Source organism: Chiloscyllium punctatum, chromosome 30 (assembly GCF_047496795.1).
Source record: "Chiloscyllium punctatum isolate Juve2018m chromosome 30, sChiPun1.3, whole genome shotgun sequence".
Lineage (NCBI taxonomy): Eukaryota > Metazoa > Chordata > Chondrichthyes > Orectolobiformes > Hemiscylliidae > Chiloscyllium > Chiloscyllium punctatum.
The window spans coordinates 21,124,988-21,196,651 of NC_092768.1; the positions used below are offsets into that span (position 1 = coordinate 21,124,988).

At 46.0% G+C, this 71,664-nt stretch overlaps 2 protein-coding genes and 1 pseudogene across 3 annotated transcripts; 1 reads left to right on the forward strand and 2 right to left on the reverse strand.

The window, feature by feature from the left end:
• Window positions 1–1,366: 1,366 nt before the first annotated feature.
• LOC140455107 (E3 ubiquitin-protein ligase TRIM39 pseudogene) lies at window positions 1,367–1,983 on the reverse strand (annotated as a pseudogene).
• A 5,434-nt stretch (window positions 1,984–7,417) lies between these two features.
• On the reverse strand, window positions 7,418–17,384 carry LOC140455249 (nuclear factor 7, brain-like). 2 transcript variants are annotated; one of them, XM_072549973.1, is made up of 5 exons: window positions 14,772–17,384; window positions 14,586–14,681; window positions 14,259–14,492; window positions 8,917–8,939; window positions 7,418–8,821 (listed from the first exon to the last, which is right to left on the reverse strand). In XM_072549973.1, exons 1-5 carry the CDS (start codon window positions 15,180–15,182, stop codon window positions 8,620–8,622), a joined length of 966 nt encoding a protein of 321 aa, XP_072406074.1. In that variant the 5' UTR covers window positions 15,183–17,384; the 3' UTR covers window positions 7,418–8,619. The 2 variants fall into 2 exon arrangements, with proteins under 2 accessions (XP_072406074.1, XP_072406075.1); XM_072549974.1 differs by lacking the exon at window positions 8,917–8,939 and having other exon boundaries at window positions 8,702–8,821; window positions 14,772–17,382.
• An 8,557-nt stretch (window positions 17,385–25,941) lies between these two features.
• On the forward strand, window positions 25,942–41,268 carry LOC140455250 (zinc-binding protein A33-like). Its single transcript, XM_072549976.1, has 6 exons — window positions 25,942–26,954; window positions 27,041–27,136; window positions 27,218–27,451; window positions 28,326–28,348; window positions 28,446–28,570; window positions 40,711–41,268. The coding sequence occupies exons 1-6, from the start codon at window positions 26,544–26,546 to the stop codon at window positions 41,265–41,267; spliced, it is 1,446 nt and encodes a 481-aa protein (XP_072406077.1). The 5' UTR covers window positions 25,942–26,543; the 3' UTR covers window position 41,268.
• The last annotated feature ends 30,396 nt before the right edge of the window (window positions 41,269–71,664 follow it).

The following is a 71,664-nucleotide window of genomic DNA, read 5'->3' on the forward strand; positions in this document are numbered from 1 at the left end:
TAGATTAGATTAGATTACTTACAGTGTGGAAACAGGCCCTTCGGCCCAACAAGTCCACACCGACCCTCCGAAGAGCAACCCACCCAAACCCATTCCCCTATATTTACCCCTTCACCTAACACTACGGGTAATTTACCAATTCACCTAAACTGCACATTTTTGGACTGTGGGAGGAAACTGGAGCACCCAGAGGAAACCCACGCAGACACAGGGAGAATGTGTAAACTCCATAGAGACAGTTGCCTGAGGTGGGAATTGTACCCGTTTCTCTGGCGCTGTGAGGCTGCAGTGCTAACCATGTGCCACTATGCCGCCCACAATTGGAGATTCAGGTGAGGCATTTGGCAAGAATGCAGATGAAGAAAAACATAGGTTCTCTACTGCATTCAGGACATGGCACAGAAAATGATAAAGGATTGCCTGGAAGTGGCAGAGTTATTCCTATCTTTAGTGAGCTTTCAAGGACCATGTTGATTGACTTGATGGATAAAGGGAAGGTCGTTTGCCAGAGGGAGCTGGGACAAACCGAAAAAGGATTGGAGGATAGGTGGGAAAGAACAATGCTGTGATTGGAAGATTGGTCAGAGACAGCGAGGCTATGATTGGAGGATATGTATGAGAGCACTGTCATTGGTGAATCAGCCAGGGGAGAGAGCTTACGATTGGAGGATCAGTCAGAGGGAGTGAGACTGTGAATGGACAGTCAGAGAGCATGACCAAGAAAGTTCCAGAATGACAATAACCAAGGGCCAGCCCCAGGATCAGGTCAAGATGGTTTTGGGGCCAGAGTGAATCTAAGTGCTGGACACCCCTCATGTTAAAGGTGAATGAACCTGGCGGATGAGGAACTGAAGCCATGGGATGGAAGACAGTTTGAGTGAAGGTGTAAGGTAGCTAATACAGAAACAGATCCTGCATTTTGTGTTTGTGGTTTTGCCCTCAGTACCCAGCAGCAGGGGCGAGGACTGCAGTGTCAAATTGGACTGATCTTTGTACAGCTCATCATCCCCATCTTCTGGCTGAAACTGGCACTACACTTGAATCTCCAGCGACAAAACAGGTCTTTGGAGAATCAGTAACTTCTGTTCCATGCAGCATGGTAGAAAAGTGACATTAAAAATCAAGATTTCCAAACTGCCCGATTCACTGAAAATAACTATTTGTGTATTTCCTGTTACTTATGATGTAAGAAACTTAAAATACCAGAGGAATTTTTTCATTTCCTCAAACACAAAACATGTTTTATTTACAGTCTGATTAGGATTTTACAAAATATAATCAGGAAATTCAAATTCACATTAGGAACCAACCTGTTGTCAATGGCACTTTTTAAACCCCAATCCCTGACCTCTGACCTTTCCCAGGGTCAGCTTATTTTGATGTTAGGGATGAAAAGATTCCAAGACCCTGCGCTTTTCCCAGATCCAGATAGGAATCGGAGCAGATTCTCAGAAAATGGTTTTCATCCCAAGTCCAGAAGAAAGGATAAAGTTTCCCAGTGAATTTATTCCCAGTGAAGGTGTGGAGATGGGACTTGGTGTCTGCGTTGTAAAATGAAACTGTCCCAGATTCATAACTGAGATAAACTCCCACCTTCCTGGGGATCTGATTGACACGGAGAGGAGTTCGAGGGGAACAGTTCATATAAAGCTGATTCCCATCCTGTCCAAGGATCCAGAACCCAGTTTGCGGGATCAAGCTAACCCGTCTCATCCTCTCCACAGATTCTAAGACTACTCCCAGAATCCAGTCCTGATTCCCTCCCACCTCCACCTCCCAGTAATGTCTCCCCGATGTGAATCCCTCTGATCCCAGGGCACAGGGACGGTCTGTAAACCTCTGCTTGGTGTCAGGGAGTCTCCTCCGGGTCCCGGTCCATCTCAAAATCTTCAGATCCTCAGACACTTCAAGTCAGGGACTCACTGTTTCCTCATCCAGGATCACAGATACTAGGAGATAAAAACAGAAGTGCAGAGAGTCCATGGATATAAGACAGAGAGAGAGAGAGAGAGAGGAAGAGAGAGAGAGAGAGAGAGAGAGAATGTGTGTGTGTGTGTGTGTGTGTGTGTGTGTGTGTGTACATACGTACACCTCTGCATGGAGAGGAATGTCTGTAGGGTTATGTATATGTATGGGGGATGTATTTGTGGGGATCTTACATGCATGTGGGAGGATGGCCTTGTGTTTATGGGGGAAATGTGTGCATGGAGGAGATACTTGAATGGTAGTCAAGGAGATGTCTGTGTATGGGTGGATGTGCATGAGTCAGTGGGTGGATGTGTGGCTGTCGAGAAGTCGATGTGTGAGTGGAGATGTGAGGATGGAAGGAATCTGAGTACATGTGTGAGCAAGGTGGGGAGATGTGTGGGGTAAAGGCATGTTTGAGGGTGTTATATATGTCTGGGGGAAGAGAACATGTGTCTGTGAGAAATGTGTATCGCCTCTTTACGTACATAAAAAAAGGAAGAGAGAAGCAAAGTCAACTCAGGCCACTTAGAGAATGAAGATGAGGAAATAATAACATTGAATCAAGAAATGGCAGAGGCTTGAATATAACTTGGAATCAGTCTTCACTAATATTATCCCAAAATTACAAATTATGTAGGGGAGAAACAAGGAGAGAAAAAAAATTCATCAACTACCACTCGACAAAAAAGTGCTCGGAGACAAATGGGGCTAAAGTCTGATAAATCCCCTCACTGTGGTGAGTTGTATATTCAAATACAGGTACACAATCCTTTCTCCAAAATCCTTGGGGCCAGTTGCTTTTCAAAATTCGGAATTTTTCAGATTTCGGAATAAATGACATTTTCACAGTGAAATGAAAACACTATTACCTAACAGCAGATGCAGGTGTGAATAGTATGGGCGCTGAGACATAATTCATGCCTGCCAGTGCTGGGCCACGCCACCAAGTCACATCAGAGTGAGGTGGTTCGACTGGGTGTGGAGATGGGTCACCTGTTCACTCGCCAAAATGACGCTCCACACTTCATGAAAAAAATTCAGATTTTGGAATTTCGGATAAAGAATTGTGTGCCTGTATTAAAGGAGGTAACTACAAAATTGATGCATTGTGCATAATCATCCAGGTATCCTAGATTCTGGAAAAGTCCCAGATGATTGGAAACTGATACTGTAACAGTTTAAAAAGGAAGTTGGGATAAAAGAGGTAATTATATGCCAATTGGGTCAGCATCTGTTTTTGGGAAAATGTTAAAGTCTATTATAGAGATGTAACAGCAAAGTGTACATAAAATGATCAAAAATCATGCCTAACAAATTTACTAGAATTTTTAAAAGAAGTAATATGCAATAAAGATAAAGGGAAAACAGTGGATGTAACATTATTTTGATATTCAGATGGCATTTGATAAGGTGCCATACATCAGGCTACTTAATAAGAGACCATGTATTGGAGGTGATATATTAACATGGATTGATGATTAGCTAACTAATAGAAGACAGGGAGTTGTGATTGTGGGGGCATTTTCAGGATTGCAACCTGGAACAGGGTTCCACAGGGATCATCGCTGGGTCACATTTATTAACTGTATGTATCAATGACTTGGATGAGGAAAGTGAATGGACTAAAGCCAAGTCTAAGGATGACAACTGAACAGGTGGGAAGGCAAGTGATGAGTGTAGTGACTGTATTGAGGTTAGTCAGGTGACCCTCATCGACTGTGAGTTCTCTGATTGGGGATTTAAATCTGGTCCAATCGGGGAGCCCTGGCTGACAGATAACAACAGGAGTATTAGATATTCTGATGCTCTGAGGGAACTGTCTCAGTGTCAAGGACATTCCATGTGCAAATAAAGGGTGACTTGCTCACGGGATACTAGTCTCTGTGGAGTTATTTCAGTGGCAACGAGAGTAAAACATGCTCCTGAAGAAATTCACTCACAACAATTGTCTTTGAATTGGAGTAAGCATGTCTAGCATCATGTCAATATTTGGGAAGCTTGACTCATTTGATTCTGCCATCAAAGACTGGGTGCAGTATGGGGAAAGAATGTTTTTACACACAGATGACATTGGAGTAGATGAAAAGCAATGAGAAATTTCCCTGATAGCTTGTGGACCTGCAGTTTTTTCTGTAATTAGGAGCTTAACTTTCCCTGAAACACTCGATAATAAAACCTTTCAAGAGTTGACAGATTTGCCACCTGGAAGTTTCCTCCAATTTTGAGAAGATACTGTTTTTACTCGGCTATTCAAGAACCGGGGAATCCTTATCAGGAATTTTGACAAGATTAAGACTAGTAGAGGCATGTGACTTTGGTTTAACTCTGAAGAGGCTGCTCAGAGCAGATTTAGTGTGTGGGATTAATAATGTAACCATACAAAAGTGCCTAATAGCTGAAGCACAACTCTCCCTAGTCCGACTAAGCTTGGGAACACCACTGCAGTGAAGGCAATTGCCGAGCCTCACTCAGGACATATTCTCAACAGAGGGTCCTTCGGTCAGCCCAAGGCAAAATCCAAAAACAAAACCAAGCCTCAGTTCAAATTCTCTTCATGATTCGGGCTGGCAAACCATTGTAGTTGCTGCTCATACGCGGACTCTAGACAACAAAAGGGTCCAACTAAACCTAAATTCCATAAGAGAATATATCGCCCGGTATCCAGGAGATTGCCCACTTTGGATAGTCCACCTGCATCTGGTTTAGAACAGTCAAATTGCTTAGCAACAAACAAATCGGAACCAATCAAAATAAATGACTGGTTACATGGTCACCTGGTTGTTATTGAGGTTGATAAGGATGGTACAATTTCAATGATCGCACAACCAGTTATTAACAATTTTCACCTTGGACTTAATTTTGCACGAGACATCAACTAGATCCCTATATCGGGGAACCTTTCCAGATTAAGGGGACAATTTTGGTTCCAGGGTCTTGTGAGAAGCAGCTGGTTCAGTTCCCACTGACTGTAGTAAAAGAGTCAGGCCCAAGCTGGGTGGGGTAGAATTGGTTGAGAAAGATTCACGGAGACTGGCTCAACATTTCTCGATTAGTAAATGGCAGCCTGAATGAAGTCCTAATGTCGAGCTGGACATTTTTAGGGAAGGTTTAGGGAACTACCAAAGGACACAGGGCCACCTTGCATGTTGACCAGGAAGCAATTCTGCAAGGGTCACTCAGAGCCATTTGCTTTATGGGCAAACATAGATGGAGAAATCAGAAAGCTGGAAAGTGAAGGAGCTACCAAACCAGTCCAGTTTGTGGAATGGACAGCACCGGTCGGACTGATTGTGAAGCCCAATGGGTCGGTTTGCCTTTGTGGGGATTTGAAACAAACAACAAACCGCGGTTCACAGCTGGATAAATCCCCAATTCATCGCACAGAGGATTTATGCACAAAGCTGGAGGGGAGGTGGGCTGTCCTTCACAAAACCAGACATGAGTCATGCATTCCTGCAATTGTAGCTCAAAATGGTTCCCAGAAATATGCTACAATTAATACCCATAACAATTTCCCAGAACACGAGTCTGCCATTTGAGGTATCATCAGCCTGTGTAATTTTTCTATGGACAACAGAGAACAATTTACAAGGTCTACCTCAGGTTGCCATTTATTTAGATGATGTGCTAACAACAGGGAAGACCAATAAGGAGCACTGAGAGAACTTGGACACAGTCCTTGAATGTTTCTCCCAGGTGGGCGTACGCCTTAGAAGGGAAAATGTGTGTTTCGAGCTCCCTAAGTGACCTACTTGAGCTACAGAGACGAGAAGACTGGGTTACACCGACTGGAAGATAAAGTGAGGGCGATCAAAAGTGCCCTTGCTCCCATGTCTGTACCTGAACTGAGGGCTTTCCTTGGGCTGGTGAATTATTATGGAAAGTTCATCCATAATCTGGCCTCCATCCTGGCACTTTTGCATCAACTCCAAAAAAAGGATCTGCCTTGGAAATGTTTGCATCGCGAAGCCATTGTTGTTTCTTCACTTCCCTGAAAGCTCTCACCCTCAAAGGTGAAAGGCACACAATCATCTCAAGTGAGATCTGGTATTGTTAGTGATATTTCCCCGGATGGTCTCGGGGTAGTTTTAGCTCATGGTTGGCCCAATGGAGAGGAACACCCAATAGTGTATGCATCCAGGACTTCGGCTAATGCAGAGCGTAAATAAGCCCAGATATGAGAAGGAAGGTTCGATGGCCATATTTGGACTCAAGAAGTTCCAGCTATACCTTTCTGGACTTGGATTTGTAATCATAATGGATCACAGAACCCTGCTAGGTCTACTTAAAGAGGACAAGGCAATGCAGCCCATACCTTCAGGCTGAATTCAGCAGTGGGCTCTAATATTACGTCCATACAATTACAAGTTGAAACACTGTCTGGGAGGCCAGGGAGCAAATGTGGATGCATTGAGCTGCTTCCCACTGGCAGATATACATCCAGTGGTACTGCCACTGCATGAGTCCAAAATGGTTTCAAATTTCCAGTCACAGCTGACAATATCAGACATTGGATGCAGAAAGATCTGGTCCTGGCAAAACTGAAACAGCTGGTGGTGATGGGGGAAACCAAAGGGCCATCATACCCAGCACTAAAACCTTTCTGTATCCGGAGAGATCAGATCACAGTAGAAAATGGCATATTATTATGGGAAGCAAGAGTAAATATCCTGTGTGAAGGTTGTCACCAAATCCCGGCTGAACTTTACTAGGCTCTTCCAGGGCTTTACAATATGAAAATGTTGGCGAGACTTTTTGTGTCTGGTGGCCAGTATTGTATGCATTGATGGGCCAGTGCCCAGAGTGCCAACAAGGACACAACATTCTTGGGAATGACCAGGTAAACCATGGACTCAGTTATATGTCAATTATACAGGTCCTTTCATGGGGTCAATGTTCTTGGTCATTGTGGACACCCACTTAATGTAGTTGGATGTGTATAGCGTTCATTCGTCAAACGCGATGATAGCAAAACTGCGCATGTCTTTTGCAACACAGGGACTTCCGTAAGTGTTGGTCACGGATAATGGGCCATCATTCACTGGCAGGGACAGTGAGGACTTGCTAAAGTCAAAGAGCATTCAACATATAAGAACAATTCCATACCATCCATCATCCAATGGTCTGGCAAAAAGAGCAGTCCAAACTTTGAAAGCGAGCTTAAAGAAACAACCTGCAGCCTAACCAGATACCAAACTGTCCCAGTTTCTATTTGATAAGAGGATCATGCCTCATGCAGCTACAGAAATAGCACCAGCAGAGTTGCTGATGGAGTGAAGACTCGGCACCAGGTTAAACCTGATCTTCCTGGACCTGGATGGAGGCGGGGGAGGGTAAAACAGCATCAGGAATACCAGTGACAGACAAAGACTCCGCGAAATGACAGAGACACTTCACTTTGGGGAACAATGTTTGGTGGAGGAAATGACCCTGAATGATCCTGAGTGGTCAACGTGAGGTCAGGTCCACTGATGTATAAAGTTTGGGGAGGTGCAACAGTCCTGAACAAGCATGTGGACCACATGAAAGCTGCAAACTCACAAACAGGGCAGAAGCAAAATGCGCCCGGCTCCTGGGAACAGTCAGAAAGGCTGGCAGGGCCTATGGGCTCTCCCTCAGCACTAAGGGTTGAAGAGACCTCAGAATCAAAGATGGACATAGTGGACATTGCCACCTGAAGAAGAGAATGAATTCCTTCCGAGAAGGTTGGGGTACAAGAGGAGAGAGCTGCTGTACGTTACACGTTGCCCTTATCCAAGGCAGAATCGGAGGAATCTGAGCCGGTGTCAAAAACACTTCAGGCAGAGCTGCAAGGGAAAGAACTGGCCTGTGTCCTCAGGCTCAGAGGGAGAGGGATGTAGTGATTGTGACGAGCTCGGCCAGGTTGATATGAAAAGCAATGAGTTCCCTGATTGGGGTTGTTAATCTGATTGGGGTTGTTAATTAGTCAGTCACAGCTGCAATACTGTGAACATATTTTACAATATATGGACCCCTGGAGGTGGTGGTCACAGATAATGGGCAGCAGGGACTTCAAATATTTCCTATTGTCAAATGGCTTTTGAAAGGATAAGTATTTTGGCATTGGAGGCCTACAGAGAAGTTTCACTGGGTTGATACCAGGCATGGAAGGGCTATGATATGAGGAGAGGTTGAGTAAATTGATCCTGTACTCATTGGAATATAGAAAATGAGAAGTTGCCTTTATTGAAATCTACCTGATTCTGAGAAGACTTGACCGGGTAGCTGTGGAAGGACATCATTCCACCTCTTGGACATCCTCGGACCACAGGGTATAATCTCAGAGTAAACAGTTACACATTTAAGAACAAGATAAGGAGGAATTTCTTCTTTCTGAGAATTGTGAATCTGGGGAATTCTTTACTGCAGAAGGCTGTTGAGGTTGGGTTATTAGTGAACTCCCACAGAAATGTCCTGGAGTGGAGATGATTGATCTTGAACAATCACAATCATCTTCCTCTGTGCTTGGTATGACTCTAACCAGTGGAGAGATTTCCCCCGATTCCCATTGACTCAGTTTTGCTGAAGTTTCTTAATGCTTCTTTATGTTACACCAAGTTACATGCTATATTGATGTCAAAGACAGTCTGAGCCATTATTATCCAGCTTTCTTTTTAACTAAGTGCTTAGTTATATATCTATGGTATTTGTAAACATAACAATCCAAATAACAGAATATAAATACAGAACAAAGAAACGTAGCTGAGCTTTACCAGGTTTAATAGCTCCCACCATTTCTCTCCACACTGGAAATGGTAAAACGATGTTCAAGCTTTCAGTGGACAGGACACCATCTGTTAGTGACAGTGCATGACCAGTGTCATGGCTCATCCTGTAAATATTAAAAAGATTATCATAAGTTCATTGAAAACCTTTCTGAGCAATTTCACCAACTTGCACTGAGTTTCAGTAAAGTGCATGTCCTACCTCATCTTCCCAGATACTTCCTCCTGAAATAAACAAAGCACAAATCTGAGTTGACAGAGACTGACTGACTTTATCAAGAAAGTAGTAATTACACTCACATTGCTCCAAGCTGCTGTCTCTGATTGCTGCAGTTCTGGAACAGAATAAGAATGGCACACAAAATATACTGAAGCACTGGAGGAAGTAAAGTAAAAATTAAGGAATTGCAAACGGTGCCAGTAAACATTAACCGACTTCACTCAAGAAAAGAGAAGATCTGACTTAGATGTTAAAAATTATGAAGGGATTGATCTGTTTGATTCAGTGAAGATGTTTCCACCTCAAAGGAACCAGAAAATCTGTGTTCAAATACATAATCCTGTTAGAGCAGCCCATGATTGAGAGCAGCACAAAATGCCCAGTGGTTGCCCATGACAAAAGCAGCAGAACATGGCTTACAGTAGCTCTAGAGAACTTGGTAAAATATTTTGCTAAATATGTCTGCATAAGTTATAACAACGGTAGCTCTGTGAACCCAAGATAACAGAATTGAGATGGCACAGCAGGCCTCACAGTTATCTGAAGATGCAGCTGCAGTTGCTTACACAGGAGACATAGATAAGAGCATTTCACATCAGAAACCTACATTTAATTTGTAAATCTGTTACAAATGTAGATTTTAGTCAAGATTCTTCAAATAATGATAGGCATAGATTCTGAATTAGTTATAGATTTACACACTTATATAAAGAAAATCCCACTTCCAGCATGTGCAAAGAAGTTGTTATAATTATAGTTACAAGATAGAAGTGCTGTGTTTGATTGACATTCCAAGGTTGGGTGAGAAAGAAACTGCTCACAATCCTTAGCTAAAGAATTCTAACATTAGGTATGACCATAGAACTTTATTGGAACTGATGTAACAAATTTTATAACAATTCATAAAAATTAGCATCCTTTATATCACCAATAGCAAGATTAGTCGGAAAAATGAATTGCATGACAGAATTCAAGAGGTCCTTCGTGATAAATTATTGGCAATGAATGGAGCTGGCAAGTGACTGAGAAGGAGTATGGCTAACAAGATTGAATATAGCATCCACTATGAAAAGCCCCAAGAAGGGACATAAGAGAATCTGGGAAGCTTCATGAGAACATAGAGGCCTGTGGGTTGACCACGCGCCTGTCCATCTCAGGCCACGCAGTCACAGTATTTCTGAAATTGGAAGTGTATGTAATTAATTAATTAATTATGATTGGTTTGTAATTGCTAAAGGCAGGCTGAAAATGTGTATAGAAATGTATGTCTTTCTTTTATTCATTGAAGAACTCTGGATTTTCAGACAGTCTCTTGCCACCTGTGAAATTTCAATGAACTCTTTGATGCCAGAAGTATTGAATGATTTATTTGGTCATTCTGCCCCAACAATCTAAATCACAATTAAATTGAATGGGGAGTTCATGAGAAATGTCTTTATTGAGAGAGTGAAGAGGGAAGTGAAACAAAATAGTGTAAAATAAAAGACAAGAACACCTCAATAGTATCAGGGATAGCAAGGAAATAAAGAGCTAAAGCAGAACAGTCCATAGCGTGGAAAGTCACTCACAGAGAACTGCATCCCACATGGGATAGGTGTGTGAGGGAAATGAAAAACACAAACGATGCCTTTTCCCCTTTAAAATATTGACTGCTCATAAAACAAACGCAATCTCTAACTCTCTAGGTTGTTGCAATACAGTGCAATTTGACACATAGAATTCCCAAAGAAAACAGGTGTCTCCACACAGTTTCAGGTCATAACACAAAACCATGTCAGTACTAGCCAATGAACCTGAGGCAAAGGAACTGAACACTGGCAAAGTTAATTCTCAGGTCCAAAATTCCTGAAGAGTCAGGTTTGCACCTTCTGACCAATCAGGACATGAAATACTATTTAGCGACACCTAATTGGAAAGTCAGGTATTTAACTATGAGGAAATTGTGTTTAATTTTTAAAACATTTTATGTTTAATTTGGATAAATGCAAGGTATGCCATTTCGATAAAATAAACAAAGACAGGATTTATACAATTAAAGGTCGGGCCTTGAGCAGTGTTGTAAAACAATGACACCTCGGTTTTCAAATTCATAATTCTTTTGAAGTTTTCCTCACGTGTATACAGGGTGGTTAAGAAGCCCTTTAGAATGTTTGCCTTCATTGTTCAGTCCTTTAAGTATCTGAGTTGGAACATTATGTTGAGGTTGTACAGGACATTGGTGAGGCCTCTTCTGGAGTACTGTGTCCAGTTCTGGTCTCCATGACGTAGAAAGGATATCGTGAAGCTAGAGAGTTCGGAAGAGATTTACCAGGATGTTGACAGGAATGGAGGGTTTGAATTGGAAAGAGATGCTGGATCGGCTGGAGTTTCTTTCACTGGAAGTCGAGATGTGACCTGAGAGGTTTATAAAATAATCAGGGGTACAGACAAAGTGAATGGCAGGTGTCTTTTCCCTTGGGAAGAGGATGTCAAAATTAGGGTGAATATTTTTATGGTGAGAGGTGAAACTTAAAAAAAAACTATAAGGAGCAACTTCTTTCACACAGAGAGTAGTTTGTGTGTTGAGTGAACTTACAAAGGAAGTGTGAATGTGGGTACAGTTACAACATTTAAAAGACATTTAGACAAGTACATTGATCAGAAATGCTTGGAGGGATATGGGCCAAGGGCAGGCAGGTGGGACTAGTTTAGTTTGGGATTATGGACAGCCTGGACTGGTTGGACCGAAGGGTCTGTTTCCATGCTGTGTGACTGTGTGTTTCCACTGTTTTCAGGGAGCATACATTAAGTATCAAATATTTTTACCTCACTTAACTCTCGTAAGGCTGCATTTTACTGAAAGGATGCACAGCCATGTTGAGGTTTAGTTAGCAGTTAGAACCTGTCAAATGTACCCAGCCCAGTGATAAGTAGATTGTCTACCCAGGATGAGGTATGTAACTGTGCTTTGTGTATAAACATCCAGACTATTTGTAATGTGCTCCTCAGGGATACAATGGCCTGCCTGTAGGACAGGGGTGGTGGATACCTGCCTTAGCAGCCTGAACCAGGAAAAGGCCTTTGACAGGACATCACACACTGACATGTGGGACTTGCTCTCCAAAATGGGCTTTGGGAGGGAATCTGCAATTGAATCTGACTGCTCTACACCAACATCCTTAGTGCAGTCTCAATTAATGGGTGGGAATGAGACAGCTTCCCGATCAGATCCAGAGTCAGGCAGGGCTGCCTACTCTCTCCTGCCTTGTTTGTGCGTTGTATATAGCCCTTTGCTGAGTCCATCAGGAAGGACGTCAGCCTGAGATGGGGTGACTATTCCAGGCAGCGGAGGCCTACAAGGGAAAGCCTCCCTGTACATGGATGATGTCACTGTTTTCTGCTCAGACCTGCTGTCACGTGCACAGACTCATAAGCATCAACGACCAGTTTGAACTGGTCTCAGCAGCCAAGGTAAATCAAGGCAAGAGCAAGGTCATGTACTTTGGGAACTGGGCTGACCAATCCTTCATGCCTTTCGCCATCAGGACAGATTACCTGAAGGTGCTGGGAATATGCTCAGAGGAGCTGGGGCATGCACAAAACCTTGAGAGGAGAGTATTGCCAAGGTAAGACAGAAACTGGTCCTTTGGAAGCAGCATTTCCTCTCCATTGCAGGTTAAAAATCTGGTTATTAGGTGTGAGATACTCTCACTGTTGTATGAGGGGCAGGTCGGGCCCATTCCCAGAACCTGCATTGCTGCAATTACCCGAGTCATCTTCCACTTCATCTGGAGGTCGAAGGTGGACATGTCACAGGAACACCATGTACAAACCTCTGGATAATGGGGGAAAGAATATACCCAAGATCACCCTCATCCTGATGGCCACCTTTGTGTGTGGCTGCATCAAGCTGCACCAAACACCAAGTCTCACTATGTACTGAGGTTCTACCTGTCCCTGGTGTTGGGAAGGGTGGGACTGGCCTTGTATTAGCAGAGTGCTCCAAGTAGTTGGACCGTTCCATATCACCTGTCCTCCAGGTAGAAATTTACAAACAAAAACACCTTTAACCACAATTCATCAGCACAGATCATCCCCAAGAGCCTGCAGGGAATGAGTGGGTGGGTCTTGTCGGCTTGTTCCTTGAGCAGATTGTCAAAGGCATTGCCAGAACTTCTTAACAAGCACCAGGATGTTGCTTGGTTGCTGGTGAGAAGGGTACTACCTGTGAGATCTTTCATATATACCCAGAGTCTCTCCAACTGCACACGTTGCCCTTGAAGTGGCTGTGGAAGATAGAGACTGTCGCACATCTCCTGCTGGAATGTGCCTTTACAAAGAAAGCCTAGAGAAAGATGCAGTGGCGTTGGTCAAGTTTCATCCGCAGTAGCTCAGTGACGCGTGACTCTGTGTTGTACGGTCTGATCCCTGGGACACACAGTGAGACAAACATCGACTGTACTCAGAGGACCATCAACTCAGTGAAAGATGCTCTTTGGTCTGATCGAAACCTGTCGGTCTTCCAGGGCGAGGTGTTGACCTCAACTGAGTGTTACAGACTGGCACATTCCAAGGTCCAGGACCACGTGTTGAGAGATGGACTAAAGCCTAGGGCAGCTGCTGCAAGGCGCAGTGGGTAAAGACCATCATCTAAAATCTTTCTGCTGAAGTTAGATGGAGGTGCACTCAGTTATCAGACCCTCCCAGTGCCTCAAATGTTTGTAAATATTGTCTTGTACAAGTAAGAAAAGCACTGGGTTTGTTTGTTCTCCCAGATACAATTATAACATTTAAAAGATATCAGGGTCGGTATATGAATATGAAGGAAGGGTTTAGAGGGACATGGACCAAATGCAAGAAATTGAGACAAATTAATTTCGAATATCTGTTCAGTATGGACAAGTTGGACTGAAGGGTCTATTTCCATGCTATATCTCTCTGAATCTGACTCTATATGTAAAGACTATACAGAATCGAACAGCTCTAATAATATTGTATGGATATACAGACTTTTATGAATAAACAATATTTTTGAAATACATCAACTTGTAATTTGAAAGGTTTTCCGCATGGATGTGAATAAATCACTTGCATCTTGGGCTGGAGCTGTGAATTGTCGACTGCTTTTTTAATTTAGCCTTTTAATCGTGAGGAGAATTTCAATAGTGAAAGCCACAATCATCAATGAGATTGAGGAAAATGTATGAAACAGGAGAGTGGACAAACACATGAGGGAAAGAGGAGCAGAAAGGGATATTGGAGGAATGACGGAGGATGGGAACAATTTATGAGGATCACATTCTGAGTTTACTTTCCGTGAACTAAAATTAAATATAATCCCTCACCTGCAGAAATATCACTCCGTCTTTTTGTTCCAACTGTTTTTCCAACTTTGAGAGTTTCTCCTGAAGAGAATTTAAATTCTTGTGAATTTTGCCAAGATTTTGCTGCATTGTTCTGAGAATGTTTTCCTCTTGTTCCCTGAGATCTCGGAGTAAACGCTGCTCTTTCTCAGTGAGAAACTGGTGTATTTTAGTGAACTCGGATTTGATGCAGCTCTGTAGATTTTGGGATTGCACCTAAAAGAGCAAATATAGAGACAATCTGCTTCTGCAGTAAAATACAACAAAGGAGGGAATCAAATTTGGAAGCTGAGCTCAGGGAAATTTTACCCGAATTTGGGAAATCTTCTGTTTCTGCTGCCGCTCCATTTCTATAGCCGCCGATTTCTTCCCTGTGAGAGATTCCAAGGAAGATTTCACCCGATCCTGGGATTGGGAGAGAAAATCAGAAAATAAAAGTATTAGATCATGAAAATGTGATGAAATAATCAGAAGATGGAATCGGTTTCCTTTTACCTTGTAGATTCCAACCGCTTCTTCAATCGGGATGAAGCGGTGCTCCCTGTGTTCCCGGGAAACTACACAATTTACACAAATCAATTTCTCGTCAATTTCACAAAAAACCTTCAGTTCTTCCTGATGTTCCTCACAGTGACGTTTACTTCCCTTCTCTTGCGGATTCCGACTTAACTTTCGAACTTTCTCAGATAGATTCGCTAAGGCCCGATTTACCCTGAGGTTTCTGTCTGGAAACTCCTGTCTACATTCCGGGCAGGAGATTCTCTCCTGCTTTTCCCAACTCTGGGTGATACAGAAGCGGCAGAAGTTGTGTCCACAATCCAGTGAAACCGGATCGGTGAAGAAATCCAGACAAATGGGACAGATTACCTCCTCGGTCAAACTCAGGAAATGCTGTTTGAAATCCATGTTGTTTGGTATTCCTGATGAAGGGCTTTTGCCCGAAACGTCGATTTTCCTGCTCCTTGGATGCTGCCTGAACTGCTGTGCTCTTCCAGCACCACTCTAATCCAGAATCTGGTTTCCAGCATCTGCAGTCATTGTTTTGACCTGTTTGATATCCATGTCCACCCTCAGCACTTCCGGATTCCATCTATTTTCAGTTTCAGTTTCCCTGCGCCGCAGAACACATTCAGCTCAGTCACTCCCTCAGGGAGGTCAGTGCAATCCTCAAGGAATTCTTGGTATTGGCTGCTCTCGGCCCCGCCCACTCTGAGAGGCGGAGACAGCCCCCAGAGCAGAATGAGGAATAAACAGCGTTAGAGCAGCGACAGGGAATCCCTGAAGCCGGGAGGTGAGAGGGAAGGTCGGTTGGGAGTGGGGTAGGTGGGTGGAGAGAGGATGGGAGGGGGTGGGGGTTTTGTCCTGGGAGTGACTGGCAGCCTGCTGCTCTCCTTCATATCCTTCAGTCCCAAAGCAGTCCCAGACACGGATGGCCAAGTTGTGTTTGACTCTGGGGGAAACACAAGCTGAAACTTATTGTCCAGCGCCTCCTCACCTCTCCCTTACAATCCACCAGGATCTTCTCAATCCTCACTGTGGGAGTCACTGCACAGAACTGAAGTGCCTCATCCCTGGTCCCATTCTAGGAAATCTCCCCTTGCACCATCCCTTCGGCCTTGACATCCTTCCGAAAGGGCAGGCCCAGAATTGGCTGCAGCTTGGGCAGGAGACGAGTGGGAATCCTGTTGGTGTCGTTTCCACCATTTCTCCAGGCTCGCTGCTGGTTCAGTCCAGGGAATTTCACCCCCCCCATTCCCTGGGAGATTCAACCCCAAGGGTTTCCATCAAACCGGACACACGGCAGCAATTCTCCCTCAGATTGTATCTCCCTCTCCCAGAGGGGGCAGGGGGAGTGCTTAAGGGGACATGAGTTCTCCATGAGACCCAGTCTCTTTCACTTCAATGGGCACCACATTCTCACCTCGCCATCCAATTGTATTGGTAAGGTCCTCGGGAGTGTTGCTGAACAAAGAGACCTTGGAATGCAGGTTCATAGCTCCTTGAAAGCAGAGTTGCAAGTAGATAGGATAGTGAAGAAGGTGTTTAGTATGCTTTCCTTTATTGGTCAGAGTATTGAGTACAGGAGTTGGGAGGTCATGTTGCAGCTGTACAGGACATTGGTTAAGCCATTGTTGGATTATTGCATGCAATTCTGGTCTCCTTCCTATTGGAAAGATGTTGTGAAACTTGAAAGGGATCAGAAAAGTTTTACAAGGATGTTGCCAGGGGTTGGAGGATCTGAGCTACAGGGAGAGGCTGAACAGGCTGGAGCTGTTTTGCCTGGAGCGTCGGAGGCTGAGGGGTGACCTTATAGAGGTTTACAAAATTATGAGGGGCATGGATAGGATAAATAGGCAAAGTCTTTTCCCTGGGGTTGGGGAGTCCAGAACTAGAGGGCATAGGTTTAGGGCGAGAGAGGAAAGGTATAAAAGAGACCTAAGGGGCAACTTTTTCACGCAGAGGGTAGTACGTGTATGGAATGAGCTGCCAGAGGATGTGGTGGAGGCTGGTACAATTGCAACCTTTAAGAGGCATTTGGATGGTTATGTGAATAGGAAGGGTTTGGAGGGATATGGGTCGGTTGCTGGCAGGTGGGACTAGATTGGGCTGGGATATCTGCTTGGCGTGGACAGGTTGGACCGAAGGGTCTGTTTCCATGCTGTACATCTCTATGACTCTATGTATTCCCAGGCTGAAAGAGGATCCAGTGTCAACAGCAAGGACTTATCAAAGGCTCTCATGACACAAAGCTGGGTGGCAGGGTGAAATGTGAGGAGGATGTTAGGAGAATACAGGGTGACCTAGACAGGCTAGGTGAGTGGACAGAGGCATGGCAGATGCAGTTTAATGTGGATAAATGTGTGGCTATCCACTTTGGTGGCAAGAACAGGAAGGCAGATTACTACCTAAATGGAGTCAAGTTACGTAAAGGGGCAGTACAACGAGATCTGGGTGTTCTTGAATATCAGTTAATGAAAGGAAGCATGCAGGTACAGCAGGTAGTGAAGAAAGCTAATAGCATGCTGGCCTTCATAACAAGAGGAATTGAGTATAGAAGTAAAGAGGTCCTTCTGCAGCTGTACAGGGCTCTGGTGAGACCGCACCTGGAATATTGTGCAAAGTTTTGGTCTCCAAATTTGAGGAAAGACATTCTGGCTATTGAGGGACTGCAGCATAGGTTCACGAGGTCAATTCCCAGAATGGCGAGACTATCTTACGCTGAAAGATTGGAGCAACTGGGCTTCTATACGCTTGAGTTTAGAAGGCTGAGAGGGATCTGATTGAGACGTTGCCGGTGACATGTGACAGTGAGGCAAGGAATAGGGAGAGAGTGCAGTTGAACACGTGGCTGCAATGATGGTGCAGGAGGGAGGACTTCAGGTATTTGGACAATTGGACTGCATTCTGGGGAAGGTGGGACCTGTACAAGCAGGACGGGTTGCACCTGAACCAGAAGGGCACCAATATCCTGGGAGGTAGGTTTGCTAGCACTCTTCGGGGGGTTTAAACTAATTTTGCAGGGGAATGGGATCCGGACTTGTAGTCCAGCAAGTAGATTAGCTGATTTTCAGGATGTCCAAGAACATTGGGAGGCTGTGGAGAAGGTAGCACTGACAGGGAATACTTGCGGACACAGAGATGGGTTCAAGTGTGTATACTTCAATGCAAGGAGTATCAGAAATAAGGTGGGTAAACTTAAGGCATGGATCGGTACTTGAGACTACGATGTTGTGGCCATCACAGAAACGTGGATAGAAGAGGGACAGGAATGGTTGTTGGAGGTTCCTGGTTACAGATGTTTCAGTAAGATTAGGGAGGGTGGTAAAAAAGGAGAGGGGGGTGGCGTTGCTAATTAGAAATTGTATAATGGCTGTAGAAAGGCAGTTTGAGGGGGATCTGCCTTTGGAGGTAGTATGGGCTGAAGTCAGAAATAGGAAAGGAGCAGTCACCTTGTTGGGTGTTTACTATAGGCCCCCCAATAGCAGCAGAGATGTGGAGAAACAGATTGGGAAACAGATTTTGGAAAGGTGCAGAAGCCACAGGGTCATAGTCATGGGTGATTTCAACTTCCCAAATATTGATTGGAAGCTCTTCAGATCAAATAGATTGGACGGGGCGGTGTGTGTGCAGTGTGTCCAGGAAGCTTTTCTAACTCAGTATGTAGATTGTCCAACCAGAGGGGAGGCCATATTGGATTTGGTACTTGGTAACGAACCGGGACAAGTGATGGGCTTGTTAGTGGGTGAGCATTTTGGTGATGGTGACCACAATTCTGTGACTTTCACCTTGGTTATGGAGAGAGAGATAGGTGCATGCAACAGGGTAGGTTTTACTATTGGGGGAAGGGTAAATACGATGTTGTAAGACAGGATCTGAGGAGCATAAGTTGGGAGCATAGGCTGTCAAGGAAGGATGTCGTTGAAATGTGGAACTTTTTCAAGGAACAGATACGACGTGTCCTTGATATGTATGTACCTGTCAGGCAGGAAAGAGATGGTCGTGTGAGGGAACATTGGCTGATGAGGGAGGTTAAATGTCTTGTAAGGAGGAAGAAGGAGGCTTACATAAGGTTGAGGAAACAAGGTTCAGACAGAGCATTAGAGGGATACAGGATAGCCAGGAGGGGGCTGAAGAAAGGGATAAGGAGAACTAAGAGAGGGCATGAAAACTCTTTGGTGGGTAGGATCAAGGATAACCCCAAGGCCTTTTATGCGTATGTGAGAAACATGAGAATGACGAGAACGAAGGTAGGTCCGATCAAGGACAGTAGTAGGAGACTGTGTATTGAGTCAGGAGAGATAGGAGAGGTCTTGAATGAGTACTTTTCTTCAGTATTTATGAATGAGGGGGACCGTATTGTTGAAGAGGAGCGTATGAAACGAACTGGTAAGCTCGAGGAGATACTTGTTAAGAAGGAAGATGTGTTAGGCATTTTGAAAAACTTGAGGATAGACAAGTGTCCCTGGCCTTGTGGGATATATCCTAGGATCATGTGGGAAACAAGAAAGGAAATTGCGGAGCCGTTGGCAATGATCTTTTCATCTTCACTGTCAATGGGTGCGGTACCAGGGGACTGGAGAGTTGCGAATGTTGTGCCCCTGTTCAAAAAAGGGAATAGGGATAACCCCGGGAATTACAGGCCACTTAGTCTTACTTCGGTGGTAGGCAAAGCAATGGAAAGGGTACTGAGGAATAGGATTTATGAGTATCTGGAAAGACACTGCTTGATTAGGGACAGCCAGCACGGATTTGTGAGGGGTAGGTCTTGCCTTACAAGTCTTATTGAACTCTTTGAGGAGGTGACCAAGCATATGGATGAGGGTAGAGCAGTGGATATAGTGTACATGGATTTTAGTAAGGCATTTGATAAGGTTCCCCATGGTAGGCTTATGCGGAAAGTCAGGAGGCATGCGATACAGGGAAATTTGGCCAGTTGGATAGAGCTGAAAATGTGTTGCTGGAAAAGCGCAGCAGGTCAGGCAGCATCCAAGGAACAGGAGAATCGAAGTTTCGGGCATAAGGCAAATTCTCCTGTTCCTTGGATGCTGCCTGACCTGCTGCGCTTTTCCAGCAACACATTTTCAGCTCTGATCTCCAGCATCTGCAGTCCTCACTTTCTCCTTCAGTTGGATAGAGAACTGGCTAACCGGTCGAACTCAGAGAGTGGTGGTAGATGGTAAATATTCAGCCTGGAGCCTAGTTACAAGTGGAGTTCCGCAGGAATCAGTTCTGGGCCCTCTGCTGTTTGTAATTTTTATTAATGACTTGGAAGAGGGAGTCGAAGGGTGGGTCAGTAAATTTGCAGACGACACAAAGATTGGTGGAGTTGTGGATATTGAGGAGGGCTGTTGTTGGCTGCAAAGGGACTTAGATATGATGCAGATCTGGGCTGAGGAGTGGCAGATGGAGTTCAACCCTGTCAAGTGTGAGGTTGTCCATTTTGGAAGGCCAAATAAGAAAGCGGAATACAGGGTTAACGGTAGGGTTCTTAGTAAGGGAAGGAGCAGAGGGATCTTGGGGTCTATGTTCATAGATCTTTGAAAGTTGCCCTCAGGTGGATAGAGCTTGTAAGAAGGCCTATGGTGTATTAGTGTTCATTAGGAGAGGGATTGAATTCAAGAGTCGTGAGGTGATGTTGCAACTGTACAGGGCCTTGGTAAGGCCACATTTGGAGTACTGTGTGCAGTTCTGGTCACCTCACTTTCGGAAAGATGTGAAAGCTTTGGAGAGGGTGCAGAGGAGATTTACCAGGATGTTGCCTGGAATGGAGAATAGGTCATACGAGGATAGGTTGAGAGTGCTAAGCCTTTTCTCATTGGAACGGCGAAGGATGAGGAGTGACTTGATAGAGGTTTATAAGATGATCAGGGGAATAGATAGACAGTCAGAGACTTCTTCCACGGGTACAACAAGGGGACATAAATTTAAGGTGAAGGGTGGAAGGTAAAGGGGTAGGTTCTTTACCCAGAAAGTGGTGGGGGCTGAGGGAGTGGCAGAGTCAGAATCATTGGTGACCTTTAAACGGCAATTGGATAGGTACGTAAGCTAAATTAGATTACATTACAGTGTGGAAACAGGCCCTTCAGCCCAACACCGACCCGCCGAAGCGCAACCCACCCATAACCCTACATTTACCCCTTACCTAACACTACGGGCAATTTAGCATGAGCAATTCACCTAACCTGCACATCTTTGGACTGTGGGAGGAAACCCACGCAGACACGGGGAGAATGTGCAAACTCCACACAGTCAGTCGCCTGAGGCGGGAATTGAACCCGGGTCTCCGGTGCTGTGAGGCAGCAGTGCTAACCACTGTGCCACTGTGCCTCCCACAAATGTTTAGAACAAATGTTCGGCACAACATCGTGGGCCGAAGGGCCTGTTCTGTGCTGTATTGTTCTATGTTCTATGTTCTATAAGATTATTAAAGAATTGGACACTCTGGAGGCAGGAAGCATGTTTCTGCTGATGGGTGAGTCCCAAATCAGGGTACACAGTTTAAACATAAGGGGTAGGCCACTTGGAACAGAATAGAAGAGAAACGTCTTCACCCAGAGAGTGGTGGACGTATGGAATGCTCTGTCCCAGAAAACCGATGAGGCCAAGTCTCTGGATAGAGCTCTTAAGGATAGTGGAATAAAGGGTTATGGGGATAAGACAGGAATGATCAGCCATGATCATAATGAATGGTGGTGCTGGCTTGAAGGGCAGAATTGCCTCCTCCTGCACCTATTGTCTATTGATCATCCAGGATCTCCTCAATGTACCATAGAGCCAGCATCAGAGCACAGAGCCCAGGACTGCCATTCAGCACAGCAGCCTTTCCCAGTCATGGGCTCAATTCCCAAGAGGTTAGTGCTGTTGGCTCTCCTCCCACTGGGCAGGCCCCTCGGGAAACATTGCAGCAAACCAGGAGCCCGTGGTGGCAGCTGGCTGTGCTCCAGCCCCAAAACTAATCCTCCTCATCGGAGTCCTATCGCCTCGGGACCAGAACATGTGTATCTCCCTGGAGTGAAATTCAATCCAGTTCTCGGGGCTGGAAGGAGAAGTCCACATCCTAGCCCATTCCTTTCCGAAAACATGTTTTTTGTCACCTGTTCATGAGTCCATATTGTCCACTCACCTTGTGCATCGTTTCAGGAATAGCTCACCATTCCTGCAGCACACTGCCCAGACATGGGACAAGCTTTTCCTGATCTAGAGATGAAGAGAACAACAGATTTCTTCTGATTTCTGTTCCGAGTTCATTCCTGAGCCTCCCGTCAATTCCTCAGGGCCCTCTCCTCCTCCCAGACACTTTCTCCTGAAATCCCATTGGTCTCCTCACACATGAGATTCCCGAGGCCCAGAAGTTGCAGTTAAATGTTGTATGGACATGATGGGGAGTGAGCTGCAGCAAAGTGTAGTCCTCATTGATGAGCCCCTCAGGTCTGTCTGTCTCTCTATCCTCAGGCAGGGAGGCTTGCTCAGCACGGCCAGGGCTTTAGTAAATCACACGCTTGTTTCAGGAATATGTTCCCCTCTTCATCTTTCTCCTCATGAGCCATCTTGAACGTCCAGGGGTGTTGAGCTGTCACCCAGTGACCATGCTGGGGGTGACTGACTCTCTGCGGCTGAACTTTGTCCAACTCCCTCCCAGCAGCTGCTGGATGTGTCTGGGGAAGTAATCCTCTGAAACCATCCCTGCAGCTCGGAGAGAGGCCGTTCCTCAGATCGCCCAGAGTGGGTCTGCTGTCAGGATGGTCTTCCTTTAATGGGGACCCTGAATGGAACGTTAAACTGGTTTCATCTGGTGGGAATGAGTTGCCAAAAATGAAGAGGAAACCAAATGTTAGTTTGTGAGAAATGTCTTTCCCCAGAGATTGGTGAGAATGTGGGGCTCACTGACGCAAAGTGTCATTGAGAGGAATTTCTGGAGAAATGGAGAATGTTGATGGGATTTAATGAGCAGAGGCTAGAAAATGAAAGATCAACATGGATGTAATAGACTGAATGGCCTGTCAGTAACACAGAATAATCTGTCAGCGAACTCTCTCACCTCAGTTGCTCTGTGCCAGCTGCTGTCTCCCCATCACTGTTGTGTCTGAGAGCAGCTCCCTCAGTCCAAGCTGGGGGCACCTCCCTACTCTGCATGGCTCAGTATCACAGCAGATGGTGCATTGACCCACTGAGCAATCAGGGCCACACATGAGGAGCTCAAAAACCAAATCAAGGCGCAGGAACTGATCCAATCAGCACAGAGAGAGGGAGAGGGAGACCCTGATCATCTCCTCTCTCTCACCAGAAATAAGCAACACTGGAACCTCGATCATGCTTTAAAACTGGGAGTCCCTGTTGATCTGGAAATGGGGAGATAAGTGGGTTTCCTAGACTTAGTCTGGCACTGAGGTCTTGATCCTTGTGTTAAAATGAGCTGAAAAATGTGTTGCTGGAAAAGCGCAGCAGGTCAGGCAGCATCCAAGGAGCAGGAGAATCGACGTTTCGGGCATAAGCCCTTCTTCATTTTTCCAGCAACACATTTTTCAGCTCTGATCTCCAGCATCTGCAGTCCTCACTTTCTCCTTGCGTTAAAATGTCAACATGTATCAAATGCTAAAATGTCGTGGATTCAGAGACAGGAGAATGGGAAAGCAGCTGAAAATGTGCCTGAAGGGACAGGATAAGCTGAATGGAGCAGAATCACAGTGCAGTCACAGCTCATTGGGGATAACATAGGCTTAAAGGTGGAAGGTAATTTACTATTTTGAGTATATCCATCATGCTGTAATGGAAGATCTGTCTTTGTTGATTAATAAGTCTGCTGTTTCACCTTGTGTAATAATGTAACTAGTTGTGAGGTGAATCAATGTGCTGAGCTTCAAGCCGGGAGGTCAGTCGATGGAGTTCCAAACGAAGAAGAATTCAGACTAAAGATATCATTGCTGAACAAAACAGGGACACACACAGAGAAATGTCAGGGCCTGTCACCAAAGAGAGGACCTCCCTTGCCCACAGCAACAGGACTAGAGCCTGTCACCTTTGGGATGTGTGAATGGCCCCTTCGTGCCCTCCTATGATCCAGCAATCACCCCCATTGCTGGCCTGTGTCTGGAGACTGCCCACTGCTGGGAGGAACATGTGATCACACGGAGGTGGTCCTGCATCTCTAGGGAGCATTGATGACCCACTCAGATGGCCTGGGTGAAGGCATTGCTTTATCTGTCAAGGGAGCAGGGTCAGGAAGAGTATAAACTCCATTCTAGAGGTTATTGGTACGGTCACACCTTCCTTTAATCACTTTAGCACTTCAATCAAATATTCTCTCCACCTTCTCCTCTGGAAGGTGGACAACCCAGCTTCTCCAATCTTTCCATGTTACTGAGGTCCCTCACCCCTGGAAACATTTTCAAACTTCTCTGCTCTGTCTCAAAGATTTCACATCCTTCTGAAGGTCTGGTGAAGATAATGGACACAAAACTTCCATTGTACCCAAACCAGAGCTTCTAAAGTCTCATCATGATGACATTGGTTTTGTACTTTCTGTCTCTATTGCTAACACCTCATCAGTTCAACCACTTTCTCCACCCACCCTGCAAACCTCATCAGTTCTCTTCACCAGCCTCCAGATCCCTCAAATGCTGCAATCCATTTAGAATTGGACATTTTCTGTTCAATTCAACATTTTGATTCCATTCTGTTCTCCAAAATGCAAAGGCCCATGTTCCAGCATCATCATCACATACAAATGTACCGGGAGAAACTTCCGGGAAGTTGGGAGAATCTTACCTTTGTGTTAAGTCCATGTCCAGGAGGGAATCTCGGTATGAGACCCCAATGAATTTTCTAACCATATCTGACCAACTCACCACAGTAATTACCAGCACCACCCCGACGGTATGTCCCATGGCTGATTTCAGCCTCAGCTTACCATGCACCATTTCCTGAACAACATAGACAGGATGGTGAAGGCAGTGTTTGATATGTTTGCCTTCATCGGTCAGTGCATTGAGTTCACGAGTTAGGACATTGTGTCACAGCTGTACAAGACATTGGTACATGTCGAGTCACATGGAAGGTAAGGATGGCAGATTGGTCCCCTAAAGGACATTGGTGAAACCGGATGGGTGACCATGACTAAGACAAGCTTTACTCTCCTGATTTATAAATTGAATTAATATTCTCATGAGATTTGAACCCAGATCCCCCACAGGACATTGGTGAGGCCACTTTGAGAATATTGCTCTCAGCTCTGGTCTCCCAGCTATAGGAAAGATGCTGCTGAACTTGTAATGGTTCAGAAAAGTTTCACAGGGATGTTGCTGGGAGTGGAGGCCCTGAGCCCCAGGGACAGGCTGGGACTTCCCTCCCTGGAGTGGCAGAGGCTGAGGGGTAACTCTCCAGAGGAGTACGGAGAGGGCGGATAGCCAGGGTAGGGGAGTCCAAAACTGAAGGGCATAGGTGCAGGGTGAGAGGGGGAAGATTCAAAAGGGGCCTGAGGGGCAATCCCCCCATTCAGAGGGCAGTGTGTGTAAGAAACAAGCTGTCAAAGGATGTGGTGGAGGCTGGCACAATCACACCATTTAAAAGGCATTTGGAGATGTACCTGAATAGGAAGGGTTCAGACAGACATGGCCCAAATGCTGCCAAATGGGGCCAGATCAGTCCAGGATATCTGGTCGGGATGGACAAGTTATTTCCAAGCTGTATGACCCGATGAGCAGTCGGGATTACTGGTCCAGTCATATTCCCACCACCTCCTCCTGAGTTTTGCAGTAACATTAAGCATGACAACTCACAGGAGGGAAGTGGACAGAAAGACCGTGTTGAAACAATAATGTGATAAAATGAATGTCATTCACATGGACTTGTCAGAACAAAACACTTGATGGGAGGGCCAGGAGCTTAACAAGACACAATTAATATTTAAAGGCTGAGAAACCACCACCAAAAATAAAATGTAATTTTCTTTCAGTGAGTTATGTACCAACAGAGATCAGGGGAGAGAATGTGGGGAGAATATTTTTCACTCAGTGTTGGGGGTTTGGGGTCTGTTACTCATTTCCTGAAAACGGAATGGGGACAGAAACCCTCAAGGTTTAAACATACTGGGAAATGTCCCACACCTCACAGGGCCACATCCCAAAAGGGGGAAGGTGGGATGACACTGGCGCTCACTTTTCCAGTTTCTCCATCAGTGACCGGCTGAGTGGCCTCTCGCTGGGCACTTTCTTTCACATTTTCTGTAAATGCATTTTTCTTTCACAATTTCCCTCCAGAATTTCTTTCATTGCAATAACCCACATTCCGGATCATATCGGACCAAAACATTCCCAATGTTAGCGAGGGGTCCTGTTTTCCCCATACGTGGGGGCGGGGATGAAGAAATAATTTCAGATTAAAACATTCTTCACCCGGTGACTGTTTCCGAAATGCTGCAATTGTAATTTCTCACTGAAGTTGTAAACTTGTTCTGGAAGCTGCCATCCTCTTCCTTTCTGTAAACGGTCAAAAGTGAGACATCGCAAAGTTTTCTCAACAGAAATCGCGTCGCTTTCAAGTGCCGTTTAATTCCATTTTGGGGAAAGTTTACCCGAGGGAGCTGCTCCAGTCACATCCAACCGACGGCGAATGAGTCCGAGACTCGGCGATGGACGGTACCGGTGGATACAGAAAGGAAGCCCTGTATGAACTGTCACCATCTCGGTGCTGCCTGAGCTGAATGTGTTCAGCAGCGCAGGGACAGTGAAAGTGAAAGGGGGTTTGAATCAGGAAGTGCTGAGGGTGAACATGGCTTTCAGACAGCAGGTCCAGAGTTGGACCGAGGAGGTAATCTGTCCCATTTGTCTGGATTTCTTCACCGATCCGGTGACACTGGAGTGTGAACACAACTTCTGCCGCTCCTGTATCACCCAGAGTTGGGAAAGGCGAGGGAGAAACTCCTGCCCGGAATGTAGACAGGAGTTTCCGGACAGAAACCTCAGAGGAAACCGGGCCTTAGCGAATCTGGCCGAGAAAGCTCGAAAATTAAATGGGAATCCGCAAGAGAAGGAAAGGAAACATCACTGTGAGGAACATCAGGAAGAACTGAAGCTGTTTTGTGAAACAGACGAAAAATTGATCTGTCTGGTTTGTAGAGATTCCCGGGAACACAAATCTCACAACTTCATCCCGATTAAAGAAGTTGTTGGAATCTACAAGGTAAAAGGAAACAGATTCCATCCTCGAATTATTTCATCACATTTTCATGGTCTAACACTTTCATTGCTTTTCTCTCGCAATCCCAGGATCGGGTGAAATCTTCCTTGGGTTCTCTCATAGGGAAGATATCAGCGGCTCTAGAAAAGGAACAGCAGCAGAAACAGCAGATTTCCCAAATTCAGGTAAAATCTCCCTGAGTTCAGCTTCAACATTTGATTCGATCATTTGTGTTTCTTCACAGAAAAATATGTTTCATTTCACAGGAGGAATTCAGAAATCTTCAGACCCACATCACATCCGAATTTGCTCAAATGCACCAGATGCTGACTGAGAAAGAGCAGAGTTTACTCCAAGATCTCAGGAAACAAGAGGAAAACATTCTCAAACCAATGGAGGAACATCTTCATGAAATTCAAGAGAATTTAAATTCTATTCAGGACAAGCTCTCAAAGTTGGAAAAACAGTTGGAACAAACAGACGGAGTGATATTTCTGAAGGTGAGGGATTATATTTCAGTGAAAGTGTGACTGTGAACAGTCCCAACATGATGCAGACACCCATCCTCCTTCATTCCCCCTGTCACTATCTCCCTCTGCTCCTTTCTCCCTCATGGGCTTCTCCACTTTCCTGTTCAGTACATTTTGTCTCAATCACACTGTGTGACAGTGGATTCCACATTCTCATCACTTTCTTGATAAACAATTTGGTTCTGAACTTCCCTTTGGATTTATTTGTCCCATGATTACTTTTACAGATCCATATTTTCAGATTCCCTACAATTGGAAGCATCTTCGTTGAATCCAGCAAATCTCTGTCATTTTCTCAACATCAGAATCAGATCTTCTGTTTTATCGAGTAGTTTAATATCACCAATTAACTTTTGCACTTGTTGCTTTTTAAAATATTTTGTCCCAGTCTTCAGTATCTTTAGTGTAATATCCTCTTTCTATTCCATGTTTGCAACAATGAGAACAGGGGAGCTGGTGGGTGTAGTGGTAATGCTGCTGGACTAGTTTTCACAGATGGTGAAAGTTAACTTCAACAAAACGTACCTGACATTTTATAGAAAGGATCACCTAATGGTGACCAGGTAAACACTGTCAATTGTTGTAAAACCATTTGATTCACTAACATCCATCAGGGAAGACAATCTACTGTCCTTCCCTGGTCTGCTCTCCATATGCCTCCAGACCCAGCAATTTAGATCACTCTTGGGGATGGGGTTGAGCCAGTGACACTCATACCCCATGTATTAGTGTTTTTTTTTAAATGAGAGCTCTAAGTAAGATGTAACAATGTGAGTGTAATTGCTGCTTTCTGGATATAGACAGTCAGTCTCTGTCAACTCAGATTGTGTTTGATTTATTTCAGGAGGAAATATCTCGGAAGAGGAGGTAGGACATGCAGTTTTCTGCAACTGATTGAAAATTGATGAAATTATTCAGGAAAGTCTTTCTGGTGAATTTATGATAAACTGTTTAATATTTACAGGATGAGCGATGAGCTTGGTAATGACCTGTCACTAACAGATGGTGTCCTGTCGACTGAAAAATCCAACATCTTTTTACCGTTTCCAGTGTGGACAGAAATAGTGGAGGCCATTAAACCGAATAAAGGTCAGATCAGTTCCTTTGTGCTGATTATAATTTCCAATTTAAATTGTTATGTATACAAATATCAAACAGAGTATGTTTAAGCACTCAATTATCCAGAAACCTGGATTAATATGGCCTTGAATGTCATTGACATCAAGGCAGCACGTGACCAAGTGTGACACCAAGAAGCCCCACTGAAACAGGAGTCAATGGGAATCAGGTGGAATTCTCCACTGGTGGGAATTGTACTGAACACATTGGAAGATAGTTGTGATTATGTGGAAGTGGATCATCTCCACCACTGGCCTTCACAACTGCAGCTCCTCACGTCTGTGTCCTCGGCCCAAAAACCTTCTTCAGCAGGAATGTTCCCCCAGCATCATGTCAGAGATGGGGCTGTTTGATCATGATGTGTTGGTCAAATGGGCAGATCAACAGCAGATGGAACTTAATCCTGAAAAGTGTGAGGTGATGCACTTTGGAAGAAGTAACAAGATAAGGGGGGAGTGAATGAATGACAGGACACTATCAAGCTCAGAGGGATCTAACGGTGCTGATCCATAGATCAGTGAAAATGGCTGAACATGTTAATAGGGCAGTTAACAAGGTGCTCCTTGTTATCAGTTGAGACACAGATGATAAGAGCAGGGAGGTTATGTTGAAGCTGTACAGGACTTTGGTTTGGCCACAGCTGGAGTAGTGTGTGCAGTTCTGGTCTCCTTACAATAGAAAACATGTGATTGCATTGGAAGGGGGTGCAGAGGAGATTCACCAGGATGTTGTCTGGCTTGGAACATTTTGGTTATGAAGAGATAGGCTTGAGTTGTTTTCTTTCGAGCAGGGAAGACTGAGGAGGGAGAGGAAGCAGATGTTCTCTTTAATAGCAGAGTCAAAAATGAGGGGATTTAGTTTTAAGATGAAGGGTAAGAGGTTTCAGGAGTATTTGAGGAAACTCTTTCTCCCCCAGAGGGTGATGGGAATCTGGAACTCACTGCCTGGGAGGGCACGAGAGGGGGAATCACACAACTTTTATAAAAGTATATGAATGAGCATATGAAATGTCATAGCATCCAAAGCTCTGGGCCAAGAACTGGAAAGTGTGTTTCCTGTAGTGCAAGACCAATGGGTTGAAGGGTCTCTCCTGTGCTGTATGACTGTGTGACTCACATTCAGTATGTGTGCTTTATTTACTGTTATATGGACTCATATGGAGGATACTGTCAATAGACTCATGTGACAATTTACAGGGCAATTGGCTGAGAAATGCTGAATTCTCACCTGGTCATTCAGATTATTTTCTATTTTAGGCATTTTTTTTCTTGAAAATCTCTTCAGCAAAAATGGTTGCTGTACCCGGGCGAGGCTGATATGGAAACAATGCTGACCAGAACAAAAATATTGTGTGTTTATAATCAGCCGCAAAGGGTGTAGCTTCAGTGTGAGAGTGGAAAGAGGGGAGTGAAACAGAGAAATAAGATGTGTTGATAAGAGACTGAGAAAGACCTTGCTGTTACATAGCTCCATGTTATTTCCTGGGAATTCCTGAACACTTCATAATCAATGGATTATTTTTCACATGGGATTAACATTGTTAACAACTTTTGAAATTGCTCCTGATTTTGATTGGATTGGATTTGTTTGAACAGGAGAGATTCAAAGTGGAGGACACAAATAACATGCCAGTAATTGACAAAGAGATGAAGGTAGGTGAGGACCTGGAAGCAATCATTATCACAGAAATGGTGGTGTTGGGCATCTCATGGAGCTCATGGTAGACAAGTCTCCTGGCCCTGATGGAATGTCTCCCAGAGCACGAAAAGAGATGGTGGGAGAAATAGTAACTGCATTTGTGGTAATTTTCCAAACTTCACTGGAGCAGGTCCAGCAGATTGGAAAACAGCAAATGTGATGTCACTGTTTAAAAAGGGAGGTAGATAAAAGATGGGGAATTCTAGACTGGTTAGCTTAACTTCTGTAGTGGGGAAAATGCTCAAGTCTGTTATTGTGGAAGAGCTGGCAAGGCATTTAGATGAAAATTGTCCCCTTGGGCAGAGGCAATATGGATTCATGAAGGGCAGGCCACGCTTAACCAATCCACTGGAATTCTATGAAGACTTTACGAGCATGAAGGACAACGGTAACCCAGTAGATGTGGTGTATCTAGATTTGCAAAAAGCATTTGACAAGGGGCAGCACAAAAGGCTGCTGCATAAGATAAAGATGCAAGGCACTGACAATGTACTGGTATGTATAGAGGATTGGTTAACTAACAGGAAGCAAAGAGTGGGGATAAATGAGTGCTTTTCTGGCTGGCAATCAGTAACTAGCGGTGTGCCTCAGGAGTCCGTGTTGAGACTGCAATTATTCACAATTTACAGAGATGATTTGGAGTTAGGGACCCTGTGTAGTGTGTCAAAGTTTGTGGATGGCCCCAAGATGAGCAGTAGAACAAAGTGTGCAGAGGATTATGAAACTTTGCAGAGGGACATAGTTGAAGTGAGCAGGCAAGGGTCTGTCAGATGGAGTACAATGTTAATAAGTGTGAAGTCATTCATTTTGGTAGGAATCACAATGAAAAATTGCAGCATGTTGCTGTGCAGAGGGATCTGGGTGTCCTTGTGCATGAACCACAGAAGGTTGGTCTGCAGATGTAAAAGGTCATTAAGAAGGCAAATGGAATTTTGTTCTTCATTGCTGAAGGGATTGTGTTTAAAAGCAGGAAGCTTAAGTCATAGCTGTATAGGGTGTAGGTGAGGTCACATCTGGAGTAATGTGTGTAGTTTTGGTCTCCTTACTTGAGAAAGGATGTACTGACACTAGCGAGGTTGCAGAGGAGGTTTACCAGGTTGTTCCCGGATTTGAGGGAGTTGGCTTATAGGGAGAGACTGAGTAGACTGGGCATTATATTCATTGCAATTTAGAAATGTGAGGAGAGATCTTATAGAAACATATAAAATTATGAAGGGAATAGATAAGATAGAAGTAGCGAGGATGTTTCCACTGGCAGGGGAAGCTGGGACAAGAGGACATCGCCTCAACATTAGGGAGAGCAGATTTAGGACTGAACTGAAAAGCAACGTCTTCACCCAGAGGGTTGTGACTCTCTGGAATTCCCTGCCCAATGAAGTAGCTGAGGCTTCCTCAGAAAATATTTTTAAAGGTAAGATAGATACATTTTTGAACAGAAAAGGAATTAAAGGTTATGGTGACAGGGCAGGTAAGTGGAGCTGAGGCCACAGAAAGATCAGCCATGATCTTATTGGATGGTGGGGCAGGGTCAAAGGGCCAGGTGGCCTACTCCTCCTCCTAGTCCTTATGTGTCCCCAGAACATTACCTGGGCGTCTGGATGAACAATCTGGACCACTTCCTCCCCTCACAGGAAACTTAGTGTCATTCAGGTCATGGATGGAACTGTGATAACTTTGTCCTGGAGCTACCACACATCCTCAAAATACTCGGCTTAAATAACCTCTCCTCGGGTTTCATCCCAACACTGTGGGTCTGGGACTGAAACTAACTTTTACTCCAATATAATGTGACTCACTAAGTCCATTACCCACTTCTCAGAAACACTGCTCTACACAGCCATCTGTTCCAAGGTCTTCTCAGAGCTAAAACAGAACCCAGAGATAAAACTACAGCAATAGATTGTTCTTACTCAGTCAGGGGGTTGAGCAATGGTGTCATCAGCCAGGGCCACAGTGGGTAGGCCTTGTCTCCTAGGAACCAGCTTGTAGGGCACCTGGGCCCTCAGACACAGCAGGGACATGAGAGTGCTCCAGGGTGTAGAAACCATGGCAGCTCCCAGGGTACTGGGGACACACCTTCAGGAAGTGGAACTGGTGATTCCAGACAATCTGCATATTAATGGATTGGAAGCACTTCCTATTGATGAACTCCACTGCATTGTCATATCGCCCTCTCAATGGGACGTGACTACAGCTGATGGTGCCCTGTACCTGGGGGACGACAGTGATGTTCCTGAATCCTACTGCCTGGGCTAAAGGACTGACCTTGACATGGGGAAACGAGAGGAACTGCTGAGATCTTGTACAGATGGCACTGATCCATTTGTGGGTGGGTGACTGAGAGATCCCACACAGATCCCCAGTGGCTCCCTGGAAGATGCCAAACACATCGAGGTTCCACACAGCTGTCCCCTTCTCAGACACCAGAAGAGGATGGGCCCCCACTTCCTCAGCTCTCAGGGCCAGATCAGCTGTTGGGACAATTCAGCCACAAGGTCTCAGGCTGCATTGACAGGTTCCAGGCCTCACAGATTGTTTGGAAGTGGTGCCCAGTCCTGTATCGATTATGACCATACCCACCTTTGCTTTGCCCCTGCCTGCCTTGACTGTTTGCTCCTTTTCTCAGCCTCAGACGGATCCTTCTTCTCATTCTCTGTCTGGGTCCCACCCCCCTCACCAGATTGCTCAGGTTGAATGTTTTGAAGAACTGACTGATATGATTGATGAAGGCAGAGCAGTGCATGTTATCCATGTTGGACGTCAGTGAGGTGTCTGACAAGGTTCCACTAGTAGACTGGATAACAAGGTTATAACATGTGGAATACGGGGTGGTGTTCTCCCTGAAGACTGACTGGGCAGGCGGTCTACCTTGCCCTAGAGAAGGGTGGGAAGTTCTCACCTGTTGACCCTCTGGAGGTAGTTGCTCAGGGGGTCATTATATCGAACGTCCCGCCCTTTGTTCCATCTGAACTACTTCTCCCTCACCTCCTCCAGCTCAGGGTGAGGGGGAGAGCGTAAGGTAGGGTGTGGGGCGGCTCCCGCTAGGTCTAAAGGAGACCCTCCCCCTTCCCCCCACTCTCCGATGATGGGTGACCATTTTGAGATTTATCAAATCATGAGGGAATCGTTCCAACTGCTGGCTCTCTCGTCTCTGGGGCGCTCTTGATCAATGTGTTCGGCTGTTAACGGAAAAGCTGGTGGTTCAAGACCACCCCCAGCAGAGCGATCGCTGATTTCTCTCGATCCGTTAAAATCATGAGGGGCATGGATAAGGTAAACGAACCAAGCTCACTCCCAGGTACATGAGTCTAAACCTACAGGGCATAGGTTTAAGGTGAATGGAGGGGGTTGGGGGGAGAGAGGCGAAAGATTTAAAAGGGATTTAAGGGTCAACGTTTTCACGTACACTACCGACTATGTATGGAAAGAGCTGCCAGAGGAAGTGGCGGAGGCTGGTACAGTTACAACATTTAAAAGGCATTTAAATGGGTAGATGAGTAGGAAGGATCTGGAGAGATATGGGTCAAATGCCGGTATATGGAATCAGATTAATTGAGGATATCTGATCAGCAGATGTTTGCTTCCATGCTGTACAACTCTATGACTCTAAATTCTTCAGTTAGTTTATTACTTCTGTTTCCAAAGTGGAAGGGAATTTATGAATGTGAAAGTGAGTTCAACACTTATTTTTTAACACACAGGAAGGAAAGAAACTCAAAAGCTGACAACTCAAAGCAATGTCCGTGTGAAAATCCCATGTGAACATTGTACATCAGAAACAGGGGCAGGAGTGACCCCGAGAGCTTGCCCTGTCATTCATAAAGATGGTGGCTGATCTGATTGTGACCTTAACTCCATTTTCCTGCCTGACTCCCACAGCCTTCAACTCCCTCATTGATCAAAAACCTGTTTAACTCAGCTTCCAATATATTCAATGAACTGGGCTCCACTGCTCTCGAGGGGGAGAGAATTCCAAAGACGAATGATCCTGAGACACAAAATCCCTCCCCATCTCCATGTTAATTGGCAGGGCCCTTACTTTGAAACTCTATCCCTGGTTCCAGGTTCCCCCACGATGGGAAACAGCCTCTCAATGTCTCCTCTGTCAACACCTTCACCATCTTATACATTTCAATAAGAACCTCTCATTCCTCTAAACTCCAATGAGTACAGCCCCAGCCTGAAACCTTCCATCACAAGGGAACTGCTTCATCCCAGGAACCCACCGAGTGAACATTCTCTGACCTGTCCCCACTGTTTCAATAAAGCTCTTTCCCAATGGCCCTGACCTCAGTCTACCCAGTACCAGCTGGATTCCTTTCGATGACATTGGATTTCAGGAGATTTAATTGGTATTTTGAGATCAGATTCAGCATTTTTATTTCCAATTTTGTGAAAACACATTTCACTCCCCCATGATATTGGAAAATAATGAATGACAGTGGGACTCCAACAAACAGGAGCTTGTTCTCACTGAGGCAGCTGGAGCTATATCCCATTGGATATAAACTGAGAGAAACCCTGAATAAGGCTGGAATAAGAGTAAAGCAGTGGATTTGAAAATGTTTGGAGACATGAAAGACTTTTTTTATTTCAAAAATATAACTTTATTCATAAAATAATTTGATGGTCTGTACAGTTGATCATGCCATACATACGTAAACATTAACATACAGAGATCAGAATGTATTATTTTTATATCCATGTCTGTACATTTTTCATTCATATGTCCGTATATTTAGCTGAGGCGTCAGCAGAGCCCAAATGACTGCATGGGCCCCCTGTTCTTTAGGCAGGCAGATCTTACACAGTGGTCTTTCCCCACTGTGCCTTGGCGGCAGCTGCCCCAAGCTTCAGCGCGTCCCTCAACACGTAGTCCTGGACCTTGGAATGTGCCAGTCTGCAACACTCAGTCAGGGTCAGCTCCTTCAGCTGGAAGATCTACAGGTTTCGGACCGCCCAGAGAGCGTCCTTCACCGAGTTGATGATCCTTCAGGCACAGTTGATGTTCGTCTCAGTGTGGGTCCCGGGGAATAGGCCGTAGAGCACGGAGTCCCGTGTCACGGCACTGCTCGGGACAAACCTTGACAAACACCACTGCATTCCTCTCCAGACTTCTTCTGCATAGGCACATTCCAGAAGGAGGTGTGTGACAGTCTCGTCTCCCCCCCTCCCCCCCCCCCCCCCGCAGCCACTTCGAGGGCAGCGTGCGGTGCGGCAGAGAGTCCAGGCGTGCATAAAGGATCTCACAGGCAGAGCCCTTCTCACCACCAGCCAAGCCATGTCTTGGTGCTTGTTGGAAAGTTCTGGCGATGAGGCATTCTGCCAAATGGCTTTGACAGTCTGCTCAGGGAACCGCTCGACAGGATCTGCCCTCTCCTTTTCCCGAAGGGTCTCAAGGACGCTACATGCTGACCACTTCCTGATGGACTTGTGGTCAAAGGTGTTTTTCTTCATAAACTTCTCCACGATGGACAGGTAGTACGGAACAGTCCAACTACTCAGAGCGTTCCACGGCAGCGAGGCCAGGCCCATCCTACACAACACCGGGGACAGGTAGAACCTCAGTACGTAGTGACACTTGGTGTTTGCGTACCGGGGATCCATGCACAGCTTGATGCAGCCACACACAAAGGTGGCCATCAGGGTGAGGGTGGCATTGGGTGTATTTTCTCCACCGCTGACCAGATCTTTGGATAGCGAGTCCCTTCGGACCCGGTCCGTCTTTGACTTTCACATAAACTGGAAGATGGCCTGGGTGACTGCAGCGGCACAGGTTCTGGGAATAGGCCTGACCTGTGCCACGTATAACAGCAATGACAGTGCCTCACACCTGATGACCAGGTTTTTTCCCGCGATGGAGAGAGACTGTAGCTTCCATCTGCCTAGTTTCTGCCTCACTTTGCTGATTCGCTCCTCCCAAGACTTGGCGCACGCTCCAGCCCCGCTGAACCAAATACCCAGCACCTTCGGGTGGTCAGTCCTGACGGTGAAGGGGATCGAGGATTGGTCGGCCCAGTTCCTGAAGAGCATGGCCTCATTCTTGCCTCGGTTTACCTTGGCCCCCTAGGCCCATTCGAACTGGTCACATATGCACATGAGTCTGTGCACGGACAGCGGATCCAAGCAGAAAACGGCGACGTCATCCATGTACAGGGAGGCCTTAACCTGCAGGCCCCCACTGCCAGGAATAGTCACCCCTCTCAGGCGCGCATCCTTCCTGATGGATTCGGCAAATGGCTCGATGCAGTACACAAACAAGGCAGGAGAGAGAGGGCAGCTCTACCTGACTCCAGATCTTACAGGGAAGCTATCTGATTCCCACCCATTGATTGAGACTGCACTGACAATGTTGGTGTAGAGCAGTCTGATCCAATTGCAGATTCCCTCCCCAAAGCCCATTTTGGAGAGAACATCTCTCATATACCTGTGTGATATCCTGTCAAAGGCTTTCTCCTGATCCAGGCTGATCAGACAGGTGTCCCCCTCTGTCCTGCACGTAGGCGATCGTATCCCTGAGGAGTGCAAGACTCTCAGTGATCTTCCTGCCCAGTACAGCACAGGTTTGGTCAGGGTGAATCACCGACCCCAGAGCAGACCTGACCCATTTGGCGATTACCTTTGACACAACTTTGTAATCCGCATTCAACAGTGAGATTGGTCTCCAATTTCTGAGTTCCTCCCTCTCCCCCTTCCGCTTGTAGATGAGGGTGATGATGCCTTTCCTCATGGATTCACTCATGGTACCTGCCGGAAGCATACTGACATACACCTCCAGCAGGTCCTGGCCAATCAAGTCCCACAGAGCCAAATAGAGCTCAACCAGTAAGCCGAAGGACTCGAGGGCCTTGGTCAGCTCTCCCAGAGATAGCGGCTGGTCCGGCCTCTCCTGTGTTCTGTCGTCTAAGACCTCCGTGATAGAGGACAGGAACAACTGGGAAGCCGCGCTGTCGGTCGGCTTCGCGTCATACAGACTGGCATAGAAGGATTTGCAGATCCTTATGCCGTCAGCCTGAGATGACGTTATCGAGCCATCTTCTTCCTTCAGGCTGCTGAGCACAGAGCTCTCTTTGTGCACCTTTTGGAAGAAGAAACGTGAGCACATCTCGTCCTGCTCCACCGAGCGGACCCTGGACCAGAAGATTATCCTGGAGGCCTCCGAGGTAAAGAGCGAAGTTTGCTGGCCCTTCACCTCCTTGAGGTCCTCCGTGACATCGACCCCCATCGTCTGCAGCAGGAGCAGGTTCTGCATACTTTCCTGGAGCTGGGACAGTTTTCCCCGCCTCTCTCTCTCGCCTTCTGAACACCTTTGAGGATGTAGAACCTCTTGATGTTCCCTTTTACTGTTTCCTACCAGTCTGCTGGGGACTTAAAGAGGGGCTTCACGGTTCTCCAACCCTCTTGAGCTCCTCAATGTTTCCTGGGGTCAACAGCTTTGTGTTCAGCTTCTACGTTCCCTTACCAGCCCGCTGCTCGTCCTGTAGGTGACAGTCGGCCAGCAGGAGGCAGTAGTCAGAGAAGAACACCAGCTTGACGTCGGTGGATCTGACCGAGAGCGTTTGGGACACAAACAGGTAATCTATCCTTGAGCAGATAGACCCGTCTGCCCGTGACCAGGTATATCTACGCTGCGCTCCATCTGCAGGGGTGCTGAAGACGTCGTGCAGCTGTCCAGTTTACTGTTCCCCCCGCCCCCCCGCCGGATCGTCCATCTGCATCAATGATACAGTTGAAGTCTCTGGCCAGAATGACCGGCCTGGACGTAGCCAGCAACAGTGGAAGCTGCTTCAGGACTGCCAACCGTTCCCTCTTACCCACTGGGGCGTACACATTAATCAGTCTCAGGGGAGCATTCCTGTACGTGACGTCGGTGACGAGGAGGCGCCCGCCCACCACCTCCTTAACCTCGGAGATGGTGAAGTTGCCTCCTCGCAACAGGATACCCAGGCCGGAGGCGCGGCTACCGTTGCCCCCCGACCACACTGACGGCTCGTGGGCCCACAAGTTCTACCATCTCCTGTAGCTGCTGAGGTGCAGTATCCCACACTCCTGCAGAAACATGACATCAGCTTTCACATTGCCCAGGAAGGCCATCGTAAAAACACATCGTGTAGCTGATTTGATGCTACACACATTGATGTTGGCAATTTTAAACCCCATTTTAATAGTTTACGAGGTTACCAGTGTCCATTTTCTTCTGGTCTTGCTCCTCTGGGGTTGCTGTGTGCATCCCCGTGGTGATGGCAAACTGCTGGACCTTCCCAGGGCTGAGGTAGTTGTCCAGCTCCACGCTGGGGCCATTTCCCCGCTCTGGTGTCATCGTGTCAGACCCAGGGTCCGCATCGTCCAATTCTCCATCTGACAGCGGGGCTGTCACTGGGACGCTGCTCCCAGTTACCTGGAGCTGTGGGCCGGTGGGTACCCCTTGGTTCTCACCGGGTGGGGGGAGACCTTTACCCATCCCCTCAGAGGGATCGTCTTTTCCTGTTTGGGCAGTGCTGCCCTCCTTTTTCCCCACGGCGCTCTGTTTCTTCCTCAGGTGACGACCCTCCTTGCACCCGTCCTCACCATCAGAAGAGCTGCCTGTATCCTCGTCGTGAAGGTGTCGCTTCCCCCTTCGCTGGGTGGCTTTGGGGGCCTGGTGAGGTTTTCTCTTCCTGCTTTTGACAGTAATCCAATCCTCTGCCTCCTTTGCTCCCTCCTCTTTCATTTCCTCCGTCCGTCTTGAAGGAGCTTGGGTCGCCTGCTGCATCTCCCCACTGTCTGCTGTTTGCTCCACTACAGCCTGCCCTTCCTTCTGGGTACCTCCAGACACCGTTCCTGTGCTGTTTTGTGGTACCTTGCTGGTCTTAGTCGGTCCACGGCTCGTGTTGCCACCTCGGGCCATCTGTGCGTAAGTGGAGCCCCCCGTCTTGGGCAGGCCTTGTACATGTGGCCCGCCTCTCCACACAGATTACAGTTCTTGGCCTCCTTACATTCCTTGGTCGGGTGGCCTTCCCTCTTGCAGTTTCGGCAGACGGTCACCTTACAATCTGCTGCCATGAAAGACATAAATTTGGATAATTTATTTTCCATGTTTAGCAAATTTGCAGGATTTGCAGGGATCACTCTCAAGATCCACATTTATTACCCACCTCAAACTGCACTTCACAATATGATGCTGATCCATATTCTTCTGCTCAATGCATACATCCCTCCCACACACATTCCCCTCACACTAAACCTCACACCCAAAGCTCACAAATACACAATCCCCTCCCGAACTCTCTCACATGCACGATTCACTCTTGCATCCTCATCTCACCACCAACCCTGCACTCAAATACTGCAGCGTGTTCACCCCTGACCGACATACTCACCACCCCACACACACATCCCTCTCCCCCACACACATTCCCCACTTCTACACATACCCCTCATTCTAACACACAAACACGCCCTGCAATGCACACACAGACACAGCCACATCCTACATCATACACTCCCACATCACAACCCCCAGACACACACATCCCCCTCCCCCCAAACACACATACACACATCCCCCTCCTCCCAAACACGTTCCCCTCCACCCCACAGACAGGTTCCCCTGCCCCTCACACACACTTCCCCCTCCCCCACACAAACTTACCTCTCCCCACACACATGACCCCACCCACAACACACATCCCCCTCCCCCAACGCACATCCCCCTCCCCCCACACACAACCCCTCTGCACCACACACGTACCCCTCCCCCCACACACACGCCCCCCTGATCCCCCACAGACACGTCAGCCTCCCCCCATACAAACCTCTCCCTCCCACCACTCACATGTCTCCCTGCCCCCCACATACAGGTCCCCCCTCTCCGCATCCCCACACATATGGCCCCCTCTTCCCCAACCGACGACCCCTCTCCCCCAACACACATTTCCCCCTTCCCCCGCCACACACATTCCTGTCCCACCCCTGCAGACTGGTCCCCCTTCCCCTACACACACGCACTCCTCCCCCCTCACACACATATCTCCCTCCCCCCAACACATCCTCCTCCCCTCACCTCCACACACCCACCTCCCTCCCCCACACACGGGTCCCCCTCCCCCCCTACACATCCCCCTCCCCCCCCACACATCCCCCTCTCACCCACACACACATCCCTCTCCCCCACACACACATCCCTCTCCCCCCAACACACACCTCCCCCTCCTACACCCCCACACACCTCCCCCTCCCATTCCCACACATATCCCCCTCCCACTCCCACACACATCCCACTCCCACACACACACATCCCCTTCCCACTCCTACACAAACACCTCCTCCTACCCCCACACACACATCCCCCTTCCCCCTACACACACACCTCCCCCTACCCCCCACTGACCATACCCAGGGACTGTCTCTAATTCTCTGTGTTTCTCTCCCAGTCTCTGTGACCCTGGATGTGGAAACAGCGAATCCCCAGCTCGTGGTCTCTGAGGATCTGAAGAGTTTCAGACTGACCCGGACCCAGAGGAGTCTCCCTGACACCGAGAAGAGGTTTACAAACTGGGACTGTGCCCTGGGATCAGAGGGATTCACATCGGGGAGACATTACTGGGAGGTGGAGGTGGGGAAGATGTTGGACTGGAATCTGGGAGTAGCCTCAGAGTCTGTGGAGAGGAAGAGACCGGTCAGTCTGATCCCAGAGAATGGATTCTGGACCTTGGGGCGGGTTGAGGATCAGTTTTATATAAACTCCTCTCCTCGATCCCCTCTCCCTGTCGGTCTGATCCCCAGGAAGATGGGAGTTTATCTCAGTTATGAATCTGGGACAGTTTCATTTTACAACGTGGACACCAAGTCCCATCTCCACACCTTCACTGGGAATAAATTCACTGGGAAACTTTATCCTTTCTTCGGGGCCTCGGATTATACTTCCCTTGGGATTTTTCCTGTTTATTACTTTTTTGAGCGTTTGTTTTTCCCGAGAATCAGCTGTTAAAGGGGTGGGGCCTCCCTGACGTCACAATGACCCCCGGGTTTCGGGTCTGGGTCAGGGATTGGGGTCAGAAACCTCCCATTGACAACAGGATGTTACTGAATGTGTTATTGAATTCTGAGATTATACTTTGTAACATCACCACCAAACTGTCAATAAATCAGATACAAATATAAATGTCAGATGGTGAAAATAAAAAGTAAATTAAATATCTTGTGTCTCTCCTTCCTTCATTTACTCCCTGCTTCGGTCCCATCCTCCATCTCTTCACCTGTTTCCCAGTCTGGAGCTGGGATTTCTCTGTTTCTCACTCTGCACCCGGAACATGAAATCCTGAAGGAGAAATCCAAACACTGAAAGGTGTGACATAGCTGCATTTACATAGCATCCTCTATTGAGCTGCTTGTGTCATTGGGGAGGGGATTTATAGAATCTTTCTCAGGATATGCAATATCCCCAAAGTTTAACTGCCCCGTTAACTTGGGTTCTGTCTGCACAGCTACTGCTGAGGATTTGCAGCATTTTCTGATTGTATTTCTGATTTCCAACATTCCCAGGATTTGGGATTAGTGGTGCTGGAAGAGCACAGCAGTTCAGGCAGCATCCAAAGTGCAGCGAAATCAACGTTTCGGGCAAAAGCCCTTCATCAGGAATAAAGTTTTTAAGGTCAGGGTGGAATGTGTTGGTGAAGTTGATGAATTGCTCAACCTCCTCGCGGGAGCACAAGTTGGCGCCAATGCAGTCATCAATGTAGCGGAGGAAGAGGTGGGGAGTGGTGCCAGTGTAATTACGGAAGATCAACTGCTCTACATAGTCAACAAAGAGACAGACATAGCTGGGGCCCATACGTGTGCCCATAGCCACCCCTTTGGTCTGGAGGAATTGGGAGGATTCAAAGGTGAAATTGTTAAGGGTGAGGACCAGTTTGGCCAAACGAATGAGAGTGTCGGTGGAAGGGTACTGTTGGGGACATCTGGAGAGGAAAAAATGGAGGGCTTGGAGGCCCTGGTCATGGCGGATGGAGGTGTAGAGGGATTGGATATCCATGGTGAAGATGAGGCGTTGGGGGCTGGAGAAATGGAAGTCTTGGAGGAGGTGGAGGGCGTGGGTGGTGTCTCGAATGTATGTGGGGAGTTCCTGGACTAGGGGGGGATAGGACAGTGTCGGGGTAGGTAGAGATGAGTTCAGTGGGGTAGGAGCATGCTGAGACAATGGGTTGGCCCGGGTCGACAAGAGACAATAGACAATAGACAATGGGTACAGGAGTAGGCCATTCAGCCCTTCGAGACTGCACCACCATTCAATATGATCATGGCTGATCATTCCTAATCAGTATCCTCTTCCTGCTTTATCTCCATAACACTTGATTCCACTATCTCTGAGAGCTCTATCCAACTCTTTCTTAAATGAATCCAGAGACTGGGCCTCCACTGCCCTCTGGGGCAGAGCATTCCACACAGCCACCACACTCTGGGTGAAGAAGTTTCTCCTCATCTCTGTCCTAAATGGTCTACCCCGTATTTTTAAGCTATGTCCTCTGGTTCGGCACTCACCCATCAGCGGAAACATGTTTCCTGCTGCCAGAGTGTCCATAATCTTATATGTCTCAATCAGATCCCCTCTTAGTCTTCTAAACTCAAGGGTATACAAGCCCAGTCGCTTCAGTCTTTCAGTGTAAGGTAAGCCCGCCATTCCAGGAATTGACCTCGTGAACCTACGCTGCACTCCCTCAATAGCCAGAATGTCTTTCCTCAAATTTGGAGACCAGAACTGCACACAATACTCCAGGTGTGGTCTCATCAGGGCCCTGTACAGCTGCTGTAGCACCTCTTTGCTTCTATACTCAATTCCTCTTGTTATGAAGGCCAGCATGGTATTAGCCTTCTTCACTACCTGCTGTACCCAAATGCTTGCCTTCTTTGACTGGTGTACAAGAACACCCAGATCTCTCTGTCCTGCCCCTTTACCTAAATGGATTCCATTGAGGTAGTAATCTGCCTTCCTGTTCTTGCCACCAAAGTGGATAACCATACATTTATCCACATTAAACTGCATCTGCCATGCATCTGACCACTCACCTAACTTGTCCAGGCCACCCTGTAATCTCCGAACATTCTCATCACGTTTCACCCTGCCACCCAGCTTTGAATCATCAGCAAATTTGCTAATGTTATTGCTGATACCATCTTCTATATCATTAATATATATTGTAAACAGCTGTGCTCCCAGCACAGATCCCTGCGGTACCCCACTGGTCACTGCCTGCCATTCCGAAATGGAGCCGTTTATCACTACCCTTTGTTTCCTATCAGCCAACCAATTTTCAATCCAATCTAGTACTTTGCCCCCAAGACCATGCGCCCTAATTTTACTCACTATCCTCCTGTGTGGGACTTTATCAAAAGCTTTCTGAAAATCCAGGTACACGACATCTACTGGATCTCCCTTGTCCATCTTCAGAGTGACATCCTCAAAAAATTCCAGAAGATTAGTCAAGCATGATTTCCCCTTCATAAATCCATGCTGACTCTGTCCTATCCTGTTACTACTATCCAGATGTGCCGTAATTTCATCCTTTATAATAGACTCCAGCATCTTTCCCACCACTGAGGTCAGACTAACTGGTCTATAATTTCCTGCCTTCTCTCTCCCACCTCTCTTGAAAAGTGGTATAACATTAGCCACCCTCCGATCCTCAGGAACCGACCCCGAATCTATCGAACTCTGGAAAATAATCACCAACACATCCATGATTTCCCGAGCCACCTCCTTCAGTACCCTGGGATGTAGACCGTCAGGCCCCGGGACTTATCAACCTTCAGACCTAACAGTCTCTCGAACACCAAATCCTGGCAAATATAAATTCCCTTAAGTTCAGGTCCTTCAGCCACTGTTACCTCAGGGAGATTGCTTGTGTCTTCCCCAGTGAACACAGATCTGAAGTACCCATTTAATTCTTCTGCCATTTCTTTGTTCCCCGTAATATATTCCCCTGTTTCTGTCTTCAAGGGCCCAATTTTAGTCCTAACCATTTTTTTTTGCCTTGCACATACCTAAAAAAGCTTTTACTATCTTCCTTTATATTATTGGCCAGTTTACCTTTGTACCTCATTTTTCCTCTGCGTATTTCCTTCTTAGTAATCCTCTGTTGTTCTTTAAAAGCTTCCCAGTCCTCAGTTTTCCCACTTATCTTTGCTGTGTTATACTTTTGGCTCTTTTAACTTTATATGTTTCTTAACTTCCCTCATCAGTCACGGCCGCCCATGCCTCCTCCTGGGATCTTTCTTCATTTTAGGAATGAACTGATCCTGCAACTTCTGCATTATACAAAGAAATATCCACCATTGTTCCTCCACTGTTGTCCCTGCTAAGGTATTGCACCATTGAACTTTGGCCAGCTCCTCCCTCATAGCTCCATAGTTCCCTTTATTCAACTGAAGTACTGTCATTTCCGACTGTACCCTCTCCCTCTCAAATTGCAGATTGAAGCTTAATGTATTATGGTCACTACTTCCCATTGGCTCCTTCACTTCGAGGTCTCAGGCTTCGAGAGTAGTCAGGCTTGTGGATCTTGGGAAGGAGGTAGAACCGGGCAGTGCGGGGTTCCCGGACTATGAGGTTGGAAGCTGTGGGTGGGAGATATCCTGAGGTGATGAGGTTCTGTATGGTCTGGGAGATGATGGTTTGGTGATGGGGGGTGGGGTCACGGTCGAGGGGTCAGTAAAAAGAGGTGTCCTCGAGTTGGCGTTTGGCTTCAGCGGTGTAGAGGTCAGTGCGCCAGACTACCACTGCGTCCCCTTTATCTGCTGGCTTGATGGTGAGGTCAGGATTGGAGCAGAGGGATTGGAGGGCTGCACGTTGGGAGGGTAAGAGGTTGGAGTGGAGGAGGGGAGTAGACAGGTTGAGGCGGTTAATGTCCCGGCGGCAGTTGGAAATGAAGAGGTCGAGGGCAGGTAATAGGCCAGCACGGGGTGTCCAGGTGGATGCAGTGTGTTGGAGGTGGGCGAAGGGGTCCTCGGAAGGTGGGCGGGAGTCCTGATTGTGAAAGTAAGCTCAGAGTCAGAGGCGACGGAAGAATTGTTCGACATCACAGCGTGTATTAAATTCATTGATGTGTGGACAGAGGGGGATGAAGGTGAGTCCTTTGCTGAGGACTGATCGTTCATCCTCAGTGAGGGGGAGATCTGGAGGGATGGTGAAAACTCAGCAGGGCTGGGAGCTGGGATCTGGTGTGGGTGTGGAGCTGGGAGTGGGGTCGGAGCCAGTACCTGGAGTGGGTGTGATGGTGGGGTAAATGGGGGTGGAGTCATGAGCAGGCGTAGTGTTCCCTTTGGGGTTCTGGGGGGTGAGGGTAGTGACAGTGGGGTCTGTGAGGGGCGTGTCAACAGAATGCAGGTGAGTGGCGCTGGTGGGGGTGGAAGTGGTGGTGACCACAGCAGTAGGGGTGGCGGAAGTCATTGAGCGTGTGGCATTAGCGATGATGTGAGGGGCGGATGTGATGTCACATGTGATGCATGAGGAATTGTGAGGGGTGGAAGTGGTTGTGGGAGTGGCCATGATGAGGGCGGACGTGACATCATCAATCAGCGTGGGGGTGGTAGCTGCATCAGCTGCATGGCTAATGGCGTCTGAGTCGTTTCCGAGACCAGGGGAATCTTCTGGAATGTTTGAGGAGTGCTGGTTATGGAGGTGGGTAGATAAAAGTTTGTTGTACTTACAGTTTTTGATGTTTGAGATGGAATTGAAATACTGTTTGTTGAGAGTATGAATTCTCCTGAGGATGAAATACAGAGTGGGTCCTTTGCAATTCTGAGAGAGTTTGGCCCTCAGCTGAGGCAGGGCTGATTGGAGAGAGGTTTTGTGCCGGCGCACTGCTGCAAGCGTGGAGTGGAGGATCTTGAAGGAGAACTGTTGCTGGTGTTTTTGAATCTGTAGTCTGTACTGTTTGTCCTGTTCGGGTCCGAACTCTGCTGGTTTAAAGGTGGTCCGGAGTCCGTGTGGGATGAGTTGGTTACAGAGGTAGACACTGAGGAAGCAAATGTGGCTGTGGTAGCGAGTTTGTTTCAGGACATGTTTGAAGAGCTTCAGGGCAGAGGAAATGACCTGGGAATTGCAGTGGGAGAGGGACTCCCTGAGATTCTTGTAGAGAGAGGAGGAAAACTTCTTCAAGGCAGGCATCCTTGCAAGAGGATTCGCAGTCAGGTTAAAACCAACGAGGTACAAACAATGACTGCAGATGCTGGAAACCAGATTCTAGATTAGTGGTGCTGGAAGAGCACAGCAGTTCAGGCAGCATCCAAAGTGCAGCGAAATCGACGTTTCGGGCCAAAGCCCTTCATCAGGAAGGATTTGCTGGATGGAATTGTTACTGAATGATATTGAGCCGCAGTACCGTCTCTCACCAGGCGGTGGCGGTCCTGTACTGTGTTTCTGAAAAGGCTCCGAGGATCATCGATCAATTTGTAAATTCACTAAACAGTAAAAGTTTCCAGGGTCGAGCTGTTCCTGTGAATATATTTATTCTTTAACAACTGTTGGAAAACGTGGAAAATCATCAATAAAATACCGAAGAGTAAAAGGTGAGTCCCAGATCCTCTTTAATTTCAAGAAGTCATTCCCAGAGGGATCGGGTGCCCTCTATTCTTGATGAAGGGCTTTCGCCTGAAACGTCGATTTTCCTGCTCCTCGGACGCTGCCTGACCTGCTGTGCTTTTCCAGCACCAGTCTAAACTAAACTCTGGTTTCCAGCATCTGCAGCCCTCACTTTTGCCTTGTATATAATTCCAGTTGAAAGATCCCAAGGGTTCAGAAAAGATTTACAAAGCTGTTGCCAGGTTTGGAGGCTTTGAGCTATAAGGAGAGGTTGAACAGACTGGAACTGTTTTCCCTGGAGCGTCAGAAGCTGAGGAGTGACCTTATAGAGGTTTACAAAATGATGGCATAGGTTGAGGGTGAACTATACATAAGAGACCTAAGGGGCAACTTTTTCATGCAGAGGGTGGTACGTGTATGCAATGAGCAGCCAGAGGAAGTGGTGGAAGCTGGTACAATTACAACATTTAAAAGCCATTTAAATGGGTCTATGAATAGGAAGGTTTTGGAGGAATATGTGCCGGGTGCTGACAGGTGGGACTAGATTGGGTTGGGATATCTAGTCGGCATGGATGGGTTGGACCGAAGGGTCTGATTCCATGCTGTACATCTCTATGACTCTAAATCCAAGGAGATGAATGGGGAGCCACTAGGGATTGTCCAGGGAAAAGGTGCGAACTTTCTCCAATGTCTCTGATCAGCTGAACAGAGCCTGGAGCTGGCTCCTGTCAGTATAAGGGAACAGGAGGGAGAGGCAATCTGCAACATTAAAGTCTCAGGGTCAAACACAGAGACGGGAGACGGAAGTAAAAAGGAGGACATAGCGAGGGCTATAAGATGAAACACGATCCAATGGGGTTTCTGTTTAAAGACAAAATATTGCTCTGTGAAAGACACTCTTTGATCTGCCTGAAACCTGTTGGTCTTCCAGAACAAGGAGTTATTTTTAATTTCAAAAATATACTTTATTCATAAAATTATTTTGATATCTATACAATTGTTGATGCCATTCATACGTAAACATTGTTTCTTTACATACAGAGATCAGAATTAATCATTTGTATATACAAGTCTGTACATTTACTATCCAAATATTTAGCTGAGGCGTCAGCGGGGCCCAATTATGGGGGTGGGCCCCCTGTTCTTCTCAGACAGGCAGATGTTACTCGTGGTCTTTCCCCAAGCTTCAGTGCATCCCTCAGCACGTAGTCCTGGACCTTGGAATGTGCCAGTCTGCAACACTCAGTCGTGGTCAGCTCCTTCAGCTGGAAGATCAACAGGTTTCAGACCGCCCAGAGAGCGTCCTTCACCGAGTTGATGATCCTCCAGGCACAGTTGATGTTCATCTCGGTGTGTGTCTCGGGGAACAGACCATAGAGCACGGAGTCCCGCGTCACGGCGCTGCTTAGGACGAACCTTGACAAACCCCACTGCATTCCTCTCCAGACTTCTGCGTAGGCACATTCCAGAAGGAGGTGTGTGACAGTCTCCTTTTCCCCCCCCGCCCCCCCCGCAGCCTCTTCGAGGGCAGTGTGCGGTGCAGTTGAGAGTCCAGGCGTGCATAAAGGGTCTCACAGGCAGAGCCCTTCTCACCACCAGCCAAGCCATGTCTTGGTGCTTGTTGGAAGGTTCTGGCGATGAGGCATTCTGCCAAATGGCTTTGACAGTCTGCTCAGAGAACTGCTCGATAGGATCCGCCCTCTCCCTTTCCTGAAAGGTCTCAAGGACACTATTTGCTGACCACTTCCTGATGGACTTATGGTCAATGGCGTTTTTCTTCATAAACTTCTCCACGAAGGACAGGTGATACGGAACAGTCCAACTACTCGGAGCGTTCCGCGGCAGCGAGGCCAGGCCCATCCTTCGCAACACCGGGGACAGGAAGAACCTCAGTACGTAGTGACACTTGGTGTTTGCATATCGGGGATCCACACACAGCTTGATGCAGCCACACACAAAGGTGGCCATCAGGGTGAGGGTGGCATTGGCTGTATCTTTGTACAGTGAGTCCCTTCGGATCCGGTCCAACTTTGACCTCCATATAAACTGGAAGATGGCCTGGGTGACTGCAGCGGCACAGGTTCTGGGAATAGGCCAGACCCATGTCACGTATAACAGCAATGACTGTGCCTCACACCTGATAACCAGGTTTTTTCCTGTGATGGAGAGAGACCGTAGCTTCCATCTGCCCAGTTTCTGCCTCACTTTGCTGATACGCTCCTCCCAAGACTTGGCGCACACGCCCCAGCGCCCCTGAACCAAATACCCAGCACCTTCAGGTGGTCGCTCCTGACAGTGAAGGGGATCGAGGATTGATCGGCCCAGTTCCTGAAGAGCATGGCCTCGCTCTTGCCTTGGTTTACCTTGGCCCCCGAGGCCCGGTCGAACTGGTCACAGATGCACATGAGTCTGTGCACAGACAGCAGACATCATCCATGTACAGGGAGGCCTTAACCTGTAGGCCCCCGTTGCCAGGAATAGTCACCCCTCTCAGGCTCGCATCCTTCCTGATGGACTCAGCAAATGGCTCTATGCAGCACACAAACAAGGCAAGAGAGAGAGGGCATCCCTGCCTGACTCCAGATCTGACTGGGAAGCTATCTGATTCCCACCCAATGATTGAGACTGCACTGACAATGTTGGTGTAGAGCAGTCTGATCCAATTGCAGATTCTCTCTCCAAAGCCCATTTTGGAGAGGACATCTCTCATATACCTGTGTGATATCCTGTCAAAGGCTTTCTCCTGGTCCAGGCTGATCAGGCAGGTGTCCAACCCTCTGTCCTGCACATAGGTGACCGTATCCCTGAGGAGTGTGAGACTCTCAGTGATCATCCTGCCCGGCACAGTTTCCACAAGCACCTCATGCTGTCCCAATGTCTGATATGTTCAAACAAACCATTCCCACTGAGTCCTGTCAGGGGCACTGACCCTTCAAAAATCGTCCCCTTTTACTTTGTGGATGTGGTTAATTACAGAATTGGTACAGTGCAGGACAAGGCCTGAGCATTTTAACTCAGTGTCAATACCTTCTCATTTCTTCATTACCCTGTACATTGTTTCTATTTGAATAATTATCCACACCCTGTTTAATGTGGAAATTTAATCTTCCTCCACCACACCCCCAGGCAGTGCACTCCAGGCCTCAGCCACTCACTGAGTCAAACTCTTTCCTCTCATCTTGAATTTGCTTGTTTTGCAAATTCCTTTAAAACAGTGCCCCTGGCTCTTGAGCCATTCACACTGGAAAGAGTGTTCCTTGTCTACTCTTTCCAAATCTCTGAATAATTTGGAAAACTTCCATCAAATCTCCTATTCTACTTCTTCCCTCCAAGGAACCCATGTCCAATTGAATCTTTCTTGATAACTGAAATGTCTTGTTTTGGGAACCATTATTGTAAATCTCTTCTGTTCTCTGTCCAATGCATTCACATTCTCTTCATTATGTAGCACCCAGAACTGCACACACCACTTCAGCAGAGCTCTGACTCCTGTCATATGCAAGTTCAGGTGTGGCAGGGTAAGACGCTCCAACCAGAGCACATCTGCTTCCCAATTCCCCTTTCCTTTTTTCCTCTCTTTGAACTATTTGTTGTCTCCGCTCCCCCCCCGCCACCCCACCCCCCCTCCCCACAACTCTTAACCTCTCCGGAGAAAGAAGTGATGGACGGGCCGAATCCCGGAGCGAAGGAGGACTGACATACTCGGAGCGACAGATGGGCTGAGTCATGAACGTCGGTACCTGGGAATCCTGGGGCGGAAAGAGGTGGAGGTGAATCCCAGTGCAGTGTGACTGACCTTGCTGTTAAGTGCCAGTGAGGAGAGGACTAGAGGTAGGAACGATGTTAGGCCTGGCGCCATGTGATGAGTTACTGCTTCTGGAATTCTTTACTAGAATATAATTTACATTCCTTTCAAAACTGGACCGTACTTGATATCTCTTTCACAATGTGTAAGTAATGATACTGCTTTCCTTTCAATCCTCTTCGTATAACAATATTTATTTTACTCTAAGATTTATATCTAGCTACTTCTGCCTCCGATGGCGCTATTAAAATGCAGCCATTGTAAAGATTTTTCACTGTACTCCTGTACTTTTGTACTGGAGTACAAGTGACAAGAAAAGAGATTTGAGTCATCATCATTTTCCTGCTCCTTGTACTCTGTATTCTTGGGTTAAAGTAAGTTGTTGCACGTCATGTGGTTTGGGGTTTATTGTTCCACAGGGAAGGTGGGTTTTTTGTGCTGTGTTTGTGCCTTGCAGCTCACTGACCCCTAGTTTTGTATCAGTTCTACCCTCCCCTAAATTCTATCAAGAATTTCAGTTGCATCTTCTCCAGTGAAAACAGGCACATGCATTCTCTGCCTTGGCCAGTTCCTTGTTGCTGATTAGATTAGTTTAGGTTCCCAACAAGTCCACACTGACTCTCTGAAGAGTAATCCACCCAGACCCTTTTCCCTCTGGACTTATGCACCTAACATTATGGCCAATTCACCTAATCTGCACATTTTTGGATTGTGGGATGAAACTGGAGCACCTGTAGAAAACCCATGCAGACATGGGGTGAACATGCAACATCTACACTGACAGTCGCCCAAGGCTGGAATTTAACCCAGGTCCCTGGCACTGTGAGGCAGAGTGCTAACCACTGAGCCACTGTGCCAACCATAATTTACTCACCAGACTCAGCCTCTGAGGGTCTTCAGCTCCTCTCACTGAATAGAGTGAGGTTACCAGTTGGGCTCTGAATTGGAGAAAGTAGACAGTGATATGAATAAAAAAATCCCATTACAGGGAGAGAAATGGTTCAAATGGAGCCTTGATCAAAGTGACTGCTGTTGTGAGGATTTCAAACCAACACCAGATACTGGGTCTTTTTGTTCAAACATCAAGCTGTCTGTATGTTTCAGCAGCGAGAAGTCACTCTCAACTGGGAACCCAGGAGATCACTTCAATGGAAGAGCTTCAAGCATCTTCATATTATTCTGTGACAATAGAGCTGCCTCCAACAGGGACTGAGATCATGAACAAAGGGCAATTGAGGACATTGCAACAATGATTCAGAATCGGCATCATCAGGTCATTTCATTCAGAAATGGAAGAAGCCATTGTCCCAATCAATAGCCCAGAAAACATCCACCCCATCATGGAAGGAGATACACCCTTCAATATTCGGATCGATTTGTGAGTCAGGGATACCATTTCCCCTAAATCCCTTACTGTTTCAAACTCGCCTGCATCCCCGTCCTGTGAAGGGCCTGATCTGACTCCACCGCCTGTGAGAGTCCCTATTGGGAAAACTCCCCTCTCACTCCGGTCTCGGCCACCCAGACAACCCCCAACAACTCCATGTGGCAGTGAGTCCCACATTCCCATCATGCTCTGGGAAAATGCGGTGCCCATTAAAGAGAAGGAGACTCTCATGGAGACTCCCCCTGCCCCCTCTCCGGGAGAGGGAGATACAATCTGAGGGAGAATTCCTGCAGTAGGCCCGGTTTGATTGAAAATATTGGGGTTTGAGTCCCCAGGGGGAATTCCCTGAACTGCCCGCTGTATTTAGTGGGAACCAGCAGTGAGCCTGGAGAAATGGTGGAAACGACACCAACAGGATTCCCACTGATGTCCTGCCCCAAGCTGCAGCCAATTCTGGGCCTGCCCTTTCGGAAGGATGTCAAGGCCAAAGGGATGGTGCAAGGGGAGATTTCCCAGAATGGGACCAGGGATGAGGCTCTTCAGTTCTGTGCAGTGACTCCCAAAGTGAGGATTGAGAGGATCCTGGTGGATTGTAAGGGAGAGGTGAGGAGGCGCTGGACAATATGTTTCAGCTTATCTTGCCCACAACTTGACCATCCGTGCCTTGGGCTGCTTTGGGAATGAAGGATATGAAGGAGAGCAGCAGGCTGCCAGTCACTCCCAGGACAAAATCCCCACCCCCTCCCATCCTCTCTCCACCCACCTACCCCACTCCCAAACGACCTTCCCTCTCACCTCCCGGCTTCAGGGTTTCCCTGTCGCTGCTCTAACGCTGTTTATTCCTCATTCTGCTCTGGGGGCTGTCTCTGCCTCTCAGAGTGTTCACGATAGAGACAAATTTCCTTGAATATATGCAGTGACTGAGCTGAATGTGTTTAGCAGCGCAGTGATACTGAAACTGGGAACGGTTTGAGTCTGGAAGTGCTGACGGTGAACATGGCTTCCAGACAGCAGGGAGAGAGTTTAACCGAGGAGATAATTTGTCCCATTTGTCAGGATTTCTTAACCGATCCGGTTACACTGGATTGTGGTCATAATTTCTGCAGCTCCTGTATCAACCAGAGTTGGGAAAACCAGGAGATAAACTCCTGCCCGGAATGTAATCAGGAATTTCCTCAAAGAAACCTCTAGGTAAATCAGGCTTTGACGAATCTGGCCAAAATAGCTCAAACATTATGTCTGAAACTGCAAGAGAAGGAAAGTATGTTTCACTGTGAGGAACATGAGGAAGAATTGAAGCTGTTTTGTGAAACTGACAAGAAACTGAACTGTCTGGTTTGGAGAGATTCCTGGAAACACAGGGAGCACCACTTCATCCTGGTTAAAGAAGCTGATGAAATCTATAAGGTTAAAAGGAACAAATTTCATCCTTGATTATTTCATCACATTTTAATGTCCAAAAATTTTACTTCCCAAATTTTCTCTCCCAATCTCAGGATTGGGTGAAGTCTTCCTTAGATTCTCTGACAGAGAAGAAATTGGCAGCTCTAGAATTGAAGCAGCAGCAGAAACAAAAGATTTCATAAATTCAGGTAAAAATCTTCCAGAGCTCAACATTGAAATTTGAGTTGTTCATTTGTTATTTTTAACACATGAACATTTTGTTTTTATATTTCTCTGACAGGAGGAATCCAGCAGTCTGCAGACCCACGTCAAATCCGAGTTCAATAAAATGCACCAGATTCTCACGAGAAGGAGCAGAGTTTACTCTGAGATCTCCGGGAACAAGAGGAAAGCGCTCTGAAAGCAATGGAGCTAAATCTTTAGATTTAAATTTAAATTCTATTCAAAAGACTCTCAAAGTTGGAGAAACAGTTGGAACAAAAAGACAGAGTGCTATTTCTGAAGGTGAGGGATAATATTTCAGTGCAAGTGTAACTGTACAGTGCCAGCATGACTCAGACACCCATCCTCCTTCATCCCCCTTGTCATTCCCTCCCTCTGCTCCATTCTCTCTCATGGGTTTCTCTACTTTCCTGTTCATACATTTTCCTCAGTCATACTGTGACAGTGGATTCCATATTCTCATCACTTTCTTGATGAAGATCTTTTTTCCCGAACACCCTGTTGGATTTATTGTGGCGAGATGATGTTCACAGATCCATTTTCAGATTCGTTTTAAGTGAAAACATTTTCAATGAATCAATTGAATTGACCACTTTCTTAATTTTAAACATTCGAATCAGATCTTTACGCCAGTAAAATATATTAATGTTTCTTTTAATCCTTTGCAATTGCTTTAAATTTTTATACATTATTTTGGTATTTAATGTTCTTTGTGTCACATCCTCTTTCTATTCAATGTCTGCAACAAACAGAATTGACAATTCCCAGCAGCTTGTAACAATGTGAGTGCAATAGCTGCTTTCTGAAAATAGACAGTCAGTGTCTGTCAACTCAGATTGTGTTTTTTTTATTTCAGGAGGAAGTATCTCGGAAGACGAGGTAGGACATGCACTTTACTGCAACTCAGTTCATACTTGTGAAGTTACTCAGAAAAGTCTTTAAAGTGACTTCATAACCAATTAATGTCTAATATTTACAGGATTAGTGATGAGGCTATCAATAGAACATAGAACATAGAACAATAGAGCACAGAACAGGCCCTTTGGCCCACGATGTTGTGCCGAATATTTGCCCTAGCTTAAGCACCCATCCATGTACCTATCCAATTGCCACTTCAAGGTCACTACTGATTCTGACTCTGCCCCTTCCACAAGCTGCGCATTCCATGCCCCCACCACTCTCTGGGTAAAGAACCTACCCCTGACATCCCCCCCTATACCTTTACCCTTCGTCTTAAATTTATGTCCCCTTATAACACTCTGTTGAACCCGGGGAAAAGGTTTCTGACTGTCTACTCTATCTATTCCCCTCATCATCTTATAAACCTCTATCAAGTCACCCCTCATCCTTCACCGTTCCAATGAGAAAAGGCCTAGCACTCTCAACCTATCCTCGTTCGACCTATTCTCCATTCCAGGCAACATCCTGGTAAATCTTCTCTGCATCCTCTCCAAAGCTTCCAGATCTTTGTGAGGCAACCAGAACTGCACACAGTACTCCAAATGTGGCCTTACCAAGGTCCTGTACAGCTGCAACAACACTTCATGACTCTTGAATTCAATCCCTCTGCTAATGAACGCTAATACACCATAGGCCTTCTTACAAGCTCTTTCTACCTGAGTGGCAACTTTCAAAGATCTATGAACATAGACCCCAAGATCCCTCTGCTCCTCCACCTTACTAAGAACCCTACCGTTAACCCTGTATTCCGCATTCTTATTTGTCCTTCCAAAATGGACAACCTCACACTTGACAGGGTTGAACTCCATCTGCCACTCCTCAGCCCAGCTCTGCATCATATCTAAGTCCCTTTGCAGCCGACAACAGCCCTCCTCACTATCCATAACTCCACCAATCTTCGTATCATCTGCAAATTTACTGACCCACCCTTCGATTCCCTCTTCCAAGTCATTAATAAAAATTACAAACAGCAGAGGACCCAGAACTGATCCCTGTGGAACTCCACTTGTAATTGGGCTCCAGGCTGAATATTTACCATCTACTACCACCCTCTGACTTCGACCGGTTAGCCAGTTTTCTATCCAACTGGCCAAACTTCCCTCTATCCCATGCTTCCTGACTTTCCGCATAAGCCTACCATGGGGAACCTTATCAATTGCCATACTAAAATCTATGTACACTACATCCACTGCTCTACTCTCATCCACATGCTTGGTCACCTCCTCAAAGAGTTCAATAAGACTTGTAAGGCAAGACCTACCCCTCACAAATCTGTGCTGGCTGTCCCTAATCAAGCAGTGTCTTTCCAGATACTCATAAATCCTATCCCTCTGTACCCTTTCCATTACTTTGCCTACCACCAAAGTAAGACTAAGTGGCCTGTAATTCCCGGGGTTATCCCTATTCCCTTTTTTGAACAGGAGCACAACATTCGCCACTCTCCAGTCCCCTGGTACCACCCCCATTGACAGTGAAGACGAAAAGATCATTGCCAAAGGCTCTGCAATTTCCTCTCTTGCTTCCAACATAATCCTAGGATATATCCCGTCAGGCCCGGGGGACTTGTCTATCCTCAAGTTTTTCGAAATGCCCAACACATCTTCCTTCCTAACAAGTATCTCTTCTAGCTTACCAGTTCGTTTCACACTCTCCTCTTCAACAATACGGTCCCTCTCATTTGTAAATACTGAAGAAAAGTACTCGTTGAAGACCTCTCCTATCTTCCGGCTCAATACACAGTCTCCCACTGCTGTCCTTGATCGGACCGACCCTCAGTCTCGTCATTCTCATGTTTCTCACATATGCATAAAATGCCATGGTGTTATCCTTGATCCTACCCGCCAAAGATTTTTCATGCCCTCTCTTAGCTCTCCTAATCCCTTTCTTCAGCTCCCTTCTGGCTATCCTGTATCCCTCCAACACTCTGTCTGAACCTTGTTTCCTCAACCTTTTGTAAGCCTCCTTCTTCCTCTTCACAAGACATTCAACATCCCTCATCAACCAAGGTTCCCTCACATGACCATCTCTTTCCTGCCTGACAGGGACATACATATCAAAGACACGTCGTATCTGTTCCTTGAAAAAGTTCCACATTTCAACGACATCCTTCCTTGACAGCCTATGCTCCCAACTTATGCTCCTCAGATCCTGTCTTACAACATCGTATTTACCCTTCCCCAAATTGTAAAACCTACCCTGTTGCACGCACCTATCTCTCTCCATAACCAAGGTGAAAATCACAGAATTGTGGTCATCATCACCAAAAATGTTCACCCACTAACAATCCCATCACTTGTCTCATTTCGTTACCAAGTACCAAATCCAATATGCCGTCCTCTCTGGTCGGACAATCTACATACTGAGTTAGAAAAGCTTCCTGAACACACTGCACAAACACCGCCCCATCCAATCTACTTGACCTAAAGAGCTTCCAATCAATATTTGGGAAGTTGAAATCGCCCATGACTCCGACCCTGTGGCTTCTGCACCTTTCCAAAATCTCTTTCCCAATCTGTTTCTCCACATCTCTGCTGCTATTGGGGGGCCTATAGTAAACACCCAACAAGGTGACTGCACCTTTCCTATTTCTGACTTCAGCCCATACTACCTCCAAAGGCAGATCCCCCTCGAACTGTCTTTCTGCAGCCATTATACCATTTTTAATTAGCAATGCCACCCCCTCCCTCCTTTTTAACCACCCTCCCGAATCTTACTAAAAGATCTGTAACCAGGAACCTCCACAAACCATTCCTGTCCCTCTTCTATCCAAGTATCCGTGATGGCCACAACATCGTAGTCCCAGGTACTGATCCACGCCTTAAGTTCACCCACCTTATTTCTGATAGTCCTTGCGTTGAAGTATATACACTTGAAACCATCTCTGTGTCCGCAAGTATTCCCTGTCAGTGCTACCTTCTCCACAGCCTCCCTACATTCTTGGACATCCTGACAAACAGCTAACCTACTTGCTGGACTACAAGTCCGGATCCCATCCCCCTGCCAAATTGATGTGTGATTCACAGATGGTGTCCTGTCCACTGAAAAATTCAACAGTTTACCGTTTCCAGTGTGGAGAAAAATGTTGGATGCCATTAAACCTGGTAAAGCTCAAATAAGTTCCTATGTCCTGATTTATATTTTGAACTTTGGGCTGTTATGTATACAGTTACCAAAGGTAGTATAATTAAGCATTTAGTTACAAAGAACACTGGACAAGTAATCACTTTAACTGTCAATTGACTTGGTGTAGCATAAAGGAGCCCTCACAAAACTAGAGTCAAAAGGAATCAAGGCAAAATTCTCCACCGATTTGAGCCAAATTGAGCACAAGGAAGGTGGTTGTGATTGTCTGAGATCAATCCTTTCAGATCTAGGACATTTTTAGAGGAAATTATCCCACATCTTCAGCTGCCTACATTTTCAACATCTCTTGTCATCCAGGGTTCATGAATCTTGTGGCCCTTATCTTTCATCCTCATCGGAACATCTTGGTTCTGAAGTCTTATCTATGCCTTTTCAAATTCCCCCACTTGCCAGATGTGGACTTGCCCTCAAACTGCTGCCCACCCAATCTAATTCATGCAGTTCCTATCTAATGCTGTTGCAATTAGGACGCCCTCAATTTTGCACTTTCACCCAAACTTCACTTTGACCTGAGGGTCATAACTATCCTTATCCATAACTGACTTAAAAGTGAAGGAATTATGATCGTTGTTCAAAATTATCCCCCACTGAATCTGAAAGAGATAATGAAAATGTGATCATCTAACCAGGCTCATTCTCCAATGCAATGTCTAGTATGGTATTATCCCCAGTTAAACGAACTACCTATTGTTTCAAGACCCCCGCCCCCTGGATATACCTAACAAATTCTGTCCCATCTAAGCCCTTGGCACGAGGGAATCCTTTGGGAAGTTAAAATCACACATTACAACAAACCTGTTATTTTTACATCTTTCCATGATTCGCCAACATATCTGATCCTCTACCTCCTTCTGGCTGTTGGGAGGCCTATAGTATAACCCCATCAAAGTGATTGCACCTTTCATATTCCTAACTAGATGAACCCTCCAAGATGATTGTGTTTAGTGCAGCTTTGATCAGTATTGCAACACCCTTACCCGTTTTACACCTCTCTTGATTATGCCTGAAACATCGAAACCCTGGAATGTTGAGCTGCCAGTCCTGCCCTTGTCTAAACCAAGTCTTTGTATTGCCATAACATCCATACATTAGTCTGGGCTCTATGCTTATCTGCCCTACCTGTTGTTCTCCTTTGTTGTACTAAAATAAATACATCTCAGACTGCCGGTCCCACTGCATCCATTAACCTGGCATATTGTGTATGGTGCTGGAGGACATTGGTGGCATGTTCATGAATAGTTCAGTTGGCTGGATTGTTGGTTTGCAGAGCAGTATGATGCCAACAGCATGGGTTCAATTCCCATCACCACTTTAAGGTTACTCTGAAGGACTTTCCTTCTCAACCTCTTCCCTCACCTGATGTCTGATGGCCCTCAGGTTAAATCACCACCAGTCACTTTTCTCCAATAAGAGAGCAGGCCCTGTGGTCTGCTAAGATTATGGTGACAGAACAAAAACTTCACTCTGGCTTCACTCAGGAGGAGGAGGAGGAGGAGGATATTGGAGGGGGAGGGACTGTGGGGTTCTTGAGGAGACTAACTTCAGAGGCAAGGAGATATTGGAGGTTTTGATAATTACCAAATCACCAGGTTCAGATGGGTTGTATCCCAGGTTTCTGTAGAAGGTGAGGGAGGAAATTCCAAGAACTCTGACACAAACTTAAAATTCCTTTCTGGCCACATTGGAAGTGCAAAAGAACTGGAGGTTACATGTTTCAAGAAGGATGGTAGTGGTAAATCAGAGAATTACAGACCAGTGAGTCTCAGATCAGTGTGGGAAAACTATTGGATAAACTCTGAAGGAGAGAATTAATCCCAACCTAGAGAGGAAAGGTGTGACTGTGTGGGTCAGCATGACTTTCTCAGAGGGAACTCATGCTGAACAAAATTGATTGCACCTCCCCACAACCACACGGCCCACAACATATGCGCACGCGCACGCACACACACACACACATACACACACACACACTCCTTCCACCACACTGTCAAATGACACCGCCCTCACCCTCCCCAACACATATACACTGTCACACGCAACATCCCTCACAAGCCAAGAGACAACCTCTAATTTTCTGGGTTTTTTTATTCTTAGTCTCAGTGACCCTGGATGTGGAAACTGTGAACCCATGGCTCGAGGTGTCTGAGGATCTGAAGAGTTTGAGGTGGACTGGGACCCAGAGGAGTCTCCCTGACAGTGAGAAGAGGTTTACGCACTGTCCCTGTGCCCTGGTATAAGAGGGATTCACATTAGGGAAACACTACTGGGTCATGGAGTGGAGGGGAATCGGTACTGGAGTCTGTGAGTGGCCTCAGAATCTGTGGAGAGGAAGAAATGGGTCAGTCTGAGCCCAGGGAATGGATTCTGGACGATGGGGCAGATTGAGGGTCAGTTTAATATAAACTTCCACCCTCCATTCCATCCTCTTGTCAGTCAGATGCCCAGGAAGGTGGGAGTTTATCTCAGTTATGAATCTGGGACAGTTTCATTTTACAATGTAGACATCAAGTCCCATCTCCATACTTCCACTGGAAATAAATTCACTGAGAAACTTTATCCTTTCTTTGAAACATCTTACTAAAACCAGTTTCTGAGAATCTGATCCAGTTTGCATCTGGATCTGAGAAAGGAGCAGGAACTTGAGGTCACAACATTCCTGACCTCATAGTGATCTAATGTCAGTGTATTCTTGAATCATGGGCATCTCTGGCTGACCAGCATTTATGCTTGTCCATAACTGCTATTGAATTTAATGGCTTGCTCGGCCATTTCAAAGGACAGTTGTGATTCAACCACATTGTTATGGATGTGGAGTCACATGTAGGCCAGACCAGGTGAGGATGGCGGACTTCCTTCCCTGAAGGACATTGATGAGCCAGATGCAAATTGTTTCATGGTTATCAATAACTTTTTGACACCAGTTTTCTTTTTAATTGAATTCAAATTCTACCATCTGGTGGGATTTGAATCTGATCTCCAGAACATTACCTGAACTTCTGGATTAATAGTCTAGTGATGAAATCAAGAGGCCATCATTTCCCCATGTCAGGGTGTTATTAAAGTATTAGGTTCTGGGTCAGAAGTCAGGGTTTGGGGGTCAGAAAACAGCATGAACGAAAGGTTGTCACTCAATGTATCATTGAATTTCCAGTTGTATTTTATAAAATCCTAATCAAGCTGTAAATAAATTTAATGAAAATGCATGTGTCTCAGTATTAATATGAAAAGTAAATTAAATCTCCTGTGCCTCTCTTTCACTTATTCACTGCTTCAGTCAACCCCCTTAGTTCCACCTCCTCACCTGTTTCCCAGCCTGGAGCTGGGTTTTCTCTGTGTATCCATCTCACATTCTGCACCTGGACCATGAAATCCTGAGGGGCAAGTCCAAACACTGAAGTGTGACAAAGCTGCATTTACGTAGCATCCTCTATTAAGCTGCTTGTATCATCTGTTGGGGAAAAAGTGGAAAGTCTTATATCAGTTGATGTGAAAGTAAGAGGTGAGTCCCAAATCCTCTTAAAATCTAGGAAAGGTTCATTCCCAGTAGGATTGAGTGGATTTTATTTTTTGTTACAAGATCCCAAACAAATACAAGAAGTTGAACAGGGAGCCACTGTCCAGTGAAAAGTTAAAAACGTTTTTCAAATGTCTCTGATCAGCTGATTAGAGCCTGGAGCTGGTTCCTGTCAGCGTAAGGGAACAGGAGGGAGAGGCAACCTGAAACATTAAAGTCTCAGATACAAACAGAGTGACTAAAAACAAAACCCAGAAGTAAAAAGCAGGAATGCAGTGAGGCTTGTGAGATGAGACATGACCCACTGGGGTTTCCACTTAAAGTGAAATAATTCAGTCCTGTCCAATACAAGCTAACAGAACTTCTATAAATCAACAGCTCCTCAATAGTTTATGGACGAAAGACCCCAGATAGTAGCCCTTTATCTACGTGTTGGGATGTAACTAATTTCTGGTCATATTTGGCAAAGGTTCTACTTTTGAATTTGGATGGACAGTTGTTACATGTCGCTGGAGTAGTACTGGAGATCAAGCCCTGCTATTCCTGCAATCTACGACACAATAAAATATAGGAGCAGATGCAGGTCATTCATTCCATCAAGTCTGCTTTCCCATTCAATAAAATTATAGCTCATCCAATAAACCTCAACTCCACGTTTCTGCTTTTTCCCATAACTCTTGATTCCCTTCCTAATCTGTCAATGATAACCTTGAATATACTGAAAGATCCAACCTCGAAGCCCTCTATGATGAAGAGTTCAGGGTTCTCTGAGAGAAGACATTTCTTTATATCTCTTTTTAAATGTGCAACATTTTATTCTGAGATTATGCCTTGTGCTCATGAGAATATGAGGGAAAGATAGGTACAAACATAAAAAACAGAGAGGAAATGCTTCTTCAAACATTTGAGAAAGAAAATGCTGAACAGCGGCAGTGCTTATTTTTTCCCCAGCACCATATTGTGAACATGCAGGTGAGGAACAACAAGTGTGTAAATCTTCATTTAAATCCCACCACCAGGAAGAAAGGAAACACCAGTGTTGCCAATGACAAGCAGTGCCCTTCTCAACAAAGGGCAATGCTGCATGATCAGTGAAGGGGAGGGCAAGGATTAAATTAAAATAGAGTTGGAGGGGGAAATAAATACTTCACTCCTTATGGTGCCCATCTCTCCCTGAAAATCTCAAGGGTGTTGGTGAACACTGCGTGCTTCTTCCCCAGGGACACCTGGGCTCAGATGTAACCATGGAAGAGGGGCAGGTAATTGGTCCTAACAACCAGCTCCACGGTATGTTGCCTGGATCTGTTTATTGCTGGTTTGCCGGCCCAGGAGCAGAAGGACTTCTGTTTTTTTTCTTTTTTTCTTTCTTGGAATTTTTTCACTGCAGCAGCAAGAGTACATCATGTCTCCCTCCAACTCCAGTTTGATTTTGTCTCACCTTTCATGGTGGATCTCAGTTTCCCAATGAAATACCTCAACTGAGGCTGATATCCAGCATCAAGTCACTTGTTACTTACATGTGGAGAGTACCTTGACACTGATCCACCTAGCTCAGTGCCAGCTGTCAGTTTGAACTGAATGGCATTCCTGTTCTTTTTTTTATCTCTTATTATTCCCACGCTACTGCCTAACAGTGATAGTCCTGATTTTCCCCCAGCACCCACATCACGTGTCTGTTAGTGTCAGACACAGTAAAAAACAACAAGTGTAGAAATCATTCTTTATATTCCACCGCCAGGAAGAAAGGAAATACCAGAGTGGCCAATAACAAGCATTGCCCTTCTCAACAAAGGGCAATGATGTGCGATCAAACAGTGAAGGGGAGGGCAGGGATTAAATCAACATAGAGTTGGACGGGGAAATAAAACACTCCACACCCTGTGGTGCCTATCTCTGCCTGAAAATCTCAAGGGTGTTGGTGGACACCATGTGCTCCTAACCCGAGGAAATCTGGGCTCAGATATAACCACAGAAGAGGGGCAGACAATCGACCAAAATGACACCTCCACTGCCTGCTGCCTGGACCTGTTTATGGCCAGTTTGGCCAGGCCCAGGAGCAGAAGAACGTCAGTTTATTTTTTTTTTAACAGTTTGGTTCTCAGCTGTCGTCTGCTGAAATCTTGACATTTGAAATAACTCCACAAGAGACTTGTATCCCATCACCACGTCACACCTTCTTTACACATGAACAGTCCTTGGCTTTAGTGCCACCTCTTCAGAGCCAGCTGTCAGAGCGCCAGAATCTCTGACACTCCTGTTTTTTTCTTTTACCTTGATACAGCTCCAACTACCTCAGAGCCAGCTGTCAGAGTGAGCAGGATGCCTGAGACTCCTTTTTTTTTCTTAGGCAGCTCTCAGAGTGAGCAAACCCCTGACACTTCTGTTTTTTTTAGCTAGCTCAGTACTGGCTTTTAGAGTGAACATAACCCTTGCCACTTCTGTTTATTTTCTTCTTTTTTTCCCACCTAACTGTGGTAGTGCTTATTTTTCCCCCAGCACCCATGGTGTGTGTGTACAGGTGCGAGACACAGTGAGAGACACAAGGTGCACAAATCTTTATTCAATTTCCACCACCAGGAAGATAAGAAAACACCCAAGTGACAAGCACTGCCCTTCACATCAAAGGACAATGCTGTGTGATCAAACAGTGAAGGGGAGGGCAGGGATTAAATCAAAATAGAGTTGGAGGGGCAAATAATTCACTGCACTCCCTGTGGCACCCACCTCTCCCTGAACAACTCCAGGGTGTTGGTGGAGACCACGTTCTCCTTTTCCAAGGACACCCGGGCTCTAATGTAACTGCGGAAAAGGGGCAGGCAGGCATTTTGCCCTAATGACCCCATCCATGGCCCATTGCCTGGACCTGTTTCTGGCCAGTTTGGTCAGGCCTAGGATCAGAAGAACTTCTGGTTTTTTTTGCACACGCACACACACACATTGATGAAGCTCCCTCAGAGCCAACTCTCAGAGTCAACAGGGGTTCTGACACTCCTGTTTATTTTTATTTCTTTTTATTTGCAGTAGTGCTTATTTTTTCCCCAGCACCCATGGTGTGTGTGTGCAGGTGTGAGACACAGTGAGAGACACAAAGTGCACGAATCTTTATTCAATTTCCACCACCAGGAAGATAGGAAAACACCCCAGTGGCCAGTGACAAGCAGTGCCCTTCACATCAAAGAGCAATGCTGTGTGATCAAACAGTGAAGGGGAGGGCAGGGACTAAATCAAAATAGAGTTGGACGGGGAAATAATGCACTTCATTCCCTGTGGCGCCCACCTCTCACTGAAAAACTCCAGGGTGTTGGTGGACACCGTGTGCTCCTTCTCCAGAGACACCCAGGTTCTAACATAACCACAGAAGAGGGGCAGGCAGTCGGCCCTAACGACCCCCTCCATGGCCCACTGCCTGGACCTATTTCTGGCCAGTTTGGTCAGGCCCAGGATCAGAAGAACTTCTGTTTATTTATTTTTTTCCTTTTCTTTTATTTAATCCCCACACTACCGCCTAACTGTGGTAGTGCTTATTTTTTCCCCAGCATCATTGGTGTGTGTGTGTAGGTGTGAGACACAGTGAGAGACACAAAGTGCATGAATCTTTATTCAATTTCCACCACCAGGAAGATAGGAAAACACCCGAGTGGCCAGTGACAAGCACTGCCCTTCACATCAAAGAGCAATGCTGTGTGATCAAAAACAGTGAAGGGGAGGGCAGGGACTAAATCAAAATAGAGTTGGAGGGGAAAACAATGCACTCCACTCCCTGTGGCGCCCACATCTCCCCGAACAACTCCAGGGTGTTGGTGGACACCGCGTGCTCCTTCTCCAGAGACACCCGGGCTCTAACGTAAACGCGGAAGAGTGGCAGGCAGTTGGCCCTAACGACCCCCTCCACGGCCCGCTGCCTGGACCTGTTTCTGGCCAATTTGGTCACGCCCAGGATCAGAAGAACTTCTGCTTATATCTGTCATCCAGGGATCCCTGATTGGACCAGGTTAACAGTAAGGTGGATTTGCCATGCTAAATTGCCCATAGCATGGGAAAAGCAGAATTACAGAGAATGGGTATGGGGATGGGTCTAGGTGGAATGCCCTTTGGAGGGTTGGTGTGGACTTGTTGGGCCGAATGGCCTGGTTCCGTGCTGTAGGAATTCTATGATCCTTCAGGGGGTAAAGACATCAAGGTTGCGATATCCACCATGGCCATCTCAGATTCCAAGATTTCTTTGATACTAGATGGAGGGATAGAACCCACAGGTTCTGACAGCCTTGTCGGATCTGTTGTGTAAGTTTGCAGCTTTCATGTGGTCCAGGTGCTTGTTCAGAACTTCCCTACCTACCCAAACTTTGTACAACATGGAACCTGACCTTGCATTAACTCTTACGCACACACGGCCATTTCAGTGGTTTCAGCACCAAATTTCATCCCCTGAAATAAATTGCCTCTCTTATTTAGAGGAGTCTTGTGTCTGGAATTAGTGTTCCCGATGCCATTTCACCATTCAACTCAGATCTGGGGAGATCAGATTTAACCTGCTGTAGAGTCTTTTTCCCATTAGCAACTCTGCTGGAGCTATCCCTCTAGTTGTATGAGGGTTGATCCTATAATAGGAATCGGGACAGTTTGGTATCTAGTGAAACTGTCTGTTGTTTCTTCAAGTCTGCTTTCAATGTTTGGACTGCTCTTTCTGCCAGACCATTGAACAATGGATAGTATGGAGCTGACTTTATATGCCAAAAGCCATTCAACTAGTTGGCGGCACAGTGTTTAGCACTGCTGCCTCACAGCGCCAGAGATCTGGGTTCAATTCCTGCCTCAGGTGACTCTCTGTGTGGAGTTTGCACATTCCTCCGGGTGCTCTGGTTTCCTCCCACAATCCAAAAATGTGCAGGTTGAATTGGCCATGCTAAATTGCCTGCAGTGTTAGGTGAAAGGGTAAATGTAGGGCAATGGGTCTGGGTGGGTCATGCTTCGGTGGGTTGGTGTGGACCTTTTGGGCTGAAGGGCCTGTTTCCACACTGTAAGTAATCTAATCTAAATCTAAGTAAACTTTAGGAAATACTCAAATTCCCAGCTGATAAATGATGGCCCAATGTCTGTGACCAGCACTTCCAGGAGCCCATTCTCACAGCTTTTCCAATATTGTTCCGATGATCAACAATTGAACTCTATGCACATCCACATATTTCAAATGGACATCCACAATGACTAAGAACATTGAGCCCATGAAAGGACCTGTGTACTCAATGTGTAACTGAGTCTAAGCCATTCCCACAAATATGATGGAGTTGCTGGTGGTACTTTTTGTCCTTGTTGGCATTCGGGGAACTGCCCACTAATGTGGCTTTCTCTGCATTTAATCCTGACCACCAGACATAACTTCTCACCAACATCTTCATTTTGGACACCCCTAGGTGAACCTGATGGAGTTCAGCCTTTACTTGGGACAATCACCCTTGCTCCCCATAATAAAATGCCATCCTCTCACGTGATCTGGTCTCACTGGGTCTAGAAACGTTTCAATTCAGGTTGTTGTGGCACTTTTGTTGCTTCCATCAATACCAGCTGTTCTAATTTTGACAGCACCAGATCTTTTTGCGTGCACAGTCAGATATTGTCAGTGGTGACTGGAAGGGTGTCCAGAAAGCTTAAAACCAGAACAGACTCTTCCAGTGGTGGCAGCATTGCTGGTATATCTGACAGTGGGAGGCAGCTCAATGCATTTGCCTTTGCTACTTGGCTTCCTGGATGGTGTTCCAACTGTAATTATATGCATTTAGAATGACAGCCCACCGCTGAATTTGACCTGAAGCCAAGGCCAATATGGTCTTGTCCTCTTTGAATAGCCCGAACAAGGATTTGTGGTTCATTACTGTCACAAATTTACATTCTTAAAGGTATCGGTGGAACTTTCTCACACCGAAGAAGACTGCCAAACTTTTGTTCACTATCTGGGTCTGTTTGCACTCTTATCAGCTAACGTCCAGGAAGCATGGACTATTGGCTGTTCCTATCCATTGAACCAATCTGTGAGCCACACTACCCCAATACCAGAAGAGGAAGCATCACACCAGATCTTGTTTGCGATCATAGGCTACCAACGCCCCTTAGTTGATGATAGCTGTTTATTCTCTTCCCTAAAGGCTACTCTTGACTATGAGACCATTTCTAAGGCTGACCTCTTTCAGTGGCAGATGGAAGGGGAGAAGAATGGAGTCCAGATTACGTAATTTCTGTAATAACTCATCAATCAAGGAAAGACCAAAACTCCAGTACAGGGATGTGATTTGAGGCACTTTTGATTACTCTCACTTTTCCTTCCAATGGCTGTAACACAGTCTTGTCAACTCTGTAGCCCAAGTACGTTGTTGGGGTGCCTGAAACATACAATTTTCTTTTCTGAGGCATATGTGTGCCTTGGGGAAATGTTTACAGTTTAGGTCCAAGTTATGTAAGTCCTTTTTATTGTTCTTCCCTGTTATTAGCACCTCATCCAGATAAATGGCAACCTAGAATAGACCTTGTAAAATGTCCTCCATTTTGGATGTGAATTTATTTAGGTAGAATTGAGAAATAACAAAGGGTATGATCACCTTATAGGGATTGTCTTACAGGTCCCACAAAAGTCAGTAGGAAATTGAGAAGTCAATTTGAAAGGAGATCTCAGATATCTGTAAGAATAATAGGATGTTAATGGTAGGGGAATTTTAACTTTCCAAACATAGACTGGAACTGGTCATTATGTTAAGGGCTTGGATGGAGAGGAATGTTTTAAGAAAATTTTCTTATTCAGCATGTGGATGTACTGACTCGAAAAGGAACAAGACTTGACCTTTTTATCGGCAATAAGGCAGGGCAAGTGACTGAGGTGTCTGTGGGGAGCACTTTGGGGTCAATGATCATAAGTCTATTAGTTTTAAAATAGTGATGAAAAATTATTTTCTGATCTAAAAGATGCATTTCTAAATTGGATAAGGCTAATTTTGACGGTATTAGACTTTCAAAGAACTTTCAAAAGCTGATTGAGAGAAGTTACTGGCAGGTGAAGGGACAGCTGGAAAACGGGAAACATTCAAAAAATGAGCAAGTCCATCACTGACACAATAGACAAACATTTATTTTGGTTTGAGTTTGCAGTGACAAAGGAAGGCTACGCATATACCCTGCCATACCTTCCCCGAGAGAACAGTGAATATTATCCTCCAGACCCGCAGATCATTGCACCCAATAAAGATGGTGGCAGTAACCTCATCACCTGAGGACCGCAGCCGTTTTTTTTCCGTTTGCAGTAAAAGCGGGAGCAGGAAGTTCAATCTGGAAGCACACTTGTCCACAGGTTGTTTACGGAACCTCCCAGTCGATATTATCTTTTCTTACAATTACATTTTAGCTTGCTCAAAAACTGTGTGAATCCCTGTAAGATTCTGTAAATCTCTTCTTTAGAAATAGAATCAGTCTGAATATTGGGACACAAACAGACAGACTTTAACCTCACACCTTCAATCAGCTGTCATGACATCTGTTGTTAAAGTTCCTCCCACTTCTTCTGAACCAATCGCCTGTTCCACACAGCAACAAACACACCTCACAGCGGCACTGCGTCTGCGCGCAAATTCCATCGGGAGGAATATCACTCCGATTGGTTGGAGAACCGCTCCCTCTGGGTCCTCCGAACGCCACCTCTTTTTCTATTGTCCGGATCTGCCGTCAATCACCCCCTGGCCCGAGGTAATCTGGAAAGAGACAAAAACAGTCGAAATAATCCTGAACATGTGCAGTGTATCCACGTTCACCAGCTGGTCCTCAGCTCCAGGAGTGAGGAAGGAATGTGTCTCAGGCGGCCTCCAACATGGTTCACAGCTCCTAGACCTGGAGCACAAGCCCCTTTGCAACTGGCGTTAGATTCAGCCAGAACAACGAAGTTGTCAAATCAGAGATTAGGGTTGAACATGGATCTAATCCTGATTGAAAGTTAAATGGCTGCTTTAAATTTCCAGTCTGAAAATCACTGTGGTCGTCATGGTCCGAAAATTCAGAACATCTGTTCCTCTCAGCATAACGCAATATCTTGCACTTACATATAAACTTTTACAGAATATGCAAAAACAGAAAATGTGGAGAAATTCGGCATCTCATCTTGTTCCAGATAACCAACATCTGGAGTTCTTTGTTTTACTTTCACATATTAATCCACCCAAAGTGCCTCGCAGATGCTTGAAACATTGACTTAAAGAGGTCTATTTTATCTTGCACATCTTAACGAAGGTTGGAGAGATTTTGGGAATGAATTCCAAAGCTTGACTCCTTAGCAGCTGAAAATAAAGGCACCAACAATGGTTAAAATTACCCAACACCAGGTTATAGTCTAATAGGTTTGTTTTGAAGTACTAGCTTTTGAAGCACTGCTCCTTCATCGGGTGATTGTCTTTGTACACTCCACTCCAACACCGGCACCTCCAAATCATGGCTACCAATAATGGTAAGCATAGTGCCTGAGAAGGGATTTGACAAGTGTGTATAGGAAGGGGAATTGGAGAACTGCAGGGAGCTCAGTGGTCTTTAGAGTGGAGGAAGTTCCTGTTCATTAGGTTAACACTGCCTAACCAGGCTCTTTTTGAGTCTGATCAAAATGATTATCACGTTCTTCAGTTGACCCTGTCACCCTGTTTAACCAGGTAATCTCTTCCATTCATTTGGTAATCTTGTGTGTCAGACTGTGTCATAACTTGTTGACTGTCTGTAACATTTAATGTTACTATTTCAGATTTGAAATATTTGAAGAATTTCTTGGTTCTGCAATGCCAATACAAGACATAATCTTTATTCATAATAATTCATTTCCCAACTTCATCTGTCATTTCTGCCTGGAACTGTGATTAATTGTCGAGCTCTTGAGCAGTTGGGAGTGTATTTAAATATAGTTGCAATCTATACTCGTTCCCCAGGTTCAATCACAGTTCCTGGCATGAATATGGAATGTTCGCTGAACATTAATAGAATGTGCAGGGAGAGCAGAAGAAATATGGAGAATATACAATGTGTGATCAGTTTCTCAAGATTTCGAATTCAATGTTGAAAACGTGAGACTGTAAAGTCTCTAAATAGCAGAAGAGCAGAGAGCTGTGATCAGACTGGCAGATTATACAGAGTGATGGGATGTGGAATTCAAAATATTGGAACGTAAAAGGATCTCTGCTCATGAAGATAGATGATTTTCTACCTGTCGTGGAGGTCTGGGTAATACAAATCGCCATTATTATCGAATTCTGATCAAACTACGAATTAGAGCAGAACGACAATTGTAAAGAGAAATTTCAGTTCTGACAAGTGGTTTCTGGGCTCATTTTTAATCTCTGTCCAAGTGCTGCCAAAGCTGCTGTTTCTCCAGTGTTCTGGTCACAGAGAGAAAAAGAATTGCTCTGTTACAGATTAATTGGATGAGACGGATTGCCTAGATTGGCCAAGAACTCCAGAAATTCAGAATGGTGTTCGTTGAAGATTGACTTTTAGCTTCACTATTCTGCATTCCCATTCTCCAACCATTTCCCCGAATCAGATACAGCTGCATGTAAAACATTCGCTAATGGATCACGGAATACCCACAATCCCTTGTGCCGTGGAACCCGCTCTATCTGCATTCACGGGCTGGTCCTCCAACCAATGGGAGTGAATGAGGGACGAGACTGGAGAACCCGGCGAAGCGAGAGCGAGACCTTCAGAGAACTTATTATTTCAGTCCGTCCTGCCTCCATTACCAAAGCCAAGATCTACTAGATTTTTCAAACAGTTTGAGCAAATTACACTGTCTATACACTCCCGTTTAGTTATATTCCTCAATACCGTTATAACACGCTTAATGCCATAATATGTCCTGAGATACATCTGATAGTTTCAAGAAGACATATTTGACACCCAGTCATAAAGGGTGTCATTAGAAAGGACAGTTCATCGAAGTGATCATCGTTAATTGGGAAAGAATAGAGGAGAGGTTTCGGTATGGAATTTCAGAGCTTCACACAAAGTCATGGCCGCCACTGGTGGAATAATTAAACCCAGGGAAACCAAAGAGGCCAGAATGAGAGGAACTCAGGGGGTGATGTGATTGAGGATGACAGAGATAGGGAATGGACAAGGCCATGCCCAGAGTTACTAACAAAGATGTTACTTTTAAATCTGAGGCATTACTTGCTCAGGGGCCAAAGTCGGTCAAGAACTTTGACAGGACTTCCAGGATTTAAAAGATCTTGCATTTGAATGAAATTGCTTATGTTCAAGCAGGTGAGTTAAGTGAGCCAAAAGGATGTCAAGTTCTTTGGAGTTCTTTGAAGAAGTACTTGTGTTCCAGGGAAAAGAGAACTCGTAAATGTATTGTACC

What these genes read in the sequence shown, in the direction of transcription:
- LOC140455249 (XM_072549973.1), bottom strand. Translation starts at nt 15,182, where the DNA reads ATGGATTTCAAACAGCATTTCCTGAGTTTGACCGAGGAGGTAATCTGT. An exon ending in AGAAGATTTCCCAAATTCGG is followed by an intron (nt 14,493 to 14,585) that starts GTAAAATTTCCC and finishes TTGCTCTTTTAG; the next exon opens with GTGCAATCCCAAAATCTACA. An exon ending in ACGGAGTGATATTTCTGCAG is followed by an intron (nt 8,940 to 14,258) that starts GTGAGGGATTAT and finishes TGTTTATTTCAG; the next exon opens with GAGGAAGTATCTGGGAAGAT.
- LOC140455250 (XM_072549976.1), top strand. Translation starts at nt 26,544, where the DNA reads ATGGCTTTCAGACAGCAGGTCCAGAGTTGGACCGAGGAGGTAATCTGT. An exon ending in AGCAGATTTCCCAAATTCAG is followed by an intron (nt 27,137 to 27,217) that starts GTAAAATCTCCC and finishes TTCATTTCACAG; the next exon opens with GAGGAATTCAGAAATCTTCA. An exon ending in GAAATATCTCGGAAGAGGAG is followed by an intron (nt 28,349 to 28,445) that starts GTAGGACATGCA and finishes TAATATTTACAG; the next exon opens with GATGAGCGATGAGCTTGGTA.